We start from the raw sequence: 70739 nt of genomic DNA on the forward strand, positions 1-70739 counted from the left end.
CTAGTGGAGCTGGTTACCTGCTGAGCCTTTCGCCAGACGTATTAAATCTTGTACCCTAAGAAAGCAGGCACTTATCACAATTAAAACTCGACGTATCGGGACAGCGAGATGTACCAACTTTAGGGAACTTTGTCTTTTCCCCGACACCCATCTGAGCGGAGGTCCCTAAGACGCCTGCCCCGATAATCCTGAAGGGTTTGGCCTGGCTTCAACATCTCTGAGGGCCACGTTCTAAGAGGAGCTTTAGAGAGGTGCCCCTCACCTTGACTCTGGCCTGACGCTCAGTTGTTTATGAGATGAAAGAGATTTCACCCCATAAAAACGTGGCAGGTGATTCCCCTCTATGTTCCACTCTGGTGGTTCTGTCTGTCTTCCCTGACGGCAGGTCCAGGTGCCAACCCCAACCCCGGCCCGGCAGCAGGGTGGGCAGCAGCACTGCCCGGCGCTGAGAATGGCCATCCCGGCCCCCCAGCAGCAGTGGACGGATGCCACCAACTGTCCTCCGCTCGCTGTCATTCTTTCCTAGCTCTGAAGTATGTGTTTTATTATAGATTATTTAATTTGATGAGCAACATTCCTACTGCCTTAAGCACAATCTAAGTGGAAAAGGGTTTGCTTGGCATTGCAAAGCAATTTCAATAATAATAATTAAAATATACAAGCTCATGCAAGCAAAAAAAGCTCTTCAAACATTGCCAGAGGGGCTGAGCCCGCTTCCACTGACTAGGGTTGCAAGGTTTTCCACCCAAACGACCATTTATCTTTTTTTTTTTTCATTTATTTTTTTCCCTGATGGAGACAAGGAACAAGAAGTGTCCTGTCCTACTATTTCACATCCACTGCCAGGGAAGATCCTCCCCGTCCAGTCCTTACATGGCTATTTGTGGTCATCTAGGCAAACAACTGGCCAACAATAGCTGAAAAACTGCAAAGTGTCCTCGGTAATTTGAGTTCGATATACGTTAGGCGATGGAAAGACACTGGCAATTCATTTTTAGGGCGTAAATGAATTCTTTAAACAGTCGCGGGTTTGTAACTTGCAATTAAAAGAGGAAAAAAACCAGAAGTGGCCAGAGGCTGCACTAGGAGAAGCTCACCGATCCCTTAGTCATAAACGTGTACAATAGAAAGGCTTTATTGTCCCTCGTTAAGCAGTTTATAAGTGACCCCGTTTATTTCTGAATAGCCATGTTTTGATGACTTAGAGTATATGCAAAAACAAACTTTCCCGCGGTGTTCTTTTTCTCCGTCATGCTTTTCTTTTCAAACAGCCAGATGATTTTAAAAAGAAAAACATCCAGAAATGATAAATCGCGTCGCATAGCTAATGGCTGGAGGGCGCGTTTACCAATTCATAATCATTTATTCTTGGTGATGTATGACCCTTACTCTTAAATCTCAAAAGCTTCTATTTGAAGGTGTAAATAGCTTTTCCCCCCCTTGCAGTAAACCTTACTGCATTAGCAGTGATTGATCTCCTGTACAATTCGTCCCAAAGTGCTATTTTAGAGGGGGAACACTGGCTTTTGGAGATTAACTGGGGAGTCTGTTACATATTAATGAACCTAGGAGATATACTAACGTTTTGGTAATTTAGTTATTTGTGTCTATAGCTTTCGCCGTTATTTTCTTTTAGACCCCCGCGGTTGTTATACATCGAATTAAAAAGTGGTCCTTCAGCATTATTTTTTTTCAGTGGCAACTAAACGCCATTTAATGTGAAAAACAAATGTTGACTTGTCTCTTGAAGGAAGTGTGTTTCTTGGCAAGACATCAAAGTGTTTTAAACTCTATTAGAAGGGTTTGTTAGTTTTCTTACCCGGTGCCTACGGTAATGTAAGAAAACAGGCTCTCGGAGGAGCAGACCGGTGGAGGGGGGAGCGGGCGCTGCGCAGCGCTGCGCATAGGTGCAGGCTCGGGAGGCGGCTGTAGCTGCAGTAGGAACGCAATGGCACATCTTCGCTGGGATTACAGCTTTGATTAACGTGCTAATGAATAGGGATGTTAAGGAATCGTCCGGAAACTCGTCTGTGAGAAGGAGGAGTGAGAAACTCCTAGGTTGGGCTTAGCCTGCAGAGAGACCAACTTAACTAAAATGCCATTAACCTACTGCTCCTTAGCAGACACTGGGATAAAACACCTCGGAAATGCTTGAGACGGAGCCGGGGCGGAGGCAGGAGGTGGAATCCCTGCTGGGCTTTAGCCTCGGCCTCTGCAGCGATACGGGGCTGATGAGAAGCCGGGCACCATGCTCTCGGCAGCGGGGCAGCCGCCGTCCGGCTCCTCGGCGGAAGAATAGGATTGAGGGGCTGGGGCGGGGTTAGGATGGACTGTGGTCCGGCAGGGTTGGTGGTTTTGCTTTGGGTGGGATTTTTTTGTTGTTGTTGTTTTGGGGGTCTTTTGGTTTGGTTTTCTTTTTTTTGTTGTTGTTGTTGGTTGGCCGGTGAGATTTTTTTTGGGGGGGGGGGAAGTGGTGTTTGGTCTGGGATTATTTTGGTTTATTTGGGGTTTTTTTTGTGTGGGGTTTTTTTTTTTTGTTGTTTGGTTGGGGTTTTTTTTTTGGGGTTTGTTTTTTTTTCGGTTGTGTGGTTGGTTGGTTAGTTTGGTTGGGTTTTGGGGTATTGGGGTTTTTTTTGTTTTTTGTTCTGCTCCCTCTTAACTTTGACATCTTGCGTGAATTTATAAATTAGAGTTCATTATCCTCGAACGTCGTTAAAGTAGGCAGCTCATCTAAGAATTAATGCGTTGCAAACTCCCTCGCTACAGCTGGCTTCGCCCTGAGCTGTTTGATGGTCTCAGAAGACAGGCGAAGGCTATAGTCACTCCAATGGGTAAGGAGAGATACTGGTCCCTCCTGATCTCCTCCACGCCATTTATAGTCAGTACCTAAAAGGTTGAAGAGCAGCTGGCCACCAGCTTGGAGAGGGCAGCGAACGGATCCCCAAGTCAAATGGATCTGCCTTTAGTTCTGAAGGGAATCAAACATGTTTCTCCCCCCGCGTCCAGTCCCAAAGTTAAACGCTTGTTTAGGACAAACTCGAGAGGCAACAGTCTTTACGAGAACCTTGTTTTCTCCTCCTTGTGAATAACAAAGTGATCATAGGCTACTCGGCCAGTTGGCGAAGAGAGAACTTTTGTTTTCTGAGGCGATTTATGTTCTTTATAAATATGTGGTTTGGAAAATAAAAAGAGACTTGAAAACGTTGTTACAATGAAAAAGGACAAATTAGAAGACATTTTCTGTGATCAAAGGAGGAAGAGAAAGCGAGTAGGGGTATTCAAAAAGCTTGACTTATTCACACAACTCCTTTGGAGCCCAGGGGCAACAAGCGTGTCTTACATTGAAAAGGCGGCTCTATTCAGAGTGCAGGTGCGAAGTGGTGTGGCACATTCTGCCACATTATGTAAAGGTTGTTGGAGATTAGTGTTCAGACTTAATAACTAAAGCGCTTGATTTACATTGGAAAAAAGCCCCCTCATCCGTGAAAGCAAAATAATTTAACGCGTGATCATTTCGAGTGCTGCTGATATCCTAATACTTGCATTGTTCTCGGCCAAGTACTAGAGGAGCGCGGATTGATGCTTTTGGGAACCTATCATTTACAGCCACTGAACTCTGCTCAGAACTGGAGGTCTGGAGGGGAGATAAAAGAAGGGCACGACAGAAAAGTTTCACATTAGTGAAAAAAAGAGAGAGAGAAAGCAATATAAATGTGACGGTTCCTCTCCTTCTTACAGACGACTCCGCGCCTTCTGCTCGGTGCCAGGGGGAAGCAGCGCCCAGGTCTGCAGAGCCGAAAATTGGGCTCAGGACTCAGGCATTTCTCTACTCCGCCTTCCCCCTTCGAAGCAGAATCACTTACCTTACTAATTATTCATATTTATGTAAATGTCATTAGTTAATGTAACTTTCTATAAAAAGATAATCAGGCGAGAACGGAGCATAGGTATTACCTTAAGTGCATTGGCTCTGGTTGTTTCATTCATATGTTAATACACGTGATGCAGTAGTGCCAGGCATGGGGAGGGGGGAGAGGAGGGAAGAGGAGGAAGGCAAGGGGAAGAAATTAAATAATAATAACAAAAGCCCCACAAAGACTTTAAGTTTGCATCGCGGGATCAAGAGGCACGACGCCGCCTGATGCACTGAACAAAGGGAGAATCGACACAGTCCCAGCCGCTGCAGTTACTCTGACATTTCGGCAACTTTGGGTGGCTTTTTTTGTTTATTTGCGTTCTCTCCTCTCCTGAAGGAGAATTTTGTGCTTCAGACTATGGGATGTACTCTATCCTCCTGCCGGGCTGCGACCCTCTCCCTTTTCTATTCCCTAACGACCTAAATTTAAGTTGGGGAGTTGGGTGGGGGTTGGGGGGGGTTGGGGTTGGGTTTTGATTTTTTTTTTTAATGGACATGCACCAATTAAAATTGTAATATCTCTTCATCCCTCTTTAGTGTAAGCATTTTAGGGCCATTTCCATAAATTCAGGGAGAATAAAGGCTATAATGGGAACAAGGTGAGAAAGCTGTTAACCATTGTTTCAGCAAGAAAAGGTCGTAAGTCAGGCAATTGGTGTCTGACCTGTCAGGATAAGGTATAAAGGCTTTATTCATGCAGTCGCTCACGATTTTCTCAGCTCTCACAAAAGTGTTTTTATGATTCTGTTTTCTTACCTCGTTCCTTAATTAAAAAGCTGAATGATTAGAATAGCACCTGCATAATGTCTGGACGACGCCTGCATACTAATTCGCGAGTCTTTACATCTAGTAATTATAACATAAAATCAGAGATTGAATAAAACAGAAGGATTTTGCCCCTAAAGCCCTGCTAATCCCCTTTTAAAAGAGTCTGCTGAAATAATTCAGAACAGTTTCCGGAAGTTGGATTACCGACTCTTTTTTTACTATTTACAATGAAATGATATTTCACACTTAAAGGAGTCTCTGTATTCTACAACAGGTTTTTAAAGGTGGCCTGTTCTCTAGACAATAACAATCCTGTGACTCCTTCTTTCTTTTCTTACCCATTTTTTCCCTCCCCCTTCCTCCCAGCAAGATCTTCATCTTTATCAAGTATGTACGAGAATTAATCTGTCCTCAGGTACTAAGAACAAAACCTCCCTCCTCGAAACCCCCTTTTGACTCCCCACTCCAGGACTCCCATCCTGGCCACCTCTGGCCCCTGCACGACAGCAGCCCAATTTTGCCCAAATTTAGATGCACCCTGTTTTCCAGACGCTTACAGGAGCAGGCGGTGGAGCAAGGAGATCCCATTGCTCCACTGCTGCCTCACCTCTCCCTCCCAGGGCAGAGGATAATTTAAAACAGTAGTGATTAGTCAAAAGTTGGAGAATAATTCTCCGTGTGTGTCTTCCTAAAACAGCTGGTGGGGGAGGGGAGGTAGGAAGGAAGTGAGAGAATCCGCTCTTTTTATCTGTTTTTCAAGGCGAACAGAGGCAGGTATGCATCCTTAGGGACAGCAGCAAGGTAGCGTGAGGGCATAAGACAGCAGCTGACCACAGGCACCGCGGGGTCGGGGAGGTCCCCCAGGCAAGGCGGGTGATGCAGCCTTGCAGGGCTCTCGCTTCCTCCTGTTCCCCGGGTGCTCAGCCCGGCCTCTCGGGGGGCTCTCCTATCCCTCACACCCTAACGCAATGGTTCGGAAACAAGTTTCGCAGTAGCAAGCAGCCGATCCTCTGCGTAACACCTACTTGGGGGAAAAGACAAAAATAAAAATCAGTCTATTCGTTAGGGCTTGGCTTTTATTTTAAGAAAAAGAGTTGAGTCCCGCGGTTGAAGAAGACAGCGAAGCGGATGCGCAGGTCTCCAAGCGCGGGAGCTGGTGCCCGCAGCCGGGGGTATCCTCGCCTAATCCAGGCGAGGTTGCACTGTCCTCGCCTCGGATCAGGGCAGCTCCAAATGAGGACACTGAGAATAAATTCAGCCTCACGGGAAAGCTGCAGAGATTTCTCTGAGCTGTTGTCATCATTAGAAACACCTTAATCTGTTGTGCCATATTTTTTACTGATTTGGTTTTCACTGTTTAAGAGTTGGTTTTGCGGTGACTTTTGTCATCCTCCCTCCTTCTCCTACACTAGTGTAATCCTACTAAAACTCAAAATCGTCTACAAGAAAATGGAGTCAATGTGTCATTCAGCATTAAAAATCTAGGGGGTTTAACTAAAAGCTTTAATTGCTACTCTGGCCCCATTATAACCATGGGAACGACGTGCTCTGTTGAGATCTCAGAAATGTTACATATTCCTTAATCAGGGGCTCCCCTTGTTTGTTTACTCTAGCTCACTTTCATTTATATCCCAGGAATATTCTTTCACCAGGCGACATACGAAAAGACAAAGGGTGTAAATAAACTAACATATGGCCCAAAGGTTTTAGAGAAGCCGGAGCCGCTTAGCAAGTCATGTGGGTGATACTGGGAATCTGACTTCTCTCCTTCCCCCACTCCCACTTAACCTCCGCCTCCCTGCGTTCTCCTTCTACCTTCTCACGATAAGTCACGCTCGTGTCGCGACAGACTTTGAGGGACCAGCTAATTTTCCTTCCGGAATGGAAAAATGTAGGCAGTGAAGTGATGGGGTTGGAACGGGCACTCGCCTCTGTGTCTCCACTTCTACGTGCAGCTGGAAGAATCCCGTTGACATACCAGATGCGTATGGGCGTGTGTGTAGACACACACACACTGGCCCCGGCCGCGGTCACTCCCAGGTAGTGGGGTCAGACTCCCGGAGGCGTCGGTGCAGAGAAGTGAAGGCCGCGCTGTTGGAGCGCAAGGGAAGGCCCAAGGAAAGCGAAGTAAACAGACATTAAACAACACCATTTTCTTTTTTCTATTTTTTTCCCCCTTGAATTACAAACCATTGGAGCTTCTGCTCCAGAGAACCTAAGTGATTGCTGAGCCCTCTTTCAGCCTGCGAAGGTGCAGTGTGTTCAGTAGAACGCTGCACCCCCTTCCCCTCCGCTTCTCTCCATAAGGCGGTGGAAACGGGTCTCGGTTACTGATTCATATTTCTAATCTTCCTTTCCTGAACATACAATGTTCTTTTGTGAAATGAATGGTCTTTAATTAATGCACTTGCACAATGCAGGGGCTTGCATGGGGATCGATGATAGGAAGCAACAGGGGATGGTTCCCTCCAAAATGGTTTGTCAGCATTGAGAAAGAAAAGGCAATGTCTATAAAAGGGCCACTAATAATGCCCACACGTCTCTCACCATGTTGTCTGAGGAGACATTCCTTCCCTTGTTGACAGTCAAGTGTAATAAGTACATGTCTTCGCTCAATCATTATAGACCATAGAATTGTATTCTTTAATTAGCATGTACTGTTAGCCCTCCTTTCCTTTACAGGCCTTTTTTTTTTGTCTTTTACAGACAAGCAAAAATATTTTCTTTCTTTCTCCTTCTTTCTTTCTTTCTTTCTTTCTTTCTTTCTTTCTTTCTTTCTTTCTTTCTTTCTTTCTTTCTTTCTTTCTTTCTTTCTTTCTTTCTTTCTTTCCTTTCTTTCTTTCTTTCTTTCTTTCTTTCTTTCTTTCTTTCTTTCTTTCTTTCTTTCTTTCTTTCTTTCTTTCTTTCTTTCTTTCTTTCTTTCTTTCTTTCTTTCTTTCTTTCCCTTGAATTATTTTATTTTTAAAATTATTTTGTTTACCTCTCTTTTTCTCTTTCTGTAATCGAACGTATTTTTAATTGACAATGTTCATACAAGCCAAAGCCAACTTTTTGTGTCAGGAAACTTCTTTCAAGTTTTCCTTTCTTAAAAGGAGTGAAGGCAGCACGCATGCGCACGGCGCCCGCCGGGAAGCAGAGCTGCTATGTGCTCAGGGCTGCTGTGTCCTTCTAAACTGCAAAGATGTGGCAAAAAAAAAAAGTCATGCAAAGAAAATTGAGAGTATGTCCAGGAGCTGAGAAACCCTTCAACATATTAAAATCGATTATTAGAGCATGCAGGGCGAAGAAAGCTTACTTTCAAATTATTTTAGCTGATGAATGAATTACTTCTCTTAGTGAAAAACAAAACAAAACAGCCAAAAAAGAAAAAAAAAAGACCACAAGTCTCAATATTCCAAGGAATATTACAGAAAAGTGTAATTGTGATATCTGCTAATTTTAGTGAAAAATTCTTCAAATGAGCAGTTTCATCCCTCACACGCCATGAAAAAAAAAAAAAGCCCCTCGGGGGTGGAGGAGTGCAGCAGCCTTTCGTGTGAGGCTTCAGTTGGAAACTCTCACCAATATTCAAAGTATTAGTGACCCCAGAACTAAACTGCGTGTGCATGACTCAACGTGCCACTGCATAGGTAACAAGGAGGACAACAAAGAGACACTTGGGTGACAGTGCGCACTGCAATTTCCACACACTGCACCTAGGTCAGTGTTCAAAGTACAATTAATTTCAAGTCTCCACTCTGAAAAATGTCATCTCGGAAATGAAGCCAAAGAAGTGGTTTGTGTTGTTCTTTTAATGCAAATGCCAACCTAAAACGATTAACATTAAAAGAGGTTAAAGACCATTAAAAAAACACGCATTAGCACTTGATTGTGCGCCACATTAATAGTACACTAGTTTGGGGATATTTTTTAAACTAATAGAGGAAAACAACATAAAGACAAGGTTAACTACACTGTTTTAGGAATGACTCAGTATCATTAGTACAAACACGTATTTTAAAAGTGCACATTCCGAAAAATAACCATAGAATCGAAACATTTATAAATATTTATTGTAAAAAAAATCCAAATATTAAAAATAAATAGTATGTTCAAACACACAACAGAACAGTCCTTCATTACCAAACATGGGACGAAGGAAAAGATGGAATATAGAAGTTTGGGGAAAGATACAACATAACACCATTGCGAATGTTTGGGGGTTGGTTTTTGTTTTTTTTTTTTTTTTTTTTTTTTTTTTTGTGAGCTACGTTTTCAGAGACTTCTCTGTACAGTTCACAAGGAATTTGGTAGATTTTCCCATAAAGATGACAAGATCCAGAATTAATAATAAAGACAACAACAATAAGAATAAAATACCCACTCCACTGCAGTGTGACTCGGTCTTTACTCAGGAAAAGTCCCATTTAATTAATGGGGTTTCTTAGAATGGCAGTATTGGGCTCAGATCATTCTGCAGCAACTAGAACAGAAGTACACTGATGAGTTACAACTTCAAGGAATTCGTATTACAAACAGAGCAATCGCGTGGTCTCCAGTGGGAAACTACTAAATAAACCTTGATAGGGAAATCATTTCAGTATTCATCGTGATGTTTATAAATGAAGATACAAAACGGATGCAGTTTGACTATCTCTACACTTACAGACAATAAAACAAGAGAGCATATGGAAGCCATCTCTGAATGCGTTAACAACTTCGATACATTGCACTATACACATGCTTAATAGGTTTTCGGACTGCTAAAATGATCCAAGTCTTTACTCTTACGTCCACGCTTTTGCTTTCACTCTATTGGAAAGGAAAAGCTTATTGGTCACATATTGGTGTTAATGAAACCCAACATTTCTACCTTCTCTCAAGATTCACATTCTGTGCAGCGTATGTGTAGGAATAATCTATTAGACAGAAAGGTTCAGAGGATAAAATGCAAAAAGTAGACATCACTTCAACTTTCAAACAGTAAGGTCACACATCTATGGAGATCTGTATACAGTTTCACACAGCCACAGCCACATATATCCAGATGTATGTCTATACACAGGATTCGATAGTTTGGTGTTTACTGCACCCTCTGAGCCCCTAAAGTTATCTTTAAAAGTTTGATTTTATCTCTTTAGAAACGGTTTAAAGCTAACGGGCAGGGTGAGTTTGACAGAGAGGAGAACAAATCGCTGACAAAGAACCTTTTACGTTTCATCAGCGTTGTTAGGACGACGAGTAGGAATTTCTCAGATAATAACTCCCACTTCAAAGATTTCTCAGCTCAATAGAAATTGGTCCATCCTTTTTATTCAACCACAAGGGTTGGCACTAAAGACGACTCAACTGTTTGAAATTTTTTTCATCGTGTTTATTTTTCCCCTATTCACTAGGGTACTTGGATAAAATAAACAACAAGACAATTACTAAAACATGGACTTCTAACTTTCCCGGGCCCATGGCCCAGTGCCCGTGGCCCCGGCCGTGAGGGTGTCAAGTTCCCCCCGCACCGCGGATCTTCCGCTTGATGCCGCGCAGAGCCGGCTGGGCAGGGCACGACGGGAAGGAGGGTACGGGCGGCTCCCCTCGGCCCTCGCTCCTCTTTCGCGGGTCCTGGGGGGGACTTCCATCAGCACACTTACTCCGTGGGGCCGAGGCAGACCAAGGCGAGGTCTTTCGGTTCCCCTGAGAGGGGTGGGGGTAAAAGGAGAGCACTTCTCGAGCTTTGTGGCTGGGATTTGCTGTGAGGAGCTGGTCAGAAGTGCTGGTCAGAGGGGACGGGAGCTTTCAAGCCTCGCTGACAGCCCCTTACTTTGGGGAGAAGGAGAGCAGGGCTACAACGCCTGTCTTGGGGGCAGGGAGAAGCGCAGCAAACCCCAACTCCGCCAAAGTGCATTCCGTGGAGGAAGTCTATCTCTAGCGGGGAGCAGATTGAGTGTATTAAGCTAGCATGAAACCAAAGGTCAGTGCAAATGTATCTTAATAGACTGTCTCAAATGGAGTGTGCCTCCTTTGAAGGCCGCTTGCTATTGCTCTCCTCATTACCATAGCGATCCTAACGTGGCATGCTGATGCACCATAAAACTCACACTTTCAACCCCAAAATCAGACCCTTTGAACAACCCGAGCTTGATTAGACCTTTCTCCTTTTCTTTTCCCCCTTAAAAACCATTTCCTTGCCTTTAGAAACTCGCCCTCAAATCCCAAACTCATTCTCTGATCCCGGCAGAAAGCAGAAACAAAAGTGAGCTGAGGCGACAGTTCAAGCAGGCCTTTTCTTCCTGACAGTCTTATCCATTTTTATTATGGTCTGGAACAAGTGCTCTGTTCGCGTGGGTTTTGTTTACCGGAAATTAAATGAAAATGATTTAGTTCGCGTCAAACAAAAATATATACTTGTATACACAAGAAAAAGGGCCTGTTAGATGTAAATATTATGTCCTTAATGAAAAGCCTGGACGTGCTCCAGACTTCGCCTTTCACTATTTAAGTATGACTTGCCTATTGCCATAGAAATCCTAACTTACCATGAAGATTCACCGTTGTGAAGAAATACTTCTTTGTACGAGCTTGCTTTGATGTCTAAGGCATAAGATTCAGGCTTTCAGCTGCGTCTGTCTAGATTACCTTGAGAGCAGCGGGATAGGCATCTGTAACAAGCAAATGAAAAATTAAAGGTGATTAGCCTGCACTTCCAAATACTTCTGTAAATAGAGAAATAAATAAGTAAACAGATCTCAGGACACGACGGAAACATCCTCCTTGCCCGCAGCTGGCTTCTGTATCTCTTGATTTCCACGACACAAGTTCAGAGGCTGCAGAGGGTCACAATTCTCGCCTAGCTTAGGCTCCCCTCTCTCGTAATTGTCCCGTCTAGGTAATTCTCTATGCGTATTACCTATAGGACACGCTATTTTCCGTATTCAAGGTGTTTAAATAAGAAAGTTATCGAGTCCAGGCAATGAGTAAGAGAACCTCGACCCGGGGAGGAAAACTAAGCTACATCAGCAGGCGAGGCACTGGCGCAGACATGTTTCTAGGCACTGTCCAGTTTATTATTTTCCTGTAGATTATATATGTATATGTATGTGTGTGTGTGTGTGTGTGTGTATGTATATGTATGTGCATGTGTGTACAGTAGTAACACACCAACTGCAGTCACCTGGGCACAGAGGTGATGCATCAAACACGAGAAGATGCAGTTACAGCAGCCTTCTGTCTGCACTCAGCAAGCCACCGAAACCTCTTACAACAGCCCATGCTATTTATTTGCCTATACTATGTGGTATTCTTAAACATAATTAAAGCAATTAAAACAGAACCATCCGGCAGTTTCAAGCTACCCCAGTAAAGAGGTTTGTTTATGTATTTTGAGGTTCCCCCCTCTTGCTTCTGTCTCTGAATCAGGAGAGTGAACCTTGTAGGTCTAGTTTGAAGCTCTAGGGCAGGGTAAAGGTGCATAAGCTGCGTTGCTGGACTGGCAGCAGCGTCTATCACTGTATCTATTCACAGAGCACCCTCCATGGAGCACAGGTCCGGGGTACACATGCTGCCAGGGGGCTGCCCGGCCTCGGCCCTTGCCATGACGTCACGGAGCGGGGCCTGTCCCTCCTCCACCCCCCCTCTTCTCTTCCCCTCCCCCCCTCCTCCCCGGGAGCCCCAGCATCCACGGTTCAACGGGAGCCACATTCGGGGTGGGGACGGGCATGTTTGGGTATTAGAAGTCATTACCAGTGGGAGCTAAAATGGACAGTCAATCATCGCACCCCCCCGGGCTTTTCCTTATTAGCGAATATTGGTGGGAGGGAGGGGGTAGAATATGTCTGTATGTATTTATATACTGCAAGAGGGAAAAGTAAAGAGATTCTTTCCAGAAACGTCCATGGAACGGGTTAATTAAAGAATTTAATGGATCCATTTTGTACAATTCAGTAACAAATAGTGTATATATATATAGATATATTTCTTTTAAAATCACACTCTCAGAAAATCGTGTATGAACAGAACACTGCAGCTCATGACACTAGAGACAAGAGAAAACCTGTACAGACAAAATCTGTATGAAACCACTTTGGTCCTATTGGAAAGGAAGGGGAAAGGAAGGGGAAAGGAAGGGGAAAGGAAGGGGAAAGGAAGGGGAAAGGACGGGGAAAGGAAGGGGAAAGGAAGGGGAAAGGAAGGGGAAAGGAAGGGGAAAGGAAGGGGAAAGGAAGGGGAAAGGAAGGGGACAGGAAGGGGAAAGGAAGGGGAAAGGAAGGGGAAAGGAAAGGAAAGGAAAGGAAAGGAAAGGAAAGGAAAGGAAAGGAAAGGAAAGGAAAGGAAAGGAAAGGAAAGGAAAGGAAAGGAAAGGAAAGGAAAGGAAAGGAAAGGAAAGGAAAGGAAAGGAAAGGAAAGGAAAGGAAAGGAAAGGAAAGGAAAGGAAAGGAAAGGAAAGGAAAGGAAAGGAAAGGAAAGGAAAGGAAAGGAAAGGAAAGGAAAGGAAAGGAAAGGAAAGGAAAGGAAAGGAAAGGTTTGTGAAAGACTTAAGCAAGACAATCGGAGGAGAGGGATGTGTGGCCCGAAGGGTGGAGGTGGCAGCACTCCGCCCGAGGCGAGAGCAACCTTTCCGAGTGCGAGGTGTCGGGAGCTGGGCCCCGCCGACAGGCCACCCGCGTACTCGGCAGCGCGTCGTCTCTCGCTCTGCCAAGCATCTCTCTCCGCCTTTCCCACTCGGCCTCCCCGAGTCCCGGAGCAGCGCTCTCGGGCCCCGGCCAGGCGAGGGACCGTCCGTCGCCGCTCCCCGCTAGCAGCGGGGCCGGGGCTCGCCGCGGGGGCGCGGCGGGGGAGGGATGGTGGGGGGCGGCGGGGGCCCGCGGAGCCCCGCTCCCTGACACACGTACCATTCACTCAGGTTGGCGGTGGGCTGCGCGGGAGCGGAGGGCTCTGCGTGGGAACAGGAGGCGGGGGGTTCCCGGCCGGAGTCCGAGGAGGGGGACACCAGTGAGGGCGTGGAGGACTCGTAGCCGGAGCTGGGAGGAGGGGATTTGCAGTGCACTTTCATATGTTTTCTCAGGGAGCTAGGGTGGGTGTAGGACTTGTCGCAGCCTCTCACTTTGCAGTTGTAGGGCTTGTCGCTGGTGTGGACGTGCGAGTGTTTCTTCCTGTCGCTGCTGTTGGCGAAGCGTCTGTCACAGCCCTCGAATTCACATTTGAAAGGCTTTTCTCCTGCAGGAGGCAATGGGCGAGCACAGTCATTAAGGCGGCGGCCGCGGGGAGGGGAGTGGCGCTGCCCGACAGCCTCCCCAAACCTGCAGCCTCCCCGAGCCCCTCTCCTCTGCCTTGGCAGGGCTCCTTTCCCCGGGGCAGCTCTCCTCTGGCCTGCGCCTGTCCCGCGTCACCAGCCCTGCCCTCCCCCGCCCGCCCCGCCGAGCTCCCGCACCACCGCCGCCGCTTCGCGCCCACTCGGTTGCACAGTCGTCTCCACACCATGACTGCTCTGTCCGGACAGCTTCTCCTCCCTTTTCCCCTGCCTAGTGTGCCAACATGGGATTTTGTGCAAAAGACTGAGCCCAAAGATTAGGAAAATTTAGAAGCCAAGTGCTTGTTCCGAGCAAGCACCGTGTGTTGCCTGCGCAGACCTCCATGTCCTGCAGAAAGTGTGGTCAGTGATTTATTCCTGGAAAGGTTCTTTAGTTTAAATGCGTTTCTCACATTCCCTCAGGCGCACATTCATAAGCTGGCTAGATTACATCTCATCCACTCCATATTTGCACTGATTACAATCCCGCGAAATGTTCACATCCCTCCTCCTCTCCCTACTCCCAAGCTTGCTGGTAGTGTCTGTTAAGGCACCAAATATTTCAAAAGAACATTGATTTTGGGGGACAAAACGATAGAGATTGAGCATGAAGATGACTAGGCCCGTGCACAACACTGTCGTGAGGATAGGATTGATTCCCTTTTCATTTGAACCTACTCAGTCATGGAAGGAATTGCGATCGGGATTACTCTGTCTGGTAATATGATAAGTGACGTTAATCTTAATAGAAATATAATCGTATTGCTGAAGTCCTGTGAAAGTTTAACCTAGGATCGTACGGACTGGGCACGGTACATGATATACAGGAAGCTTTCAAGGAAACACGCCACAGAAGGCTTTGAGGTGAAATGATGACTACATTATTATCACTGATACTAACAAACTGCAAAACCCTACTCGCCAAGGAGTACTCGGGTCTTGAACCCATCAAGAATGAAAATAACCTCCTCATTCGCCATAAACTAAAAAGTGTCAGAGTGTAGAGGGCACCACAAAAATACACTGCCGAGCCTTAAATGTGAAGTGCAAACAAAGCCACTATGTGCACCATCATGGCGTATGTGGTCGAAAAGACTTCCAATCTTTGTAAGAGCTTCCAGGCCATTTTATTTTCGAATTCGTTGGTGGTTTTGTTCTGCCCCCTCCTCAGTTCGTCACGATTAAATTTCGGAGGGATGTAGCTCACCTCGTGCTCGGCTGTGAACACGGGCACATAAAAGAAGGCATTCCAAATATTTCACATTAATGAACTTTACGCAAGGTGGGTGGGAAAAAGCTCATGGCTCTGCATCTAAGTATGTCCTTTCTGAACTGTAATAATCAATGAGGAGCTCTCACATCCCGCATGGCTAACATTTGCACAGAGTAACATTAGCACAGAGACAGGTAAATACCTGGCGTGACACAGAAAGCGGGAAGAGGTTAAAAATAAGGTCTTTAAAATAAAAAAGGTGAGAGCACTATAACCAAAAGCTGTCGACATACTGCAGTAGATATGCGTATAATATACCACGTACGCATATAATCTAATTACACTTTCACCTAAGGACCTTCAGCATCTAAGTTGAGACAACAAATCAAGGATATTAGTGCAGTACAAGCAAGCAGTAAGTTAGGAGACCCCAGGGAAAGCCATCCTCATAAGCACTCTGCTTGTGAATAGTGAGTTACATTCAAGTAAAAGCGGGCAGCGGCGCGTTCCGCTTTCCCGAGAGTTGAAAAATGTCCAACTTCGCTTAACTCCCTGAAAGAGCCACTGAAAAGTCCCTCCGTACAGTCAGGTTTCAAGTGGGAAGAGGGCAGCATTTTCTCAGCTGCCTGGGCTTGCATTCTTTGAACGCCTCCATAAAGAGGAACCATCCGAACCATTTGCAAGTATTCCATTCGCAAGCAGGTTTTCTTACGTGGAAATCCCTATCCGGCAGAGAAAGGACATTATAGAGGTCCTGGCTGCCACAGCCCCGGTACGGAGGTGCAGCCACGCAGAAAGCACCGCGGGCGATGGAGAAGCGCAGGATCTCAACCGCCATTTTACCCCCATACTTGTAGCTGGGCAAAAGTGTTCAGTGAAATTCAGCTTGGAAATTGTGGCATAATCCCCCTTCTCCGGGAGTGGATTAAGGTATTTACCAACTTCTCCGGTGGGGGGTGTGTGATGGGTTGTGTGTGGGGGGGTGGGGAGCCGGAGGTGGCGGCCCCCGGGCTGCGAGCGGGGCGCGGGGGCGGCGGGGGCCGCCCGTGAGGGAGCGGGGCTCCGTCCCACGCCTCGCACTATTGTTCCTGGCCTGCTGGGAAGGCGGCGAAGTGATCCCTTCCCGTCCTGCTTGTCCTGCTGCAGCCGCCTTAACGGCCTTATCCTCCAGCCTGGAAAATTCGCACGTCGCCAGAAATCCCTCTGCCCGCTCCCCAGCCTCGGAGAAATCAGAAGTCATTAATATTTGAGGAGGCAATAATTTTCCTGTTGAATCTAGAACTGTCTTCATGAATAATTCGCAGCGAGTTCTATTAGGGTTTGAGAAACATTGCGTTTTTGACAACTTCTGGGTGTTTAATAGAATCGGTGGAACCATAAAGGCCCTGCAGGAGTTTTCACAATACAGCAATTAATCACCGGGAAAGTTAAAGCGAAAAGTACAGACGCGCGGAATTACGTTTAATAAACGCAAACCTCCGATCTCGGGTTTGCCCTGAACCTGCCTCTCCGATGTAGGTCAGTTTTCCCAAGAATTTAACCATTTTCTGCTTCAGAGACTTCAAACAGTGAGGCCGTTAAAGAGCAGTAAAAGTTTGTTTACTTAAGAAAAACACTGTCATTAAAAGATGAGCTCTCTCGGTTAATGGCTGTACCTGTGCTGATCCGACAAGAAGCTGGCTCCGATACAAGTTACGTGACCCAGGGAAGACTCCTTTCTCCTCGGAAAAGAAGGCCGAGAAGGCAGCAGAGGAACACAACTTTGCTATTGCTCACACACACACACACACACACAGAGACGAGCTATTCATAGAGCGATGGAAAAATAATTAGGTGACGAGTGACGGTCGCTGCAAAATCTCCGTGCTATGTATAGACGATAGTGATATTAAATTAGTATACACTCTGCATATTATATCACGTAGAGTTAAATCATAAAATGCAGCTCCTGGAAGGTCAAGCCCTGCACAGAGCATGGGGGAAGGGGAGTTTTATGAACGGCAAGGTGGAAAAAAAATCGTTTGGCTGTAAGCAGATCTTACAATAGGATTATGTAGTTTCCCTTGCGGTGCATAAGGCTGTAGAGAAGGGTGTAGGAGGTGGAAAACCCTACACTGGAGCAGATTAAAATTTCAAAAAGGGCTTATTTCTTATCTTCTTCTACAGAGGAAAAAAAAAAGAAGAAGAAAAAAAAGAGCAGAGAAACAAACAAACAAAAAAAAAAAAAAAAAAGAGCCAGAACTACAGACTACAAACACCGGCTGCTAAACTAATTAATACAACTTCACAAGCTGGTTCTGAAAGTGTGAAAACTTTCTACACGCAATTTCATTAATTATAAATGCTTTCCTGGCCGGAAGAATGCAAACGTAGTTTTGCAAGATCGTCCATTGAGTTACTTTATTTTCTGAACTAACAGATGTTTCTGACACATGTCCCAATTTCGCTCAGCAGAACTGCAAATGACATTTCAAAATGTAAAGGCTGAAACAATACCGGGGTTTCTTTTCCTTCCCCCCCCCCCCCCCACTCCCCTCCCGAGAATAAGAACTTGCAGCTCCCCATATTTGCGAATGCAGAGAGTCGTTGGAAGGCAATGCTCATTAAAAATGTCAGTGTTATTCAGATCAAACATTTGAAACTCCCTCTGCCCAAAACAAAACTGTTGAACGAAAAGGTCGCAGCTGTGTTATTCTCACAATGTTTGAGCAGCAGCATCTCAGCGACATCAGTCAAAACTGACTAGACAAGTTGTAACTTCTATTGTTCACTTTTAATTTGTGAGCTTGCACAATGATTTCATTTTTCCTCCAACTACTTAAAATTGCAAAAAAAAAAAAAAATCTATATTTACACAGATCTACCCAAATAAACATTGCACAAAACTCTCGGCAAAACTAGGAAAAAATACGGACGAGAATTCTGAGATTTGTTCTTGCTCTCCCTTTCCCCCCCCACCCCCCCATTTCTCCTCCCTCCTCCAAACGGTAAAGAAGCAAACAAATCTGAGAATTTATTTTTCCAGAAGTACTTGGCGTGCATTCAATAACAACCAAAGGATACATTAAAAACAAAATAAAACAAAACAGTATGATGAATAACAGAGAGAGAGAGAGTAAAGAGAGCTGTACATACTGACCTGTATGAGTTCTTTTGTGTATTTTGAGATTCTCTGATCTGGCAAAGACTTTGCCACAGCCTGGGAAAGGGCAAGGGAAAGGTTTTTCACCTGTGTGGACTCTGATGTGATTTACAAGTTTATATTTGGCCTTGAAAGGTTTCCCTTCTCTTGGACATTCTTCCCAGAAACATATGTGATTGGACTGCTCAGGTCCTCCAACGTGTTCCACTGTGACATGAGTCACCAGCTCGTGCATCGTGCTGAAAGTTTTCGAGCATAATTTTTTGGGAGTCTGGTCCAACTCAATCCACTTACAGATGAGTTCCTGTTTGATGGGCTGCCTCATGTAACGAAAGAAGGCACCCGGGCCGTGGTGTGGAGCCAGATTCACGTTCAGATTCATGCCACTGTAGCTATGAAGCGAAGAAGCAGGAAAAGGATCTGTCCTGGAGGCTGGTACTTGAGTGAAATGTTCAGACCTGGCGTACATATCTCCAGGTAACCCCAGTCTTATCTGTCCGTTTAGATGGCCACCTGGAGCTGCATGGGGAGGCTGCTCATGGAGTCCAGTGAACAGAGAGGGATTCCCAGCTTCTGAGTGGTGGTGGTGACCATGGTGTCCTGGGTAGCTACCTGTTGTTGAGACAAACAGTCCGTGGTGAGAATTTGCAGCGGGGTGCTGCTCAGTCAGCCCTGGCATGAGTGAGGCCGGCAGGTCTTTGCGTATGAAGAAGTCCCTACCTGCTGCCAGAGCCTGGGCTGGGTGAGAGACGGGGTAAGGGGTTGCTGGTGACTGCGCCGGGCCAAACGCTCCCGTTTGACTAGAGACCACCTCGACTTGGCCTGCCATATGATGATGATGATGATGATGATGATGGTGGTGGTGGTAGTGGTGGAGCTGGTGATGGGGATGAGGGGCAGGGCTGAGCTTAAGGGCCGCGGGGTGATGCTGAGGAGGAGGATGGTGGCGGTGCCCCATGTACTCTGGCTGAAGCGGCCCGAGGCGGGACTCGGCGACGTGCTCCCCCGGCTGCGTGGGCGCCGTGGCGTGGGGGTGCCCGGCAAAGCCCGGGAAGCTTGACATGCTTTGAGGGGGGTGGTGGTGGCGAGGAGCCCCCGCCAAGTCTACTAATCTCAGCGCCGTGTTCCGCCTGGAGAGAGCAGCAGGGTCCATCACTGGGATCCCCAGAGCATCCAAGCTCATTAGCTTCTAAGGCTAAAAAGTCACCTGACAGCGGGAGAAGAGAGACACAGAGTGGGGGGGAAACTATATATATAGATATATATTTAATTTCTCCCCCAAAAAAGTTTCCCGGTCCGCGGCCCCTGCGGCGGGGTGCAAGGGCGGCACTGCCAGCGGGTGGGCTTTGCGGGGCCCGTGGAGGATCGCTTTCGGCGGCGGCGAGGCGGGGAGGACCCCCGTGCGGCCCGTCCTCCCGCGGGGACAGCAGGCAGCCCCACGCGGCGCGGCGCGGCCGCGGGACGGGATGGGACGGGGAGGGAGGGGGCGGGACGGGGCGCGGGTGGCCCCATACCGCCTCCGGGCTGCGGCGCCGGCCCCGCCGGCCAAACAATCACTGTGCCTGCCCATTGGCTGTCGCTGCGGTGGCGTCACCGGTGACAGGTCCCGCCGCTGACTGAAAGGTTCTTTCCGTGCCGTGGAGTGTGTGTGCAGGGTGTGCGAAACCGGGCGCGCATGCGCGGCTGCCCGGCGCCCCCCTCTCGCGGTTCGCGCCCCACGGGGCCCCTTAGCCCGGCCGCGGGGCACGGCTGAGCCCGCGGCCGCAGCCCGGCCCGGTGGCAGGGAGCCCTCCCCAGGGTCTTACCCTGGGCCGCGCTGGCCCCGCCGTCGGGTCATCGCCGACCTTCCGCCAACGAGCTGCGGCCATGGGGGAACAAAGCCAAGGCGGGCGGGGGAAGCATGTGTGGGAGTACCACGGCCGTCCGCCCCGGCTTTCGTTCGTTCCCGCTGCGCTGTCCCGAGGCGGGAGGCAGCCCGAAGTGTTACCCCCCGGGGAGAGCCTCAGGAGCCCCGGCAGTCCCTGCCACCCAGCCGGATTCACGGGAGGCCAGGCGGCCCAACGTCCCCAGCGGAAGCGGGCCCCAGGCCAACCTGCGGCTCCCCAGCACTTGTTGGCAGAGTGGGGAGCGGGTCATTTTCCAGCGGAACAGGCGGCTGGAGTCCTACTGCCAGCTGGCGGGCTGGGCGTGCGCACCTGGCTGTTGCTCGGGCATCTGTACCGCTGACCGAGCCCTGACAAAGGATTCCTGGAAAACTCCCTGTCTCCTTCTCTTTTGGCAAGTTTTAGCAATTATTCCGGTGCTGGCCGCTGTATCAATGCGAGAACCCGTGACGCTCAGGCTGAATCTGAATGTTTAACCCAGAAGAGGGAGTCTCTCTCCCTTTCCCTCTCACGCACACTTACAGGGTAGTTCCACGTAAAAATCCCCTTCCTTGGCCTGAAGGAAAAGCATTGCAAAGCATTTGTAATGGACTAATTTCTGACGTTTCTCATCTGAAGGAAACAACAACCTTGCGGGGTTTACACGCCTAGTGCTGAAAGTATAGGTTAGGGTTTCATCTGAGGCCTTATAGCTTTAGAAAAGCTTAGGGCTTCAGCACAGAAGGAAGTATCTACTTAAGTTTTAAAGAGGGGGATTGGGAACTTGAAAGAAGTAAATGAAACATGGGAAAAGATTCTTCTGCTTCGAGAAAGAAAAATACAGATGTAATTATCTGCCCTCTGTATTACTACAGAACTCAGATTCTGACATAAAATTACTCCACCAGTCTCACAAAATAAAGCAACAATGAATTCCCTATCCATTCTGTCAAACTCTCAGCATTTTAATACATTGACTTGCTGTTAACTTGCCATTAGATACTTTACTGCATGCACACCAGGTAGAGCTCCCAGAGAGGAATTTTGCAGCTCCTTAAAAATTCAACAGTATTAGCAATCAATAGGTTTTATGTTAAGCAATAAAATAAGAAACTGTTTAGCAACATCAGCTCAGCTGCTCTCGTAACGGAATCTACCAACCCACAAGATTAAAGTGTAGGACATACATAACAACACATGGGACGTTTTTATCACAGCTTCCCATGCTCTGAAATGGTTGCAGTTACGTATTTTGACTCGGCTTGGTTTTCACCATGTTTCCTCTGTACACAAGGCTGATATTCAGGTAACTAGCATTTTCATGTATGTCTTTCTGAGTGGAGATGATGAAAAGTGACAAATGATGCAATTACCTCTCCATCCTTACATAACATGTTTACACAGGCATTTTAAACCACACACCATCCTCGCAATATCTCAACTTTCAAGTCTAGTTGCTCTACGAAATGGATTTGACAGCCCTATTCATGACCATCTCAATAGGAGTGCACAGAAGAGACAAACGTTAGGAAGTATGAATCTGTTACTTACAAATGTACTGAGAGTGTGAATTCCAAATAAAGCAGCTTTCCTCATACTTCCTTAAAACACTGCATCTCTACACACTTGTTATCCATCAATTCTGCCACTTCTCAGTCAAGGGAGAAAACATCTGGAACAGTTTATCAAAATTTTAAACTATCATAACTGGTTTGTCCTAAGCTCATTTAAAATATTTGATGGTTTCTTATCAGACACTCAAAGTTCTCACTCAGGGTTCTTTCTGACTCCCCTTTCCAGGCAGTGCAGGAGAACCTGGCCTTTGGTGTCCCTCACTGTTAGGTGAAGTTGGTGTGAGCCCCGGTTTCGAGGGGGGGGGGGGGGGGGGGGGAAAGAGGGGGTTGGAGTAGGGGCGGGCGGGGGCCTCCACATGACAGTGGGGAGGCGGAGAAACGGGAAAGAGGTGGGGAGGGGGACCAGATCCGGCCGAGCTCTGTGCATCTCCCAGGACGTTTTGAAAACTTGAGTGTCTGCCTGTGCAACCCTTTGCCAGCTTGAGCTCATACGGGTGCCACTCAAGGGATGACCGAGATCTCCCGTTTCTTGGCAGTGGCCTGAGGCGTACTGGACCAGATAAGCCAGGGTCTCAGCAAGTGTGTCAATATCAGCCTGTCCAGGGACTTATTATTATTAAGGGCATCCCCTTCTAGATTGCACTTGGATCTCATGATCTGGATAAACCTGGAGCCTTTCCAGAGAGAAACCAAGATTACTCAAGCAGCAGAACAGCTGAAACTCAGACGCCAGAACAGCTCGACAGCACACTACTTATATAGAGTAGATCTTATATCGAGGGAAGTGAAGTTTAGAGGAACTACAGTGCTCTCTTGAGTGCCAAGTCATCAGGAATAGACGGGCGGCTTGTTCCTGAGTATACATTTTCTCGTGGCTGCTGTGTTTCAGCGACCAGTCCTCGGCCCTAAACTTGTCCTCGCTGGAGGATTGCTTTAGAAAGGTGGCATGTTGTATAGCTAGCCTTAAGCTCTTCTTCCCTTCGCTGCCCTCGTCCGACCCTGCAGCTGGCTCAGCTCTCTCGGGGGAGACAGGAGCTGGCCCCGCGGGCTGGCGGACTGTTCCCTAGAAGAGGAGCAAAGCTGCCTCCGTGCTTCCCGCCACGCCGCGGGACCCAGCGCTCCACCTGCCCACACCTCGGGGGTGCGGGACCGAGACGGGCACCCCCAACCCTCCGGCCCCTGACTGAACCCCCGCTTCGTGCAGGACGGCTGCCAGGGCCTGCGGTATGGAAACTAAGCCGCACACGCCTTTGTTGTAGACCCCGGGAATGGGGACAGCTCCAGCTGCTGGACGGCTATACAGATCCAACACACTCTGCTTTGATTTTTGTTAGGAATCTACCCACACAGCAAGGCATTTATCTGTATTTCTGATTCTGTCGGAGAAAGAGCTTGCTGTGAAAGTGAGGTGCAAAGTTCTAGAGAGCCAAGCGCCCGTACTCTTTGACTCGGAGCCAAATCCTGCTCAATCTTAGAGTTATGCTCAGCACAAGGAACAGACCTGCCTTAGGAAGCATCGGAAAGATGAAAACCTGACCTTCACTTTTTCTTGTTCTCTTCCACTCATGAATGTTGAAACTTCTCTTCCCGATGGGGCAGCTTTAAACTTCCCAGACAGTACCTGAGGGCTGGGATGGAGCAGGGTGCCCTGAACACTCCGGACAGCGGGTTCACAGAATCAGAGAATGTTATGGGCTGGAAGTGGCCTCGAAAGATCACCTATTCCACACCCCCTGCCAGAGCAGGATCACTTATACCAGGTTCTAGGGATTAACTGTAGGCTTCAACTCCTGGATGAGAGGAGGGGAGAGAATTCATCTGAAAATCCTAGTATTTACTCTGAGAAATGGACAAATGCAAAGACCAGAAACAGAGGGGACCGAGAAGTCACTCTGTGTAATTCCCTATCCACAAACTCGCGCTGGGCAGGAAGGGATAACGGAGTCAGTGAGTGACACAGGGACAGGCGCAGAACCTGAGCCCAAGTCCCTGGCTGCCCAACAGAAGGCACTTCTGTTTAGAAAAAGTTGGCTCAAGATAGATTTTCCAACATCTTCTCGGAGAGAGTAAGAGAGAGTATCAGGAGGCCAGGGAGCACGTTCTGCCTTTGTATCTGATATCTCGCCCCATTCCCACTTACGGGGGCTTCTTTATTTCAGAGTTCGTAGATAACGGGAACTCAGCTAGGAGGTGAGCAAAGGATCGTGCCTAGGTTTGCCTCTCACTTTTTGTGACCTAGAGCTACCCTAAGACAAGTAAATCATATGCTTATTTTAAATAGAATATTTCACTCAGTACCTCAAGATTAAGGTATTCCTGTCAGATAAGCTGTCAGTCGCTAACTACTTAGACACCACATTGTGGAAGCCTGGTATCCCTGGTAAAGATGATACATATCATGTAAACCCCATCAACAAGATCAAAGTCTTCTTCTTTAATAGGATCCAATACATGTCAAACCTCATTCCAATCAAATCGTCCGTAAATGAATTCAAGATGAATATGTCATAGAATAATGTGACAGTGCAATCACATGAGGTCAGGGGTTGTTGTTTCAATGAGAGAGTCGTCAAATATTAATTCTAGAACCTCCAAATTAATAGGCATTGAGCAGGATTAGACAGCTGCTGATGGGGAGCTGTGTTGCTGATTTGTGTTTATGCGAGTACGTTAAACACTAAGGTGAAAAAAATACTGCCTTCCCTGAACCAGAAAAAAAAACCCTCAAACCAACAAAACAAACAACGCCCCACCATGTTTTAACTTACTTGGCTTTTCCAGGATGTTTCTGTGAAGTCTTTTTCTTTTCCTTACTAGAAGGGGAGTCTTGTGCCTCATTTCCTGACTTTGTTCCTGTTTGAAGAAAGAAGTGGAAAGTTAAGATAAAACCATTTGTATGTGATATTAAATGAATGAGACTTATATATATATATATATACATACATATATATATATATATATATATATATATATATATATATATATGACTTGATCTTAATCGATTCAAAAGAAAAGGAAGGGGTGGGGGGGCGGGGAGGGGGGAAACCACAACAAAAAACCCCACAACCAACCAAAACAAAACACAAGAGTTAAGTAGCGAAGGTGGAAGGAAGAGAGGCTTTCTCCGAGGAGAAAATGGAGACTGCCTTCCCAGTAAAGCAGCACATGTTTTATAGAGTAATGAAGTTTCCATGGCTGATTTAGAGAAAAAAATAAGTAATGGAAGGACATCTTTTCAGTCCTCCTTTGATCTGACATTCACCTTCTGGCAGGCTATTGTAAAGCAGGTTTTTACCAACTCGAGTATATTGTTTACAGATCCTTCCCTCCCTAAATTTAATTTCGGACTGTCTCAGAGTTTCCAAGGCAAGTGGTTGTCTCAGCAAGGATTAGTATAGTACTACCCTGGCACTTCTCCCTGCCTATAATTTTCAGCTTGCTCTTTGCACTCTGCAAGGCAGAGCGCTGCCACTGCTGCAGGCAGAACTTTGCACAGCCTTCTCTGAGCGGCAGCAATGACCCTGAGAACAGAGCTGGGGATTAATGCAGTGGCTGAGTCTGAATTTTTGCAGGCATCTTTGAAAATTTCAGAGGTTTTTGTTTGTTTTGTTTCATGTTGCAGTTTGTTTGTGGGGTTTTGTTTTGTTTTGTTGTCGTCGTCGTCCCCCCTCCCCGTAATACAGAAGAGCACACTATAATCTGTAATCAGTTCAAAGATTATTATCATGGCTGTTGTTACTATTATTATGGAGACTACAGGGCTGGTAAATAAAAATCTATAGTGACACAAATAATTGATGATGTTAATTGTGAAACTTCATCAGCGTATCACAGGCTATCACAAATAATTTGATGTTCTCAGGATTTTCACCGCTGTGATGAAAATTACTGCTGAAATAAAAAAGAACTAGAGGAACCCTTTGGAATTATATTTTCTAGTCAACTTATATTTATCCTCTCAATTTTACCAAATTAGAGCAGCAAACACTGACCGGCTAGCGAGAGGTTTGCAGGAGTTGTGTTTTACTGGCTAGGATGGGAAGCTGGAGGAGTGCTCAGCCCCCAAATATTTGCCAAAACTTGTTGAAATTGGACAGGAAAAACAACCAATCAAAAACCAAACACCAAAAAAACCTCTGCATTTAATATTTCAAATGATTGCCAGATGACAACAATCAAAGGCAAAACAGTTGTGTGTTTCAGAGTAAATATTGACTAAAACTCTGGCTGGACCTTGCATGCCTCTGTCATCTAAGCAGTGCCGCTTGCGAAGCGGGAGGATGAGGATTGCCCATCGCCCCGAGCTACTCGGATCACAGCCGGGACGAGTCTTGGGGCTCTATTGAGGGGTACAAGACTCCACCAGGGTCCCATGGGTGCGAGAAACTGCAGCCCGCGCAGGTGGGACCTGCCTCCTTTCCCCAGATGCTCACCCCACACCCAGCTAAAGGTGCAGCGGCAGAGACGGGCCGGAGGCAGTAGTTGCCCCCGCGGGAGCCCGGCGCCCTGGACTGGTTTGATGGCGTTGCCCCAGGATGCGTGGGCCCTTCTGGGCATGCAGCAGCGTGGACGGCATGTGCCCCGCCGCCATCTGTTTGTCACGCAACATATGCTTGACTCGGCCGCTCAGGGTGAAGGGAGCACTCGCCGAGAAAGTCTCGGTGAGGAAATAAAGTTACTTGGTACCGGATGAAGAGAGCCCTGAGCCCAGCCCTTAGAACGGGGTTTGGGCACGGCCGAGCTGCCTGGAGCTGAGGGACCGAGTGTGACGAAGGTGCACCAGGGAGAGGGGCCCAGGGGTGCCGGCGCCTGGGGCTGGCACATGAAGCTGGACTCAGATAGGAGGTCACTCTCGAGGACATCACCCTCAGCAGGCATTTGGGAACATCTTCCTTTGCCTAGGCGGCTTCGGGCGCAGAGTGGCCCGGTAGAGACAGGACCGAATTCTTAGCCCCTCCGCGGGGTTAAATCGGCGGCGGCTACCTTTTGCTTTGGCAACTCCCCTGGCTCTGCCTGCGGGGAGGTGGAGGGGGTGTGGAGGGGGGCGGCCGGGCTCCCGGGATCCGTCCCTCCTGCACTCGCCTATAAAGACGGGCGTGAGACGCCAAAGCGCCGGCTCCCCCGGCGCGCCCCCGTGGCATCGGGCGCGGTGGTGGGCGAGGCGCTGGGCGGGGAGCGCGTCCCCCGGGACGCCTCCCCGCGGGCTCGCCATTGTCAGCACTTCTCACTCTCTGCCCTCGGCTGCGGGACCCAACCGGACCCGCTGCCTGCCTCTTCCCACCGAGCCTGGCTGCTGTCAGGGCTGGGAGAGCCTTCGCCCGGCTCCGTGAACCCCTGCCACTACGCCTTGCTTGTACTGCGAGGCCAGCCCCACCTGAAACTCAGGGGGGCGTCGCGGCGTCCAGTGGAGGGTGCCAGAGCCCCCCTCGAAGACGCCGGGCGCTTCTCCCTCCGCCCGCCCCTGCCCGCCGAGGTATGCCGCCGGCGTTGGCCCCGTGTGGGTGAGGCATTGCTCCCGAGCATCGCGGGGGTCCATCCCTTCTCCCTCAGGGTGGCCGAGCCTCCTCCCACCAGGGCCTCCCTTAGGAAAGGGAGCTGTGGTCCAGCCCTTGGGCAGGCGTTGGGGCTAGCTAGCCGCCTGGGCTGCCCAGGCACTCTCTGCTCCCAGGCACTTACCCCTGCAACCTGTTGAAGGTTTCCCCTCATTTCTAAACTGGCAGAAATAAAAGTGAGAGGGGGAAGGGGAGGGAAGGGGGAGGGGGCAGGAAGGAAAAAAAAAAAGAATAAAAGAAGAAAAGAAGAAAAGAATATACAGCCCCCCCCGCAAGAACCCACCACCTCTTTGGCTCTTCCATCGAGGCGGTCATCCTTCATTTCTTCTTTTCTTGCTTTCTGGAAGCAGTTAGGGAATGTATGATGAAGCAGAAATGAGCCGTCAGGATGATATTTTAATGGCTTATATGTCACGTTGGTGCATGTGGCTTTGAACTGGAGCAGCTTTCGTTTCCTGCAGAGAGCGCGCCGCAAATCCCACTTGATAACTTCTACAACCCACAACATTTCTTTTTTTTTTATTTTTTTCTTTTTTTTTTTTTGCATTCACTCTTACACTGTATATTTAGATACGCTTCCTAAAAATACCCTCTCGTCTGTCTTCTCGTGTATTTTGCACCGAACTGGAATGATCACTGGGTTCCCCCTGCACTGGGAGTAAGGCTAGCACTAGACTACCTAACTTCCTGGATCTTCTAACGCCATCGCCGCGAAGACTTCACAATAACGCTAACAACTCTGTCCTTCGTTTAAATTTAGCACTAGATCCAGAAAGTAATGTAACATGCAACAAAAGACCGTGTCAGCACACAGGAGCTCTCCTAGAGCAGACAAACCTGTTGCTATAAGATATGGCAATTTCTTCGAACTGATTTGGCAGAATAAATGCAAACGTGTAGATTCAGCCCAGAGTTATTCTGGAAAAAAAAAAATATGAAAGCCTCCCCAGATCCAAGGGAAATTACATAATACATTTACTTTGAAAGCGATTCCCATGCATGAAGCACAGGCAAACTGCATGGGCAGATAAACTGCCCTGGAACATTCTTTCAAGGCGTATCAAAGTTTATTTGTTGTTTGTTTGCTTGTTTTCTAGGCACAATGGCCATTTTTATACCTCTTGCAATGAGACAGTTCTCAGCCGAGAGGGGTTTCGCGCAGCAGCAGCACTGCTGCTCTGATTCCCGAGTACCTGCGCTGCAGATTGCTTACCAGCGCGTTTAATTAGAGAAGATGAGTTTAAAGTTTCTTTTTCTGGCATTAGGAATTGGAGGGGCTCTGACTGAACTGCGAAGGAGGCAAGTGAAGGGCTGAACAAAGGCGAAATGGAAAGAGCACGACTCTTAGCGAGCGTTTGGTGTTTTCGTTACTAGAAAATAATTAGAGCTAATGAATATGCAGGCAACTAAGTAAATAAATAATTTGCCAGTTTTATATATATACACATATACATGGTCACATACGTAAGTGTAGATATACACAGGCACACAGAGTCGTTTTAAGTTTTAAAGTTTCACAAGATTTAATTTTTTTCAGTGCCGAAGCATCGTTTAAAATACTGTGCAAATGTTACTTAGTTTAATCGATTAAGCCACAAAGGGCTTCTGCTTTTAAATACCATACTTATACCTTTCAACAATCATTTTAATATATAGTCAATGGCTCTTTGTAGTGAGAACAAAAAAGAACTATCCGCAGTTTCTCAATAGACTTTGAGCTGGGGAAAGACAGGTTAATCGAGGGTTGCATCTAGAAAACAACCAAGTGTTGTATGTTTGCACTGAATCCAAATGTCTGCATTTTTCTAACTAAATCAAAGGGAGTGTTATTTCTTTTTCTGCTCACTCATCTGAAGGTAAGTAAATTTTCTCTGGCGATCAAAAGCCTGGTCAGCAACAAAGACACCGCCTGCTTTTTCCACCGTCCTGGTGTGGCAAGTTGAGGAATTTCAATAACTGCGACAAGGGTGACTGATTTGTGAACTAGAAAAGGTTTGAATGTCAGAAAATTTACATTGCTCCCATCGAGGATTTCAAATAATTTTTTACCAAAAAAGAAAAACAAAAGAAAGAAAAGAAAAAAAAATAAAAGAAAGGGAAAAAAAGGGAAAAAAAAAAGAAAAGAAAAAAAGAAAAGAAGAGAGAGAAGAATAATCCTGGAGTTTGATGTAGCAGAAAGAGAAACAATATAGGTTTGGAAAATTTACAGTTCTACCTGAATGAAAGAGACTCCGTAAAAAGAGAGAGAGAGATAAAGGGAAAGCAAGAGAGAAAGGAGAAAGAATTTTTTTTTAAAGAGGCGAAGCAACAACAACAAAAGTAGAAAGTTCTCACCCACCTGCGTTTTGATGGGTGCAGAAAACAAGATTTATTTCAGAAATCTGATGGAGGGATAGAGTCAGCTACCCAGAGAAATCACGCCTGGTGCTTAAAAATGAAATCAAGTGCACCCAGCACCTACTCTCGCAGAGCTTCAGTTTTAAACAAGCGGAAAACAACTTCAAAAGAAGAGAGTCCCTACGGGGCTTCTCTTTTCAAAGCCTAAAAAGTTGCTCAGTGATCTTAAAAATTCTGGATCACCGAGAAGTCATCATTACCATCATTATCAGAGCGCCGAGGAAAGAAGGACAGAGAGGAAGAAAGTGGGAGAAAAGAACCTTAATAATAAAAGATATATATAGATATATATAGATATATTTTTTTCCCCCCTTAGCACACATGCACACAAAAAGATGCGCTGGAAATATTTTCGTGGAGAGAGAAGGAAAGGGAAAAAAAAAAAAAAAAAAAAAGCTTTATATATTAAAAAAAAAAAAAAAGAAAAAAAAAGTTGGTACTCCTGCAGCCCTGTTTGTCAGCCGAGATGTCAGGGCGCGCACAATACTTGCGATTGATGAGGCGGAGGAACCAATCAGCTCCGGGAGGCGGCCGTGCGCTCCCCTCGTTGGCGGGGCCGGGGGGAGTTACGCGGGGAAGGGGGAGCCGCCGCCGACCAATGAGCGCCCACGTCCGCCTGCACGTCGCTCCGCCCCCGGCTCCCATTCATCAAGGGGGGGGACGGTGTCGTCTTTTCAATTCATTTATCTGCAGGAATGATTGCCGCTATCAGTCTCGCGTTCACCGCCCGGCTGAGGAGGTGAAAGTTTCTCCCCAGGAAGATAAACCGCAAAAGACAATATTGTGCATGATTTGCGCCTTTTTTTTGCAAAGCGGGGAAAAAAAAAAAAAAAAAAGGCCCCCCCAAAAAAATCGGGGAGAGTGTGGGGAAGCTCGAAGAGGAGAGAGAAACAATCTCTCGGCCACTTTGCAACATTCCTGTAGCCAAAATAATCACTGAAGGAAGTTTCTTTTTTTTGTTTTGGTGTTTTTTTTTTTCTTCTGCTCGTGTTGATCTCTCTGCGTTATTGTTATTTGCAACCAGTTTATTTTTGAGCCCACCCAACCCCCCCTTCCCACTTGAACCTCCCCGAAAAGTCAAAACAGAGAGACAGTGAATATTTTTTGGGCACATTTTTATTATTATTATTTGCAACTGCGAAGATCTCTTCCCCTCTTCCATACCAACCTCTTTTTTTTTTCCTTTTTTTTCCCCCCCTTCCCTTTCTCTCCCCCCCCCCTCCTTTTTTTTTCTTCTTCCCCCTGCGCTGATGCCGAAGGGGGTGTTTTTGATGTGGTTGCTTTGGTGGTGATCGTCGCTGACTTTCCAAAGAGGGTGTTTTCTCCGCTGCTGCTGCTGCTGCTGCTTCTCTCCGCGTTGTGTGTGTGCGCGCGTGCTTTTTTTTTGGTTGCTGCATCGACGCTGGGAAGATGCTTCTGGATGCTGGACCGCAGTATCCCGCCATAGGAGTCACTACCTTCGGATCCTCTCGCCACCACTCCACGGCCGATGTCACGGACAGAGAAGTGGGGCTGGGGATCAACCCCTTCGCCGACGGCATGGGCGCTTTCAAAATCAACCCCAGCACCCACGAACTGGCCTCGGCCGGCCAGACCGCCTTCACCTCGCAGGCACCCGGCTACGCGGCGGCGGCCCTGGGGCACCACCATCACCCGACCCATGTCAGCTCCTACTCCAGCGCCGCCTTCAACTCCACCCGGGACTTTCTATTCCGCAACCGCGGCTTCGGGGAGGCGGCGGCCGCCAGCGCCCAGCACAGCCTCTTCGCTTCCGCCGCCGGAAGCTTCGCCGGACCGCACGGACACACGGATGCCGCGGGACATATACTTTTCCCGGGGCTTCACGAGCAAGCCACTAGCCACGCTTCGCCTAACGTGGTGAACGGGCAGATGCGTCTGGGCTTTTCGGGAGACATGTACGGCAGACCTGACCAGTACGGTCAGGTCACCAGCCCGCGCTCCGAGCACTACGCCTCGACCCAACTGCACGGCTACGGCCACATGAACATGAACATGGCAGCTCACCACGGGGCAGGGGCCTTCTTTCGTTACATGCGGCAGCCCATCAAACAGGAACTCATCTGTAAGTGGATTGAGCCCGAGCAATTGTCAAACCCCAAAAAGTCCTGCAACAAAACTTTCAGCACGATGCACGAGCTGGTGACTCATGTCACAGTGGAACACGTTGGAGGACCTGAGCAGTCCAATCACATATGTTTCTGGGAAGAGTGTCCAAGAGAAGGGAAACCTTTCAAGGCCAAATATAAACTTGTAAATCACATCAGAGTCCACACAGGTGAAAAACCTTTCCCCTGCCCTTTCCCAGGCTGTGGCAAAGTCTTTGCCAGATCAGAGAATCTCAAAATACACAAAAGAACTCATACAGGTACAGTAACCTTCTCTGTAGCTTTTCTCTCTGTGAGTAGAAGCGCCGAGCGCCGGGGTTGAGGCGGTGGGGGGTTGGGTGTGTGTGGGGGGGTGGGTGTCGAGGCGGGGGGGGCGGAATCCGGACCACTTCTTGACTGAAGGCCTGGCTGGGGGGCGAGTATGGTCTAGAAACACCTATTTTTCCAGTCCGAGGCAGGGTCGGAGCTCTGCTGCAAAACGAGCTCGATCACAGGCACATCAGAAGCAGCAGCAACAACAACAAAAAAGAAAATTATCCTTGCCAAGGCAGAATGGAAAAAAGGGCAGGGTTTGCTGATGGGATTTTTAGAGCAGAGGCAGGGTGTATGTGTATGCGTGTGGAGAATCGTAGCAGCCTGTCTAGTTTTAATTTATAGGTTTTAATTAATTGTTGTTCGGCAGTTTTGACTGTGGCGTGATGAGAAATTGTGCTAAATATCGCAGGCAGCTCATCCGTCTCCCTTCAGCAATTCAGGGCTTGGTAAATATTTAATTCCTAGGAGTGATTTTAAATAAACCGAGCAGGGCGCGTTAGAGTGCTATTGTTGTGCGGAAGGAAGGTTCCGGGATCCCTAAGAACTTTTCGCCACCGCGGGAGATGGAAATGCAGCAGCTGGGAGAGCTCTGTCCCACCCGCTCCCACTCCCGAGAGCCGAAAAGCCAGCGCCGCTTTCTCCAGCGCTTTTTGCAGGGGGGTGATGGGACTGCCCTCGCATTTTATTCCTTGCCCAGATAATTTTCAATAATGCACGAAAATACAGAGGAAGGGGCTGGGGTTGATGAGAGTGTAAAATATAAGGGAAATGAGCTATAAAAATGGAAACTAGACACTGAAGATCGCGTGTAAATACCACCACTCCTGCTCTCTCTCCGAGCGTTGCGGAGACGGAGAGGTGCCCAGGGATGGGGCTGCAAACAAAACTCGCCCTTCCACATGGAAAAAAAAAAGTTATTTAGCTCCTCGCTCACGCTCATCCGAAACAGACGCTGAGCAGGGCTGAGAGTTGCGGAGGACGGAGAAGAGAAGCAGGGGTTTGTGATTTGAGTCTCGCTGAAGTTAGAAAGTTGCAAGTGTTTGAAATGGAGAGCTGAGCTTCCGTCCGATGGTGTAATGGGGACAATGAGCGATCCAGATGACCCTGCTTAATCAGATCCGTTTTCCCCCCACTCCCCCTTTCCCTCTGCAATAGGTGAAAAACCATTTAAATGTGAGTTCGAGGGCTGTGACAGGCGCTTTGCGAACAGCAGTGACCGCAAAAAGCACATGCATGTGCACACTTCCGACAAGCCCTATCTCTGCAAAATGTGTGACAAGTCCTACACGCACCCCAGCTCCCTCAGAAAGCACATGAAGGTAAATGGAGGGTGTCTGATGTGCGGGGCTCGAACGACGACGCGGGCCTGGCCGGGGAAAGGGCTGCGGGGACGGCGGGCAGGAGCGCCCGGGCCGTGGGGCGGCGGTTCCTGCGGGCGGAGCGCGGCCTGGGGCCGAGACCGGCTGCGGGGCTGGCTGAGTGGCTAGGCGCTGCTGTGGCCCGGCCCAAGCATCCGCCCAGGGTCCGCTGGGCCGCGCCGCCCCCTGCCCAGCTGCGATGAGCCCTGGACCCTTGGGCAGGGCCTTCTGTCGGTGCGTTCTGTCTGGGAAGGCGAGAGAGGGCAATGCGAGGAGGCAGCCGGTGGGCGCTGTCCGGGCCTTCTTGGCCTGCCAGGGGCCGTGGCCTCGGGGGAGTCCCGCGGGGATGGCCGAATGTTGGGTCTCGTTGTTTAGAGCATCCTCAGCCGAAGGCGGCCTCTGCCAAGGCCTCTGTCCTGCGCCGCTTTCTATTTCTGCCCGGGTTTTCTCTTGCAGGTCCATGAATCATCCTCGCAGGGGTCCCAGCCTTCTCCAGCCGCCAGCTCAGGCTACGAGTCCTCCACCCCTCCAACCATCGTGTCTCCATCCACAGAAAACCAGACTGCCAGCTCCTTATCCCCTTCCTCCTCCGCAGTCCACCACACGTCCAGCCACAGCACGCTTACATCAAATTTTAACGAATGGTACGTCTAAAACGCTAAACTAAACCAACAAAAACCACAAACCGAAACAAAACAAAAAAGCCCCAAGCGAGCAAACAAATATCCTATTTAAAGACTCCAAAAATAATGAACACTTTGAAATCAGAATTTAAATGAGCAAACGAAAAAAAAAAAAAAATGCTGCCAGTAGACCCAGGACTGAGTAATACGAAGACTTCATTAAAAAAAAAAAATCATTTTTTTACCACTGTTTTTATTTGTCTTTCCACATTTTTTCCCCTTTCCTTTTTTTTTTTTTTTGTTCTTTTATTTTTTTTTCCTTTTTACTGTTCTGCTCTGTTCCAAGGCTTGGTAGGCGGAGGGTTTAGTAGAATGCATAAGAAGACAAGGTTACCAGGGCAAATGCCAACTGTGTAGGGCTTTACTGGAAACCACTGATTAGAGATTTCCAACTGCATGTCTGCTCGGGCAGCGGCCTTCCTCTCCCCCCCTCCCCCCCCCCATCCCCTCTTGTAAATACAGAATTAATAGCTTCAAAAACAAAACAAAAAAAATTGTACTGTTTGATTTTGTAAATAGTTATATCGCAAGTTGAATAAGGGGGATATGTGGATTTGTGGTCTTTGCATATATGTGGGGGGAGGGGTGGGGGGCGGGAGCGGCGGTGGGGGGGGGCGGAGGTGGTGGGGGGGCAGAGGGAAGAGGTAGAAATTCAACTATTTGTACTGAATGGCAAGAATGTTCTAGTAAATGTGTACCAAAATGTGAATTACTTTGTATTATTACAGTCTAAACGTCGATCTAACAGAATATTATTGGTATTAATGTGCTTTTTTGTATAAAGTGCAACATTTCGTCCCAAAGTCCAGTCTAAGTAGTGCAGTAAAATGTTGTTACACGTCCTGTCAAGAAATTCGTATAGTGAAAGCCTGGATCTGCGTGTCAAACTGTTACATTTGTTTCTGTAAAGTGATATTAAAAAAGAAAAAAAAAAGAAAAAAAAAAGATATAAACTATATCTGTCCGTTGCTTTTGGCAAATACAAGAACATAATGTATATAAATCCTAATTTCCATATTTATCCGCATGTAAAGGTCCGGTTATACATGTTACAAGATATTCAATATTTATGGCTAGAAGAATTGGTATGTAAAATTTAGTTTACAGAACTGTTTGGTAACATTTCGTACCTTATTAAAGATTCTTAAATCCCATGAATTGTGGTAGGAATTATTATTCGCTAAGTCAACCTGCTGCAACTCCAACTAGCTTTAGGATATTAGAATAAAACTGTCCCAGTTTTTCACTGCTTTCCATTATGCCATCACTAAAGCAGCGAAGGTGATATAAATGTGATAAATGAAAGGATCCCTGCTGGCATTACTATAGTGTGTAATTAGTATTTATATCAAAATTTATGAAACAAATTTTCGGCCGCAGTATAATTTAAATGACCTTTGCAGACATAGAATAACAACCATAAAAATAACAGAAATAGATTGCATATGCCGCATAAATATTAATGTGGGAAGTTATTACATGAGAAGTGCTGCACTCCACTACTGCCCATGTATCTGCACGGACTGGGTCTCTAAATTAATTCGGATAACATATATTAGGAGATTTAAAACAGATGTGATTTCGGTAGCTATTTTAATTTAAGGGATCTATGACCATAACTAATTCTCAGGCAGTGGATTCATGACTTTCCATGGGCCTTTTACTCCAGGAAGTACAGCACTGTTTCATGAAGGCCGTTGTTGTTGTTGTTGGGAGTATTTTTTTCCCTTTTTCTTTCTTCCCCACCCCCTCCCTTTTTTTTTTTAATTTTCCTTCCCCCCTCATTTTTTAATTTTTTTAAACCCATCTCGATATTCCTTAAAATGTGTTGTTAATTTAAATCAATTACTTCTCGTGTTATGTTATTATTATTACTATAATTTTGCCAGTGTTAATAGCTTTCTAAAAAAAAATAAATCTAGGGGATAAGAATTATTTTATGTAATTTGATTATCTTTCTATCTCTTTTATTTATTTCTCATTTACTTAAGAAATTCGTTCCATTGGCTGGCGTTGATACAGTAAATTTGTAAATGAGAAGACAATATAAAAAAATCTAAATTACTTGTGCTTAATGACTGTAGCAGAACGCTTTTTCTCTAAATCAGATTGTCTTCCTTGCAGTTTAGTTTGATAGATTTGCAAGCTGTACTGCTTCCACTAACTTAGCTACGGTTGTTGGAACTGTTGGGCTTTGTTCCTGGTTGTAGCTTGCATGATCGCCCCATTAAGCAGACAACATATCAACAGACAACACAAATCATGAGGTTGGCTAAAGCTGCGAGGGCCTGTGATATGTCATAGAGTGAATTGCATAAACTGACCTTCCAGTAGACTAAGATGACACTTTAACAGCTTCTTTAAAGAAATATTATGTGTACAGCGAGTCAATAGCCATATTAACGGCTCGTGGGGGGAGGGGGTGCTGTGGAAGCCGGTCTCTGCTCAGATCCATGCGGGCGCTCTGGCTGTAACCCACCCACAGCACAGCCCGCCTACCTCACAGCAAAACCCCGCAAGTACTTTCCTTTGTCCGTAACATTTGGGGATCTCCTCCCTTCGAAAAGGAAAAAAAAAAAAAAAGAAAAAAAAAACAAACCAACAACAACAAAAACCGAACTCAAAGCCTAAACAAACAAACAAACAGTTTGCATTGCTAAGATGAAGCCCCACTCCTGCCAGCTCGGCATAGCCGGTTACTCCCTGCAGCACCCGTGGGAAGGCTTCGCGTTAACTTTACTTTCCCCAAACCGCGGTTATTCCAAGAATAACGCCAGTTCCAGGGAGAAGAGCGCCACCTTGCAGGGACCGGAGAGACAGAGAAAGTTTGAGCCCGCTGGGACCTAAGCAGAAAGTGTTGGTGCTTGAGGAAATGTAATCCACCGGACAAAAGCGATAGCGAAAATAAGTGTTTCATGCGCCGAAAATATTAATCTCTGCGAGGCTTTCAGGTTAACTGTCCCGCCGACTTGATGAGACAGCGGGTTAAAAAAAATAACCTGAGCGTAGCTAAAAAAACAACCCACATAAAACCCCGTATAGTAGAGACAGCCTGAGCCATCCCATTGTAAAATAAGCCCAGAGAAACGTGCGGGGGTTGAGATATTTTAAAGATGCGTTTTGCGGATTTCTTTGAACTCGTGTGAAGTCCCTAGTGGTCGCTTAACACAGAGCTGTTACTTCTGTGGATTGGAGCACTTGGTTAATGAGCATTCTTTTAAACTTTTGGTATGAGTTTTGTTTGAGCGTCCTACAGCAGAAAGAATTAATTTAATGTTGTTGTTGCTGTTTTTTTTCCCTTTGTTTTGTTGTTATTTTTTTTCTTTCCTTAATTTCCAACACCACCTCTCCACCCTCCCCCACCCCCCCCACGCCTTCCCCCCTCCCCCGTAATCTGGGATGGTGGTAGAGAACGGTGCGATACTGGTTGGTCGCCGTCCCCTATATATTCTGAATTAGGGACGATGGCTGAGGCTGGAATTGATGATGCTGGTTTAAGTCCATGGCGTGGTTGTGCTGTTCGCTTGGCTCTGGAGAGGAGAGTAATGCTTTGAAATCCTCTACAGAAAGAGGAGTGATTTGAAGGCAGAGAGGTTGCGAGGCATGTCTCGGCTGTTTCTGCGCTGTTTCAGTTCCTAAAGCAAACTTTCCTCTAGTAAAGAGCTCTGTGCAGATTTACTTGCAAAGGCTTGCGAGGCGAAACGCGAACTCCAGTTCTCCAGCCTGACGGGACCCATGATTTTCTTTCTAGTGTCTGGCTCTTGAGATGCTGGCAGGGTTATTTTTCTTGCGGGGGTTGTTACGTTACGAAGCAGGCAGGGGTTGCCTGCGCGGGGTGGTGGAGAGCTCACGGCAGGCCGTGCCGGCAGCTCCGCGCCGCTCCGTGCTGCTTACTTCATGGCAACCACAGCGCCGGGGCCCGACGTCCGCCGTCCACAGGCTCCCGCCGCCCCTGAGCAACGCGGCAGGGTTCGAGAGGGACTGTCTGGGGTGTGTGTGCGGGGGGATTGTGTGCACCGTCCAGTTTCGGGTGATGTGCCCGCGGGGCGCGCACAGCAGCCTCTGGCCGCGCTTGTGCTGTTTGCACGCAGAAAGTTAAATGCAAAACAATAATCGGGCTCTTCCATTTCCCCCTTGAAAGACTCGCCTTTCAGGTCGCTTTAATGGCTTGTGAATGATCGCCTGGATTTTTTAAAAGGCGAGTCCGGCATTCATGAGACAAAGTTCTCTACGCAGAGCAGTGTTTGGGATGGGGACACACGCTAACCGCTCGCCTCGACTTGCTTACCGCCCTTGTTTTAGCCGTGAGGAAGTAGCAGTCCCTGAACTGGTGCACGGGGAGTTTTGTTCATTGCTTTTCTGCCCACGCTGATAAACGCGGCCAGAAAACGTTGTAAGTTTTCCAACGTCCAGAGCGCTTGTTCCTTTCGGAGCAACTTTCAAGTGGAGGAAGTAGAGAGCCCGGCTGCGGGCCACGCAGCGGGCTAACAGAGAACCCCTAAACGCGCCCAGGTCGGCAGGATCCCCGGTGCGACCGGTGCGGAGAGGGAGCTCCGCTGTAAAGCCCATTTCCAATAGACAAAGATCCCCTCTGGAAAAGGCTGCTGGCACAGAGCAGAGTATTTCTGTTGACCCGGTGCTGAAAGACCCGGTGTGGATTTTACCGCTAGAGCTCAGAGGGGGAAGAATTTGTAAGCGATGCCTGCATGAGAAGGAGGTACCATTTCCTTGGACACATTGCATACCACCCGTATAAAATGTGTATGGGCATACACACACATATGCACCCCGCTCGCACACGAGTGTCCCGGCTCGTGCTCGCGGGTGGGAAGCCCCTTCAGCCCCGCACACACGCGCGCACCCTGCACCTCGAAATGAGAGACCGACCCCCGCCGCGCAACGCGGCGTCTCCTCGAGAAATCAGCACGTTTGCCACTACATGTGGCGATTCCCTCCTGAGAAGGGGTTTGGTGGCGGGGAAAGGGTGAGGACCTGTGGGAGGCCCGGCCTGGACCCGGCGCTGCTGTGTATCCCGGCCCGCGGAGTAGCTCCGCCGCACCCGAACTCCGTGCCTGGCCGCGGGCCGCCACCGCAGGAGCGGGGACCTCTTTGCGGGGACGAACACTGCCTGTTCTGTGGGTTTAGTTCACAGGGCACACGGTCATTGCTGCAGCTGCGTGCGCTCTCAGCAGAGTCAGAGTTCGTGTTAATGGTTTTATTACAGATTACATACGTACCTATATAAATATATACGCAACTCTCCATATTTACACGTAAAGACAGAGCGGTGCTTCTAGAAAGACCCACATTCATGTGTTTACGTGGAGGTGTATTTTTGAAGGCTGGCGTAATCTGTATTATTTAATGCAAATGTCTATGCGCGATGGCTTGAGTTTGTAACTAAATGACTTTATTTTCCAGATTCACCCAGAGACATAAATAGCTGAGATTCCTGTTTTGAACTAGCAGCAAGACAGTTTTCTTTAACTTGCTTTAGCTCACGTACAAAAGTGGGTTCCATTTCACCTCAAAGAGGCTGTAGTTTAGAGTGCATTGTTTATTAAAAAACGTCCAAGGTTTTTATTTGGTATCAATTTTTTTTTTCGTTGATAAAGTCTATGGGTCAGATTTGGTTCATCTTCGATAACAAGAAACACCATCTTGTGAAGCAAAGGGGCTATTTTTATCATGCAGCTGGAAGCTGTCATCAATTCATAACGTTTATTTCGGCTTTAGAACGATAGTATAAAATAGCATGAAGTTTCCAGATGACGCCCGTACTGCAGACAGGATTTTTCAAGTGTAATAAATCAAATTAATTACCTTTTAGATATATAGGATCGTACTACCTCTCTATGAAAGTGCCATTAAAAAAATGCTCGGTGTGTACATCTGTGCTGGTGCATGTGTTTACGTCTCGGGACGCGAACACGGAATTAGCTATCTGGGGGTGGCCAGAGTGAGGCAAAGCACATGATGAGCGGTGCGCGCTCTCCCCCGCGCCCACATACGCCACTCCGCGAGCCGTGAGCGCGGCTTTACTTAGCCAAAATCTGAAAGTTGTGTAGTGGCACGAATCAGGAATTGAAGATCCCCCCAGATCCTTCTCTTCCGAAAACCCAGTGAAGAAGACGGCCAAAGGAAAAAATGCAGGAAGGACACCCTCCCGTCCCCTCCAGCAAGGGCCCTCCACCCGCTGGGACCATGTGTTTGGCGTTTGCTATCGCCTCTTTCGGGGGAAGGCCGGGGGGCAGCGAGAAGGCACGGGGCTGCCGGGCTGGGCCCCGTTCCTAGATGTCGCGGCGCTGCGCGGGGGCGGTGTATACACCCCAGCGGCGGCCCCGGCGGCGCATGCGCGCCCGCGGCCCGGCTCCACGTGCTGTTGAATATTGATGACTCTCACCGCCTGCCCGCAACCGCGGAAGGTAACCGCGCCCGCTTCCGCTCCCGCGCAGGGGAGTGCCGTTGCCAGTCCGCCTCCGCGCCCGCCGCTTCTCCACCGCAGCCGGGCCCGGCCCGTCCGGGGCTGCTGCCGCCGTGCCGTCTCTCTGTGTGCGTCGGTGCACCCGGGGAAAGCACTTGCCCTCTTCCCTGCCTTCCCGGCACGTTGGGCATACGCGACCTCCTTCATTTAACGGGTGCTTTAGCAAATTACTGGTTCTCTCCGCGCAACAATTCTCGGCCCCAGTGTCCGCCAGACGAGTGCTCTTCTTGGGGCTTATGTGGCAAAACGTGATGGGCACAGTCGCCAGCAAAGTACAGTTTCAGAGAAAGCTTCCTGTAAATGGATTCCTTCCTGGCTCGCTCTTCTTAGTAAAATCTCCTTATACTGTATGGCCCATCATGCTTTATTGCTGCTCTATCGGCATCGTATGACGGATCGAAGGAACAAACGCAGAGTCTTGGCATTTATTCCGTTTGTAGGCTGCAGGGTTGATTTTTTTTTAGCATATAGTAATAATTCCCAGCACACATTGTTCAGTGGCACAAAGTGATTTTAAAGCCTTTTGTACGGTGGCAAAATTACATCCCATGTTATCAGAAAAGTGCTTCTCCATCCTGCTAATGAAGTGGGTTTTTCTTTCCCTCCGGAGTCCGGCAGGGAGTAGGAAGGGCAGAGGTAGGAGCCCTCGCAGCTCGTGCCCGGCTGCTGGGCGCACTTGGGCGCGTTGCCTTGTCGCGGGTATAGCCGCGGCCGCGCAGGCTGGCCCGGTACCTCCGAAGTTCCCAGAAAGGCCCTTCCGGGCGGAGCGAAACAGGCTGGAAATCGCCTTGCGAAAATTCTCTTTATGCACCCTCTCTCTCCTTCTTTCCCTCTGTCGCAGCCCATCTCTCTCCATCGCCTTCTCTCTCGCCCTTTGCCCGGCGCCACAAATAAAGGCGCGCCCATGGGTGCGTGCGTGCTAGGGCTGGGTTGTGCAAGCCCCTGCGAACAACACCTTGAGTGTCTGTGCCTTTCTCTCCGCCCGGCTGAGGCTCCCTGCCCTCCTCAGCCAACTACAAGAAGCGACAATAAAGCCGATGTCCATCATGTCGCCTGTTCATTTCAGGAAGGGCAGATTCTGACCTCAGTTTCCCCAAGTGGAAGCTTAATTTGGGCACGCATTGTGGGCACCACTTACACCAACCTTTACATAGATGTGTATGCATACACACTATTTTTCTTTACCATTCCAAACATTTCCCCCCTTTTTCTTCCATTTTCCCCCTTATTCGAAGGGGGAAACCTTCCCGGCGGTTGCACGTTGTTCGGAGGGCGTTCAGGGGTACAGTGTCACCCGGGCACACACCTGAGCCACATGCCCCCGCCTGCGCATGAGAACCCGTTCGCATCATTTAACTCCCATGAAAACTGTTGATCTCCTGCAAGTGCGAGGCTGAACCTTTGCGTTTAGTGTTCAGGCTGCGTTGCTTACTCCCCCCAACCTTTTGTCCCCCCCTTCCCCTCCTCCCCGGGTTGGTCCCTATGTTGCATTTCTAGAGGATCCCAGTCCCCCCCCCCCCCCCCTCAGCCCGGTCAGGGTTGAGGCAGGCACGGGGCGTGGGCTCCTGAGCCGGGACGGCACCGCGGGGCGTTTGCTGCGGGGGCAGGGAAACTCACTCACTTTTTAGCCAACTGAACCAGGATGAGCTCTATTATTATTCCTATTATTATTGTGGCTGTTATTATTATATTCAATTAAAAAATATCCCTTTTTAACTTGCAAACAGCCTGTGAATTTACCTTAAACCTGATTTCTTTCCTAGCCAATGGTGTCAGGGGCCGGCTAGCCTGTACCTCCGGGGAATTAACCCTTGTCGCTAGCTGGAGAGAGGGAGAAGCTGAGGTTTGGCCCTGAGGAGCTCTGTGTGTGTAGATCTGGCACAGCTTTGCTCCCTTAACTCCTGGATCTTTGTTTTGGTGGCGACCAGGGAGAGCAGGGAGCGCTGTGCTCACATTTCCCTCTGGCTTTTACACACACACACACACACACACGCACACACAGATCCCCCTTTCCAACTTTCTGCCTTTTGCGCTTTCCTTTCATTTTTTTCCCCCACTTCTCAGACCTACTGGCAGCATTTGCCGAGAACTAGATCCCCGCCGTGGTAAGTGATGCTTTTCTCCGTTGCAAAACTCGCTCTACTCACTGCTCGCTGTCCCAGGGATGGGTGTAGAAGTTGTATTTGTTTGGAACATAATTGCCCAACCCCAGTGGTTTAACGTCAAGCAGCACAGAGTAAAACTATTGTCGTGTATTAACTCTGAATAGGAGCAAACAGACCAAATAATCATTGCTGGCTCAGACAGTAGCATGGCACTAATGTAATTCTTTTTAAGTTTGCAAAGCAACTTTTTTGGGGGTTTATTTTATTTATTTAATTTTTTTTTATGACGGGGGTAGCGAGTCTGTGTTTTGGGTCTGATCTTTATATTTACATTACACACCAGACCATAACAAACTACACAAAGAATGCAGCTGCCATATGTGCTTTGTGAACATACAATTATGATTGGGGGGGTTCTTGCATTCAACCTAAGCATTGCAGGCACACTGATACCACTGTGCAAGGTTCGTGCAATACCTGGAAACTCACTCCAGTTTTAGGGGGGGGGGAGGGGTTGGAGAAACGTTGCATTTTTAGAACCTCTCTATTCTCTCTCTCTCTCTCTCTCTCTTTTTTTCCCCCCCAAATCAACTACAGTAAATGCCTCCCGGACATTTATTTTTAATGTACAGTCTGGAGCTCCGACTGGATCAAATTCATGATTATTCAGATGAGGCTGAATTTTAATAACTTGCTGGTTTCTCTCCCCCGCCCTCCTCCATCACCCTCCTCCTCTCTTTTCTTTCTTTCTTTCTTTCTTTCTTTCTTTCTTTCTTTCTTTCTTTCTTTCTTTCTTTCTTTCTTTCTTTCTTTCTTTCTTTCTTTCTTTCTTTCTTTCTTTCTTTCTTTCTTTCTTTCTTTCTTTCTTTTTCTTTTCTTTTTTTTTTTTTTTTTAATCCCGCCACTTCTTTTTTATTTTGTTTTGCTTTTGGTTTAAAAAATAAGAAAATGAAGAGAATCACTAGAGTCCGTCTGACCTTTGGCTGACAATTTAGAAGGAGACAGTTCGCAAATGAGGATTGGATAAATTAGACTCTCTAGTTCTCCGGGTAAAGCTACACTGGACGCCCGGCTCCCACCGAAAGGAGCCGGGGCAGGGGCTACCGCGCTGTCCGGGAGCCCCCAGGGCAGCGGTAGGAGGACGGTCCCGGCAGAGGGGCGCGGAAAGCCGCCAGGCACTGCGAACTTCAGAGCACGTTTCCTATGCCGAAATCCACCCCTGCGTGCCGCTGAGCACCGAGCCCGATACCCGCATGCTAATGATCGCTCTCCCGCAGCTCTCCGCTCAGCAGCCGCGCAGAGGCTGCGAGTGCTCACGAGTGGCGGTGTCGGGCCCGGCGGCTCCGGCTCTGCGCTACCTTGCCCAGGGGGCCGGCCCGGCCGCGGAGAGACGAAGCTGGGGTGCCCCGAGGCCTCCCCTCTGGCTCGGTTATCGCTCTGCGACTGGGCCGGCTCCGCGGGCGACAGCGAGGATGTGGATCCGGGCAGCCGCCACGATGCCAGGGTGCCGGCAAGCACAGCCCCCACCCTGCCTTATTAGCTTGTCAGAGTTTATCTCGTTAAGTTGTGCAGGACGTTACTCACATGGCAAGGCACGGGTAAACTCTAGAGAGGACTTAATAAGAAGCTGTTGTCAGAAAATAACAAACAAACAAAACACAAATTAAAAAAAAAAAAGAAAGAAAAGGAAGAAAAAAGAAGAAGGGAAATAAAAAGAGAAGGGAACCTCGTTTTGTATTTTGAGCGATCATTTGTTGAGCATCTGCAGAAGCTGCTGATCTGCTCAGGCAGGCTTGCCAGGGGATTGCTATTTTCGAGGCAACGGAGCATTTTCCAGGCACAGGCTAAGGTCCTTTTTTTTTGCCCACGGGAAGAGGTGAAAGCCATTCCCTCCCCGCAGCGGGACGGAAGGGGGGAAGGGGCACGGCAAAGGGCCGATCCTGAGCTCCTTAGGAAAAACTTCCAGCTGAAACAGGACGGCGCTCCCAGCCGACAGCAATTTCCCCCTCTCTAATGAGCCGCCTCTGCTAATAAATGATGCCTTTTGCTCAGGTTCCTCAACGCTCTGCAGCTGAGTCCGAGAGTATTTGATACTTTATTGGAAGATGTGTTTTAATAAAACTGCAGTGACGTTGGCATTTTATCACGAGGTTATTGTTTCCAAGTTCATACTTAATCTATGAAAAGTGTCTGTCCTACCACACTAGATTCACCCCCACGCACTCTTTTCTTCACGTAGGCACATTTACCAGCTAAGAACCTGGCTCTACATTTCCCTGAGTGATCAGCCCATTACTTAGCTGGGGATCTAGCTGTTTCACCCAGATGGGTGTAATTCTGAGCAAACTCAGAAGAAATGCACATACATATGCTTTTCTGTAATTTTCTACCCCACCTCATTCTCCTCACCCCTTTCCTCCTCCTCCTCCTCCTTCTTTTATTCCATTAAAAAAAATATTTCCTTCTTAGTCTGTGTTGAGCAATGCATTCAGAAACTTCATTATCTCAAAGGCAGACCTAGGGGTCAGGGACTTTGGGAATAGTTCCCCTTTATTCTGAAACTGTCTAAACTTAGAGCAGGGTTGGACACGTCCTCAAATCTGCACCTTCTGGGATAAAATGAATTATGTGCCAGACACTTCACTTGCAGTAAAAAAAAAAAATTACAAACCAAGTGCTGTAAGGCTCAGAACTCATTTCCTGGGCCGTTTTCTGCACCCATTTTACAGTCAGAACGTAGAATGGTCACCTCAGAAGCCGAATAAAACCCTGTGCAGGTGTTACTGTATATCTCCTCCTGCATTTTATTTCAAGTAGATTTTACTAACAATTCATAGCACACAGAAAAAAAAAAGGACAGCCACTTTGACAGGATACCTCTGCAGGTTGCAGGCCAAGCAAAGCTCAAGCTGCTCATATGTTAGCAATAAACCTGGGCTATATTTTTGAAAGAAAAAACTTTTCTTGCCCCCACACCCACCAAAACGATATTATTTTGCACTTAACCTTTCATCTTCATGTACCTTTTATTTTTGAATGGCAAAAATTTACACCCAAGCCATCATAGAATTTTAGTTACAAAGTTACTGTATGCTTAAAAAAACAAAGCCAAACCTAAACTTAACAGAGAAAATGCAGTTTCTGCCTGACCCCTGAAAAAAAAAAGATATAGTCTAGGAAGTGCCCCCAGATAATGATTTGGTAGACAACACAAGTGCTGAATAGGAAAATATTTGCACCAGCTCTGCAATACAAATCAGGAAATGTTATAAAAATAATATGATAGATAAATCAAGAATTTGTAAGTGCAATCACAGCACTCGAAGGTGTTTTTCCTATTTATAAAAATAGACATTTAGTTATTCAAGATTGTGCTTTTCTTGCCTTAACTTCTATGCATCTTTGAAAGCTGTTGAACCCCTGGACTTTTGATTATTGGTACGTTTGGCTTAGGAAGTAGGGTTATAATACAGGCAGTTGCATACCTAATCCAAGTGTCTATGTTTAAATCAAAATCATTATCTTTAACACAGGTGAGCAGAGCAGGTTGTTTACTTATGGCAATTTTAATGTCAATAATATATTTTAAAATCAATTTATATTTAGTTATTTACCTTTATTTACCATTACTGATTGCAGCAGGACTTGCACTGAGGTGAATCCCCCCTGGTGCAAACCTTCAGAATGGTCTGGCTAGTTAGTTTGTTTAAAATACTTGGGATATTTTGTTATAACTAATTCCCCCCCCCCTCCTTTTAATGCTGAATTACTTTTCTGATGGGATATTTGTAGCAGTCGTTTAGTCTGTGTGTTTGGTCTGGTACATGCTTCCACAAACATTTTTAATCATATAGCAAACAGTTGAATTTTCCTATAAGGACAAAGGGTGCCAGGAAGCGTAGCTACAGGAAACATTAGGGCTGAAATAGGGGACTGAACCAAAGCACGCTGTAATCAATGGGAGACTCCTGTTGAGTAGGAACAGTATAAATGACTGCACAGGTACAGCACTTTTCATCTCTTTACAGTTTTGCTTTGGTTTACAGCATATTATTTACAGGTAACATTCTTGAGCTAGATTAAAATGTATTGATTTATGTCTGGCATAAACGGATCTATGTTTGGATCTAAGTGTCAATAGAAAGGCTGGACTCGTACTGCAGAGCTGATGGAAAGGATATGCAAGGTTCATCTTAGACCAACAGTGGTTGCTCTTAGGTTATTTCTCAAACCTCTGTTCTTCCTAGCTAAAGGTGCATTTTTGTGTGAACAAGACAACTATCTGAAAGATTTGGTCATGTCCTTTCCAATCAACCACAATTTTCAGCCACATGACTGAAAGTTGAAAATTGACCAGATAATCAAAGCTATATTCTTCTTTGCCAAGGAGTAGTATAAATGAAGGACAACACTCCATCTTTCTTACTCCCCACTTCTCCAGTGCTCACTCCTTCCCCTCCCCTTAGCACTGCTCTGCAAATATCACTTAAGAATTAATTCCCTGCTAATACTGGAACTTGACTGTGAAAAATCTGTTTTCTGCTACAAGAATTCAGAGGCAGTAAACACTGCTACAGCAAATGGGGTGTTTCTGTTGGGATATGCTATAAATGGGTTTTATTCTGTTCCCACTGGAGTCATAAGTTTAGGATCAGATCCTGCTTAATATCATATTTCTCCTTCTCATGATACTTAGTGACTGTAGCAAAAAGTACAGCTATTGAAAAAAAAACCCCAACAACCCAACCCAACGACTTGCCCCTTAAAAAATGCAGACTTATTTATCTAGAAAGTCTGAACACCACTGAAATGTTCATTTTCTCCCTTCATTTTGCAGAGGACCTAGAGCCTCCTTTAGAAATGTAGCTTCATATTTAGACACTCTCTCCTTTTACATTCTATTATGTACTGAAGAACAGCAGATGTAATTAAGAAATCCTAACAAATAAAACTGTGCAGCCTTGTCAGTAGTTGCAGAGAAAGGACCAAATTCTTCCTTTCTTAACCTGGTAAAATTCCCTTTGACATCAGTGTTATGTTTTTTTACAAAGCTTGGACATGTATTTTAAGACTCTACCAACTACAAGGGAATCGTTTTGCTCTTGCCGCGGCGTTTGTCTGCTGGCAGATAGCAGCCATCAGGAAGCTGCATGCTCCTCATTTTTCTGCTCATAAATTAAGATGAAATCCTCAACGTTTCAAAAAGCTGTAAACAACCCATTTCTGATAGGAAAGCCATGCAAGAATGCTCTGGCCATCCTCTTCCAAGCAGGACTAAACTACTGGAGAGGCTCTGAATCCATTCACCTTTTTTTTCCCAGCCGAAGCTGACATTAGTTCAAACATTATTTTACCTGTAGAAGTACGAGCAAAGAGCTTTACAACCTGGATCTGCTTGTAAGTCGAGTAAAAGAACAAAATTCCCTTCCTGACATGCCCAAATAAACAGTGGAGCCTATTTCAAGCTCTGCTCAATAAGTGTGTTAAATGCATAAAGTATTTTGAGTAAATGCCACGCAGCTGTTTGGTAGCTTGCAATTACTGTGGTATTGTGTCTGCCCGAGTTCTGTGGGCTGCTGTAAATCCTGCAAGTGGACACTGCTATTTCTGACACACCGTGTTGCATTTTCTATGTGTCTATAGGTTTCGTTCCCAGCACATAAAAATAACGAACCATTAGAAAGATTAGATAGTCTTACTCCAGTGTGTGGTGCTGTAAATCTCTGGAGATTCTCAGAAAGACAGTGACAACATGAATGCAATGACACATGAGAGTATTTTATGAGCTAATTCTATAAAGCAGCATCTCAGTTCTGCACTGTCAGTGTATTTTTTTTTTCATAGCAACTATCAGAATGTCCCATGGAACTTTGGAAAAAAAAAAGAAGATTAATTATTTGCTAATCCACAAATAAATTTGGAATTAAACAAAACATATCAAACAAACAAACAAACAAAAAAAGCCCACCACTGCTCCAGGAGGAGTTTTGCCAGACCAGGAACTCAAGATAGAAGCAGTTATTTCAGAGCTCAGATTAAAATGCTGCAATATCTGCCAGGATATATCTGTTCTAGTTGTGCGCTGCAACCCTCTGTGCCCTGCAGGACCTTTATGCTGCCCTCTGCTCTGCAACTGTTCTAGGCTGGTAAAGGAGAAATAGTTTTCCTCTGAACCTCAGTTCAACAGGTGACTTTGAAATGATCTTTGAATTCTTCCACTTCTGTTGATCTGTGATCAATAGCTAACGTGGTCCTAGAGAAATATACGTAAGTGTTTTCTTCGAGGCATGCTACTTTAAGATAAGAACCTGGACAAACAATTGCAGTGTTAGAGGATTCAAAGCAGCTGTTATGATGTAAATCATCTGGGAATTTAAACACAATATTTTGTAAGATTATTATTATTATTATTATTATTATTATTATTATTACTTTTGGGGTGTGTGTGTCAAAAAATAAATATGCTTTAGTTGAGACTCAGTGTTTTTCCAGAGGTGTTATTGTTATCAGATGAAAGGGAAACCTTAGAGTACTCCTTATTGACTGATGAGCATTTAATACTTACTTAGAGCTGTGCCAATGCTAACACCCATGTATCTGCTCAAGGGAGCTTCATGTTTCTCAGCACTGAGTCTTGGAACTTACACTGTTGATCCATACCAGGTTATATTTATCTTCTAGGTGTCACCTAGATATTCTCACCAAATTGAATCAGATACACACACAAAAAAAACCAAACCCAAACCACCCAAAATGTATGAAAAAAAAAAAAGAACAATCAACCAAACAAAAGCCTTTTGGTCAGATTATTATTTACTTTAATATCCATTTAAACCGCCTTAAGCTTCTCCACAGAAACTCAGTGGTTACTCCTCATTGCCTGAATGTTGTAAAAGGGCTCTTATAGAAGCAAAAACCAGGCCCTTTAATTAATCTTTTTGCCCTTCTGGACGGAGCATTGGTTGCTGCTGGTTCAAGGTGTCAGTTTGTCAGCCTGCTGACTAGAGTACAATGTGAGTTCACTAATGACTGGGATGCATGCTGCAGATTACCATGTTTTGCAAGTCAGTGAGTAATCAAACAAACACCATAAAAATCAAGGATGCTGCATAGTGAAATATATTTTATTGATTTATTCTTTTTGCAGCCACATATCAGTTTTCATTATTTTTGTTAATCCATTGGTGCTAGCACATGGAGCTGTGGAACTGTGCTTTTTTTTTTCCCCCAAACCCTCCTTAAATTTTAGTAACCAAAGCTCCCTTTTAATATTTAGTCTTTTGTGAGAAGATAGGTGAATGTCTCTTTCTTTAGTGGGAGATCTCCTTTCAGAGTTACTCTCTGAGGAGGTTCTATAGTCCTTGGGCCTAGCCTGATTCATCCTCATAGAGGTATGGGGCAAGAGTGGCTGTGACCTAGGGAAGGTCACTGGAACTGGGCTGGCTGCTTGTCTGCGTTGGCTTCCAAAGAGCTGATGAAGAGAAGGAAACTCATCCCAAGCAGGTTAGAACAGGAGCCTGACTTGGGTGCTCTTGGTCTCTCACTGAAGGAATTCTCTTTCATTCCTTCACTCCCCTCCTTCCTCCTCCATTTCTGGTCCAGAGAGCATGCCTAGACCATCAATACTACCAAACCATATCACTTACCATCCCGTTTCTGATGTACTGTCTAGTACTGAACTAGGGAGTGAAAGCTTCTCTACTAGGTGGCTGTCACCTGCAAGGAGGGCAGCATTTGCTGCCCAATGTATCCCTGCGTTCCCCTCCGAGACATCCAGCTCCAATGCCAGTGGCTGCCTGCAGCACAGCTGGGTAGAAATCATTTGTTTCCTGTCTGTGGGATGAACTCCTGTGCAACACACGTGGTCTTTCTTTTTTTCTCCTCACTTCAGCTTTACTTCTCCATATGCTAGTTTGTTCCATAATCTTTCAGTTTCCAAACCACTTTCTATTTCTTCCTTCTACTTTAAGTTTGATCGATGAACGATCTGCTAAGAGTTTTTGTGTTATTGTAAGCTCCAGTTTGGATGGTAGCAGCGACAGGCCACTAACCATAATTGTGTTGCTGTTACCACTGTAACAAATTTGTGTCATTTGGCTGTTTTGAAGCTGGAGAAGTGCATAATGGCAAATGTAGTACTGATGAATATTTATTATACTGCTGTGGGATCTTAGGTTTAAGCATAAATTCTGTCCTTGAAATTTAGCAGAGCGGATTACATCTGAAAATAGGAGACAATAGTGCAAACAGGGGGACATTAGGGGACCTCTTGCTGGAAAAATAAAGATTTGTGACTGTTGAAGATCCTCATTTCTATACTTTTAATACTAACAGCACTAAGGATAGTCTTGCAAAGACCAGAGTAGGAGACAGATGTTTGGTCTGACCTTAAGTCAGCACATCAGTGTTTGACAAGATGCTAAGCACTGTGTGAGGTACACAGATTTGCCTCATTTGATGAAGTAGACAGATTCCCCTCATGTGATAATATTCATCTGATTGCAGGTTTATGCTCCAAATCTGTGTTTCTTGGTGACCTTATTAGAGAAAGGAAAGTTTTAACTCCCTCGTATGGAGCCCGTTCCTGCCTCACATGGCCAGGGCAAATAAAGGCTGTGGCCTTGGATGCCGATGAGGTTGGTGGGGTATTGCTAATCTACTTGAAGCTCCACTCTGGTGAGACCTCACCTTGAGTACTACATCCAGTTCTAGAGCACATATTACAAGAAGGGTATGGATGTGCTGGAGTGTGTCCAGAGAAGGGCCATGAGGGTAATCAGAGGGCTGGTGTATCTCTGCTATGGAGACAGACTAAGAGAGTTGGGGTTATGCAGTGTGCAGAAGACAAAGCTCTGAGGAGACCTTACTGTGGCCTTCCAGTATCTTAAGAAGGCCTGCAAGAAAGCTGGTAAGGGACTTTTTAGGGTGTCAGGTAGTGGAATGGAATAAAACTGGAACTGGGTAGATTCAGCTTGGATGTTTGGAAGAACTTCTTCACCATGAGGGGGGTGAGACATTGAAACAGGTTGCCTGGGGAGGCAGTGGAAGCCCCATCCCTGGAGGCTTTTAAGGCCAGGCTGGATGGGGCTCTGAGCAACCTGATCTAGTGTGAGGTGCCCCTGCCCATGGCATGGAGGGGCTGGAACTGGATGATATTTGAGGCCCCTTCCAACCCTGACAATTCTGTGATTTTAATGTTAATAATTTCAATTAATTAGCATATTCTTCAAGTTAGTTTCTTTTTTCCCCGGATAGAATTGAATATAAGCCATAGAAAATTGATGTGTGAGTCAAAATGCTTCCCTCCTGTACATCATGACCATGCTTTTTTAAATAGTCATAATCTAGACACTAATTTTATTTCTTTTTACTCATTTTGGCAATATAGTGTGCATGGGAAACTTGAGATAATGAGTTATATTTAAGATAATTATATTCCTAGAGGTGCATCAGCCAGAATTTCTCACCTATAGAGGGCCGGAGTTAGAATGGATCTTGATTTTTGGAAGTTTTCATTTTAATGAGAATTGCAGCTGGTTTATGATCAGTGACTCGCTGCTACTGGTTGAGTGTGAACTATAAAGAAAACCTGAAGTGTTACAATAAAAACCAGCACAGTCTGAATGTGTTGAATCTCTCTGTCCATCAGTGCAGCCAGGGACAAACCGGCCTGGTCACGCTTAACCATTCGGCATCAACACCCTTATGTCAAGAATGCTGAAAGTCAAATCATTCTGGGGGTTTAAGTGGGGGGCTAAACACAGCCCATATCATCTCAAGATCCCTGCAAAACAAGCAGCTGACTGTCAGCCATTTGAGCCTAGCTAATGGCTGTGTTTTTCATCTTGGCCAGCGAGGACTACAAGAAAATCTCCATGCAAGCATCTCTCAAGGTCACGAAACATGTGCGCCGAAGACAACATGATGTTAATTTGACCATAATTTGTGTGAGGTCTTTCAACAAGGCAGTGGAATGCATATTTTAAAGACTTTTCTCTCTCTCTTTTTTTTTTTTTTTTTGGTCTCTAGTAATTTAATTTCTCAGGAAATGTTGCCATTAATATTTTATTTTGAGCACTGGGGCGCAAATGGTATTACCCATGTTTCTCTTTACTCCTGACAGTACACTCGATGCCAAACACTTGTTCTGGTAGCATATTTGTCCCCTGATAAACACAAAGTAGGGTTTCCCCAACCCCCACAGTATCCCCCCTCACTTATAAAAAGCACCAATGTTTAGAAAGGCTGGAAAAACAGCCAGACAGGGAGATGTATGAAAAATGTGGCTTTTTTTTCCCAAGTGAAATTAGAAACAGGATCTCTTTAACATGGAAATTTGATTTCTTTACAACTTGAGGACTCATTTCTGCAACTGTCACATATGTAAAATTTCCAGTGAAGCCAGAGAGGCATTTGAATACAAAGAAACAGCACAATCAAGCTCTAAATACACATATATATTCCATATGCCTTTTTTTTTGTCTCTCACAGTGATGTACATGTCATAGTAATTTCATCCAGATAAAACTGTCATCATTTTGTTTCTTTACTGTCCTTAACTTGTTAAATAATAATAAAATCAATAAACCCAATTTCTGAGATCAACTCATCTTTTGTGAGAACATTTAATTAGCATCTCCATTTCTTTTTTTTTTTTTTTCTTAGTTTAAACTGAAATGTGAAACACTGCACTGTCAGAACACCCTCGAATGACATCCTAGATGCATTGTTTGTTTGGAATGGCTTAAAATCACACAACTTTGCTGAATTATAACCAGATAAATATATCTAAGCCTGAGGGCAGGAAGTCCTGGCAGCTGAGACGTGGTGAACATGCAGTTTGTCCATACTAGATTCTTCTGTCTCCTTTTACTAATAAATCTGTTGGAAAGCTTTGTTTTCACTCTCTGCATGATAAATAAAGTCTCTGTCTGTGGTGCCATATTAGTGCTTGGTACTGATGCTTGTAATTCCACCTCCTCTCATGGAGAGATGAGACCTCTGTGAACCAAGCCTCACCAGGTCAGGTTTTGTTTGAGTTGATGCCTGTTTGGAAGCAGGGAAAATATGGCATATCACAAGTATTATGGGATTGATGAATCACACCTCAGCTTCATAAGGTCACCTGCAACAGTTATTTGAGCTGCCAGAGCACCCACCTCCATTTTTGGTTTTCCAGATTGCTTACTTTTCTTTTGCATTTAGCCGGATTAAAACACATTTCTTTCTCTCCCACCACAATCTGCCTCGTACAAACGAGTTGAGATGAGACTGTAAAAAGTCAGGGTAGCACTCTGCATGTCCACACAACTCTCTGTTCAGTTGAACCCTTTGGTAAACAATTTTTCTTGCATGACAGAGCATGTGCTGTGCAGTAGACATTTTTATGAGGTAGCCTAGGACAGGGCTAATCACATCGCCACGTCTCAGGTTTTGACCTTATCACTGTTGTGCACTGAGCCTAAAAATTGGACACTGGCAGCCACCTTGCAGGAAAATAAATGGGGAATGACAGTTAAAAAAGAATAAGTGGGGTTCATTTTGTGAAACACAGGGTTATATGACTTCTATTTACTGTTCTTGTATGAGTGTAATTAAATAGCTACTATGTTGCCATGTCAAATGATTAAAAAAAAAAGGGAAAAAGAAGGAATCATTTCACTTGCCAGGATCCAGCTCATGAGTTTGCAGCTGGTTTACATTCAGGCCTTTTAATGAAGCCAGTGGAAACTCTACCTGGAAAGCAACAAGAGAATAATGTTCTTATGTGAAACATTGTTTGTAACATCTGTAATAAAACAGGCTAAACCTTATCTCTGTCTTTTAAAATCATAAATAGTAGTTGAGCCTTTAAAAAAGCAGCATTTGTCCTTCTGAAACCTTTTGATGTCAGGCTGCTTTAAGAAAAGCCTAAGTAGACCTCCTCTGTACAGTGGCTTAAGGGAGAAAAATCATTACAGCGTCTTTTATATATATATATGTATATATATATGTATATAATGTTTTATATATATATATATATATATATATATATATATATATATATATATATACACACACATATATATACACACACATATATATGTGTATATATATGTATATATGTATATAATGTTATATATGTATATACATATATATATGTACACACTCATACACACACACACACATATGCATATCTATATCTGTATTTATATCTATATCTCTATATAATGAAGTAGTATATAAATCCAAGCCTGGTAATTTATTATTGGTATCAGAAACAGAAGAATTTGTTGATGTAACTGTCATTGTTTCCAAAGGGTATAATAATATAAACTTCTTATTAGATTAGATAGCTAATATATCTAATAATCTAGCTTATATATCTATCTACCTACCTATCTATCTTATATCTCTATATATCTATATATAGGTTGTGCCTTGTATCCTCACCTCCAAGAAGAACATACTCAGTGCCATGGTCTAGCTGACTGGCTAGGGCTGGGGGATAGGTTGGACTGGATGATCTTGGAGGTCTCTTCCAACCTGGTTGATTCTATGATTCTATAGATATAGACATAGATATATACTGGATGATCTTGGAGGTCTGTATCTACTAATCTAAGATATCTTATATACATCTATATATATATATTTTATCTATCTATCTATCTAATATCTATCTATCTATTTATCTGTCTATCTATCTATAGATATAGATATATATGGACTGGATGATCTTGGAGGTCTGTATCTACTAATCTAAGATATCTTATATATATCTATCTATATATATTTTATCTATCTATCTATCTATAGATATAGATATATATGGACTGGATGATCTTGGAGGTCTGTATCTAATAATCTAAAATATCTTATATATATCTATATATATTTTATCTATCTATCTATCTATCTATCTATCTAATATCTATCTATCTATCTGTCTATCTATCTATCTATAGATGTAGATATATATGGACTGGATGATCTTGGAGGTCTGTATCTAATAATCTAAGACATCTTACATATATCTATATATATTCTATCTATCTATCTATCTATCTAATATCTATCTATCTATCTGTCTATCTATCTATCTATCTATCTATAGATATAGATATATATGGACTGGATGATCTTGGAGGTCTCTTCCAACCTGGTTGCTTCTGTGATATATCCACACACATACACATGCAGATTGGGGCCATAATCTTCAACAAGCTGTGTTTAAGAACAGAATCTTTCACTGCTGCACTAAATGTCTTATTTCATAGATACATTGGCAGCTTCTGCAGTGGCAGTTGGACTGTGCAAAGTGAGAGACAAACTTGACAGTAGTGGCAAGGATCTTCCTTAATATGAAAGGAATGGTTAACTGCAAAATGCCAGGCTGCAGAGGGAGATCTGTTTTGAAAGGCAAATTTGATGCAGTTTCCAGGCAAAACCATTTAAACCAAGCATAATGACAGGCAGCTATATCTGACCCATGTGTGTGACCTGCGGTGCTCACTGTAATGCTGCAAACTGTGCCTGGTGCTCAGAAAGTTCTCCTGGAGGTGCTTGTGGTGAGATGTTGAGGCAGGACCTGGAAAAGAAGTAAACTCACATTGAGGAGGTATGGCTGCACCATAGTGTGTTTTCTGATTAAACTCTTGACTCTGGTGACAAATTCCCATCCCTTTCATCCCCTTGTACTATTTTTCACACCACTCACCTCTGGCATGGAGCTCCTTGCAGCCCACACAGCTGACACTCACCATGCTGGGTCCTTGCTTCGGCCCTCAGGCAGGCTGGTCCACAGGGTTGCTCAGGCGTCTTCTGACCATCTCTGTTCTAGCAGCCACCTGGAGACCTGCTGCTGAGAGGGGACTTGTGAGGGTAGCTCCAAATAAAGACAGAGGCTGTTTCTGGCTGGAAAAAATGAGCAGACAAGGTTTTCTCCCAGCACCTGCCAATCAATCAAATTGAACACACAGACCAGTGGCCAGCCCTGAAAACACTCAACCATCATTTACACTAACACAGTTATCTTTCCCTGATGTTGTCTGAGAGAAGCAGGTCCCAGATGTTACCTGCTTAATAATTATCCCATTTCCCAAGGACAAAGCTCCCTGCAGCTCCGGCACCAAGGGCCAGGCGGACACCTATGGCGGCTCCTCGGAGCTGCGCTTTGCCGTCGGCAGCTGTTGGAGCACATTGAAGGGCTGCGCCTCATATCCTCACCTCCAAGAAGAATAATTGTATTAGGAGGTGATTTTTTTTCCCCCCAATGTTTTTATTAGATGAAATAGGAGAACCACAGTGCTCTAAACCAAGCATAAACATAATTTTGCTGCCCTTCCTCTTTATTGCATTGATGACACCTGTCAGAAAGCAGAGATAAATGATTCAGTCTGAATTTGTGCCCCACAACATGTGAAAAATTCTGATGTTTGGAGCAGAGCCTGCTCTGTTTGCTCCATGCATAGATGATGCCCTGGGCACAGGATTGCTCACCAGGGCGATTAGTTGCAGTGATATGAGGACGTATGTAACAACGAGGGGGCAATGCCAATGTTTCCTCCTAGCTTTCAGTTTACTGTGTCAATTGAAACAAAAGGGTTGATGACCTCTAGAGCCTAACTCTCATCTGACACAGTTGATGTGGATATTAACCACACCGTAATTGACCTCTCCTGATTTATAACAGAGTGTGCAGACTCAGATTCGTTCTGAATTGGACAAGCTTATCCACAGCTTCCAGATGTTGACAATGCAATCAGTCCCTAAGTGGAAAGAAAGAGAGGTGTTTCTTCAAGCCCATATTAAACCTCCAGTCTTCATTTTAACTTTGCTCACATGCTGCTACGTCATGATGATAATGTTGAGCACTTTTTTGAGTCATATGTAGAACCTGCACCCAACCCCTCAACAAATGGCTGAATAGGTTGCTAGATGAAGAGGGTAAACACTCCCACTAGAACTGTTGTAAATATCTGGTCTTAAATAAAAATATATGAAGAAAGCATAAAAAAACCCTCCTGTTAAATGTACCTTTGCTGTTTGCAGTGGAGCACAAGAACAGATTTCCATCATTAATTATTTCCACTAGCTTTGAGGCTGAAATATGAATATGTCAGGTATTTAAATACTAATTTACTTTTAAAAAGTCTCTGCTTTATTAAAATATCATTATGCATATTGGAAAGTTTCAAGTCAAAGCTATGTAGCTGCCGAGGTAGAATTCACATTTATTGTCCACTGAATGTGATGGGAATTGAATTTGTCAGGAAGCTGATTGATATATACAAGTGTTTTGTTTTCAGTGACTGGCACTGCCGAGCTACAACCATCTATCATCTAACAGGTAATTAGTCAGATTTCTCATCATGAGCCTTCAATCCTGCTGTTTTATTATTGAAATACCACAAACTGGTAGGCATCTGAATGCAGCTAAAGTTCTCTGTCACGGTCTTAAGGACAAAGACAACATTTTGCAACTCAGCTATAGTGAGTTTGAATAGAAGTTACTGAAATGTGAGGCACGATGTTAATATAGATGGAAAAAAAGAGATCCTGGAAGACATCAGCAGCGTCAACTTCTCCTCTGCAAAACAACATTTAAGGTTGAAATATTTAGTCTTGCAATCTACATGTAGGGAAACAGCTCCCTGAACAGAAGGAGGCTGGCTGAGGTGGAAGACTGTTTGGACCTGGGGAGCCTAAGGTAGAAATATCTCTCAGAAGCCTATGTCCCTGTCCCTTCTTGTTGGTGGCAGGTGTCAGCTCCTCTCATATTGGAGCCCCAAATTCTTCCTGGTGGGTCACAGAGAAGCCAGATCTGCTGTTAACAGATTCATGGTGACTCTGATTTGTCTCCAAAGAAAGCAAGGCTTGGCCTCAGTTGAGAGGAGACAGCAGTGGAGTTCAGGACTCAGGCCACAGCTGGTCTCAAGAGTCTGGGTTTTAAACAAAAACTGTTTTGCTGGAGGATTGTGGTAGGTTGGAAAAATCATCATCCCCCCCCAGATTAAATTTGCCAGACCAGCTCAGATGGCTCAGAAGTAAGATAAAGCTATATTTACAGCAAGCTAAATTTACAAGCATATATGCAAAGTATATTTACAATTATATGCAATTTAGAATTCATACAGAAATCAAATCCTCCCCTCTGGACAAATACAACCCAGAAGAGGCCAATGCCATCCTCATCTTTCCCCCTAGACAGGAAACCAGCAAGATCTCATTTGTTATCTGGTCAGTCAAGGTTAGTACACGGTGTGGAGGAGTCAGAAAGGCAAAGGAACAGTGACAGAGCCCAAGAGTGAAGACAGCAAGATCCTTTACAGGTTGTCTTTTTAGTACAATTAACACACCAATGAATGATATAGACTTTATCATTATTATTCTTTTCCAACCAATGCCCTGCTTATTCATAGAATCATAGAATCAACCAGGTTGGAAGAGACCTCCAAGACCAGCCAGTCCAACCTAGCACCCAGCCCTAGCCAGTCAACTACACCATGGCACTAAGTGCCTCATCCAGTCTTTTCTTGAACACCTCCAGGGATGGTGACTCCACCACCTCCCTGAGCAGCCCATTCCAATGCCAATCACTCTCTCTGCCAACAACTTCCTCCTAACATCCAGTCTATACTTCCCCCGACACAACTTGAGACTGTGTCTCCTTGTTCTGTTGCAGGTTGCCTGGGTGAAGAGACCAACCCCATCCTGGCTACAGCCTCCCTTCAGGTAGTTGTAGACAGCAATGTGGTCACCCCTGAGCCTCCTCTTCTCCAGGCTAAACACCCCCAGCTCCCTCAGCCTCTCCTCATAGGGTTTGTGTTCCAGGCCCTTCACCAGCTTTGTTGCCCTTCTCTGGACACCTTCCAGCACCTCAACATCTCTCTTGAATTGAGGGGCCCAGAACTGGACACAGCACTCAAGGTGTGGCCTGACCAGTGCTGAGTACAGGGGAAGAATAACCTCTCCTGTCCCATTTGCCAAACCGTGTCTGACCCAGGCCAGGATGCCATTGGCTCTCTTGGCCACCTGGGCACACTGCTGGCTCATCTTCAGCTACTATCCACCAGTACCTCCAGGTCCCTTTCTTCCTGGCTGCTCTCCAGCCACTCTGTCCCCAGCCTGTAGTGCTGCTTGGGGTTGTTGTGGCCGAATTGTAGAACCCTGCACTTGGCCTTGTTAAATCTCATCCCATTGGCCTCTGCCCACCCATCCAGCCTGTCCAGGTCTATATTCTAAAGAATGTCCATAAAGTTCCTCTCTTTTGTTTATAATTTCAAATCATAATAGAGTCTTAGCTCTTAAACTGCTGCAGGGATTGAGGTAAGCTCTTTGCATACGGTTGAGTGCATATCTGAGCCATTAGCATGCTTTAATAAAAAAAAGAATGAAATAAACCATTTGACAACACAATTGTTACCTGCATGCCTGTGATAAAATTGCCTTTTTGTTTTACACACCCTTCCTCTTTTCTCATCTCTACAGTGTTGGCTGTAGGTGATATAACAGCAGCTGAACAAGAAATCCTAGGTAAGGTCATAGAACAGTTAAAACAAACTGTTGCTGGAGCTTCAGGAGAAGAAGCAGTACGACCTGATTACACTACTAACTGTGCTGCACTCCAGATCCTGACTCTGTATTCAGCATCTACTAGGAAATTGGCAATGTATTGCTGTTCACCCTTCAAATATTGCTCTGGAAACAGAATGCAACCTCATGAACTAATGTCAGTAAAAAGCTTATTCGATGTCTGGTTTGGGACTCATTGATCTCATCCAGCTGCAAAGCTCATTCGTAACACTGAAACGTCAGCAACGTTGGTGGCTTCAGGAAGTCAAATTTATTTCTGTGTGGGTTTTATGTTAATATTTTTCTTACACATATATATATATATATTTAGCTTAATTCTAATGTAAAACAATGTACATATATTTTGGTGGAACGTTGGTGTACCCTTTTTGGCTTTTGCAGCCCTTCCTAATGTCAAGACGCAACAGCCTCCAGCTCTCAGAGAGCTGCAAATGTTCTTTTCTAGAGGACTTCCAAATTTTTATACACTTCTCTAACCCTGAGTTAGAAATTATCATAGAATCATAGATCAGCCCTATCCTACACAGACTGGAGAGCTGGGCACAGAGGAACAGGATGAAGTTCAACAAGGACAATTGCAGAGTCCTGCATGTGGGGAGGAATAATAAACTGCACCAGTAGAGGCTGGGAGGTGATCTGCTGGAGAGCAGCCCTGTGGAGAGGGACCTGGGAGTGCTGGTGGCTAACAAGTTAACCATGGCACAGCAATGTGCCCTTGTGGCCAAGAAGGCCAATGGGATCTTGGGCTGTATTAGGAAGAGTGTGTCCAGCAGATCAGAGAGGTCCTTCTCCCCCTCTACTCTGCCCTGGTGAGACCTCATCTTGAATACTGTGTTCAGTTTTGGGCTCCCTAGTTTAAGAGGGACAGGGATCTGCTGGAGAGGGCCCAGCAGAGGGCTACGAGGATGATTAGGGGACTGGAGGGCATGGCTGATGAGGAGAGGCTGAGGGACTTGGGGCTTTTTAGTCTAGAAAAGTGAAGATTTAGAGGGGATTTGATAAATATAAACATCTGAGAACTGGTCAGGAATGGGGGGGACACACAGGCTCTGCTCACTTGCTCCCTCTGATAGGACAAGGAGCAATGGGTGTAAGTTGCAGCACAAGAGGTTCTGCCTCAACACAAGGGGGAACTTCTTTACTGCAAGGGTCACAGAGCACTGGAGCAGGCTCCCCAGAGAGGCTGTGGGGTCTCCTTCCCTGGAGCCTTTGAAGGCCTGTCTGGATGTGTTCCTCTGTGATCTGTTAGATAGTATTGTCCTGCTCTGACAGGGGGGTTGGATTTGATGATCTCCTTGGGTCCCTTCCAACTCCTAACATCCTGTGAGCCTGTGATCCTATACAATCAACCAGACCATGGCACTAAGTGCCTCATCCAGGCTTTTCTTCAACACCTCCAGGGATGATGACTCCACCACCTCCCTGGGCAGCCCATTCCAATGGCAAATCACTCTGTGAAGAACTTTCTCCTACCACCCAGCCTATAATCCACCATAACCGAAAAAAGTGTTCTTAGTTTATGCAGCAGACCAGGGAAGCCTTGCTAAGCAAGCTAGCTAACCATAACAAAACCAGTTTTGGTCCAAAAGGTCAGAAAACATTTCTAGAGTGAATTAACTGCCCATTGGGTATCATGTGTTCAATGATGGAAGGCATTTGACATCAGTAGGACTCAAATCGCTGTGTCTGTTATCGGATAACCTATACGTGAATATTGTATTACAGTGTTTAATTTGCAGTTGTTCCTTAAGATTATCTTGTGTTGCTGAGCCAAGGGATTCTGAATCATAAGTTTGTTGCATGTGCTTGAGCTGGTGCTGTCACATGTGAGCAAGAGGCTGAGATGTGATTAACAGTGAAAGAGAGGAGTGTATATAAAAGAGACAGCTGAAATCTGAAGGAAGGTAGCTCTTGTTCCGTGGACTAAGTTTAGCATGGAGGAGGATCAAAACTTGAGAGTCCTGAATGACCTCAGAATTTTTTGGATAGTGTAATAGAATTTCTGCTTTATGGCTGAGACCCACTTTTAAAGTAAGAGCTGCAGGCAGAGAGGGCCAAATAACCCCTTAATGGAAAATGCAAATATAAATCATAGAATCATAGAATTATAGAATCAACCAGGTTGGAAGAGACCTCCAAGATCATCCAGTCCAACCTAGCACCCAGCCCTAACCAATCAACTAGACCATGGCACTAAGTGCCTCAGCCAGGCTTTTCTTGAAGACCCCCAGGGGCGGTGCCTCCACCACCTCCCTGGGCAGCCCATTCCAATGCCAATCACTCTCTCTGTGAAGAACTTCTTCCTAATATCCAGCCTAGACCTGCCCTGGCACAACTTGAGACTGTGTCCCCTTGTTCTATTGCTGGCTGCCTGGGAGAAGAGGCCACCCCCCACCTGGCTACAATGCCAACCATGATCTTTTCTTTAGTGCAAGAAGTCTGTTTTACAGGGAATTGGGATATGTTATGTGGTTTGGTAAACTTATTCTGTCAAGCTGTTTCTAAACAAGTCCTTTAATTCTTGTGCTTCTTTTTTTTCTCTTGCAGTCCAGTCCTTACAACCCACCTGGCAACAAGGACAAACTCCCATCTTGAGAGGATGAAGTGAAAAGAATATGTAAACAAAGATCAGGAGTCATACATGAAATCAGAGTAATTGACAAAAGCCCCCAAACTGGCAGAACATGAGGTGACTGTCAAAGCAGGGAGTAACATATTAGCAGTAATAAATAACCCAGAAATCTCACTTCATGGAAGCAAACCAATGTAAACATTAGAGACAGCCAATGCTAAACACTAATTAGATATAATTGCATTTTCAAAATGATTTGATGGATCAGAGAACCATTTTCTGGCACTACTCTCCTGGACACCTGGGCAGAAGCAGGCAGCTCACTTGCAGGCTTTGCAAAACGCCAGTGAGGAACCATGGGCCAAATCAGGGAAAGGAGATCAAGGAAAATCTCTTCTGAGGCACAGCAGACCCTCAAAGGCTCATATTTGACTCCAAAGATGGCTTTTCCATAGCTTCATCCAAGGTTCCCTTTCTTGCACAGAGCCAAAATAGCTTATGGTCCACCCAAGCGCAGCCCATCTGGAGAGCCTGACTGTCCCGAGAGACTGACTGGGCCACCAGCAGGAGATGCTAGACCATGGAGTAACAGCAAAAGCTGAAATTTCTCTGATTTACTCCAGGTTAGTAGCTTTTGCAGGAGCATTTCTAAACAACAGGTCACAGGCTGTGTTTGTAAATATGAGTTGTAGCCACTGCCTATGCTGTGAACTAGCCAGGTGGGATGAGACACTTGTGCTTCAGTGTTTACCTCTGCTACTTGCAAGCAGCTACAAGTTGCTGATGTGATTGCTGACTCTGGCAATGGATGGTATCATTTGAACTAACTGATACTGCTTCAGGCTATGCCTATTCCTTCCACAGGCAGTTTGCAATGCAGAGTTTAAGAGACCTAGTGCATCAGCATCTTGATTCTTGCTTTACTTTTCTGTCTTGCATCAAGCAAGCATCTAGCTGAGGGCAGGAGACCAGGGCTGGCCTTTAGTAAAATGTCAAGATGTCTTATTCTTAAGTAATTTCCTTTGAGCAGTTGTTACACAAGCACTACATGGCTTCCCCTAAATGGCTCTTAACTATAGTTTGCATCAATAGCAGTTCCCCCATTATGGTCTCATTGCTCTCTATATAGAGTAGCCTTGTGCAGTCCAAATCCCTTTCTCTCTCCTCCCATCTCCTCAGTGTCTGCTCTCTCTCCAGGTGCTGGTAGCATTCATTATTCATGCAGTGCCATCTTCTGCCTGCCACTTGGTAATCAAGAGCTGTGTTAGCCTCATAGCTCAGAGGACTTTGGTGGGTTGCTTCTCAGTGCCTAAGACAGGCAGTCCAACATCACTGGCACAGCATGGGCCAAGGTGCAACGGAAAAAGGGAGCTACAGTGGCTGGAGAGCAGCCAAACAGAGAGGGATTTGGGGGTGCTGATTGATACCCGCCTGAACATGAGTCAGCAGTGTGCCCAGATGGCCAAGAAAGCCAGTGGTATTCTGGCTTGCATCAGGAATGGTGTGGCCAGCAGGAGCAGGGAGGTCATTCTGCCCCTGTACTCTGCACTGGTTAGACCACACCTTGAGTACTGTGTTCAGTTCTGGGCCCCCCACTTTAGGAGGGACATTGAGATGCTTGAGTGTGTCCAGAGAAGGGCGACGAGGCTGGGGAGAGGCCTTGAGCACAGCCCTACGAGGAGAGGCTGAGGGAGCTGGGATTGGTTAGCCTGGAGAAGAGGAGGCTCAGGGGAGACCTTATTGCTGTCCACAACTACCTGAGGGGTGGTTGTGGCCAGGAGGAGGTTGCTCTCTTCTCTCAGGTGGCCAGCACCAGAACAAGAGGACACAGACTCAGGCTGTGCCAGGGGAAGTTTAGGCTGGAGGTGAGGAGAAAGTTCTTCACTGAGAGAGTCATTGGACACTGGAATGGGCTGCCCGGGGAGGTGGTGGAGTCGCAGTCCCTGGGGCTGTTCAAGGCAGGATTGGACGTGGCACTTGGTGCCATGGTCTAGCCTTGAGCTCTGTGGTAAAGGGTTGGACTTGATGATCTGTAAGGTCTCTTCCAACCCTGATAATACTGTGATACTGTGATACTGTGATACAGTGCTGTTTTGCCCTCTCTTCATAGTCTGGTGCCAGGATCTACTCCCACAGTGGCTTCAGTCCAAACCCCCATACAGCCATAATCAAACAGAACAGGCCTGTAATAGCCAGTACCCTTAAATCCCCATAATTTGAGGGGTTTGTGGCTTGGGTCTCACTGTGTGGACAGATAATGTACTTACAGCTCTAATCACACACAAGTACACAATAAATGGCAGTGATCACATGAGAAGTGACCCATTACAAAGGTCTGGTGGAACAGAAGTGACAGTGGTGGAAGGTCACAGGACAAGATTATTCTTGTTTCCCAGTTTTACATTCATTTTCATAGAGGTGAGATTGATTTTGAAATGAGGTTTCAAAGCACCAAGCCTTTGGAATGAATGCTTGGAACAGATTATTTTTCTTTTGATGTTAGTAGATTAATTCAGCCACTGAAATCTAAAGTGAAGGGTAAAGTCAAGCCTGGCAAGCAACTGATGTGTGCCTTTCTCTCACAATCTGACAACAATTTTGGCTTCCTGTTTAGAATGGCATTGTGCAGGCTGATGTTTCAGAAGGTCTGGCAGACACCTGCTGGTGTCAAAATGGGGCATGTCTCCTGGTGCTTTGCTGGGTGAAAGCCTCATATTTTCATCCTGTACCACAGAGTCATAGAGTCAACCAGGTCGGAAGAGACTTCCAAGAGATCAGCCAGTCCAACCTAGCACCTAGCTCTGTCCAATCAACTAGACCATGGCACTAAGTGACTCAGCCAGGCTTTCCTTGAACACTTCCAGAGACAGTGGCTCCACCACCTCCCTGGGCAGCCCATTCCAACGCCAATCACTCTCTCTGTCAAGAACATCCTCCTAACATCCAGCCTATACCTCTCTTGGCACAACTGGAGACTCTGTCCCCTTGTTCTGTTGCTGGTTGCCTGGGAGAAGAGACCAACCCCCACCTGGCTACAACCTCCCTTCAGGTAGTTGTAGACAGCAGTGAGGTCACCCCTGAGCCTCCTCTTCTCCAGGCTGCACATCCTCAGCTCCCTCAACCTCTCCTCACTGGGCTGTGCTCCAGGCCCTCACCAGCTTCATCGCCTTCCTCTGGACACGTTCCAGTATCTGAACGTCTCTCTTGAATCGAGGAGCCCAGAACTGGATGCAGTGCTCAAGGTCCGTTTGAGGTCCCTAGGGATGGCTGGCTAGCCTGTGTCACTTGCTGTCACAGTGCTTGTTCCACTCACATGAAGGAAAGAACTTGCCCATCATGAGGGGACACGAGGTGTCGATTTTCACTTCTGTGGGTGTGAGGAGCCTTTACTCCCACCTCTACCCATGTTCCAGGCTCCAGGCACCTGAACCAAATCCTGTAAAAAGGGTAAAGCTGCAAGGTGCTAAGAACCTGGGGCTTAACTAATACCCTTGGGGATAATAACTGCCACATTCCCAGAAGGGAATTCTTTCAAGTTCAGCGGCTGTAAAGTGGATAATATATTAACGTTTCAGTATCTTTATTAAATACTTAACAATGTAATTTTTTTTTTCAGAAGACTCTCCTGGCATTGCTGCCTTTTTGCATGTGCTTAGTTACCATTTGAAACAGCTACAAAACAGTGACATGTGGTACCAAAGATTTCCTAGGCATCCCAAAGCAATATATGTGGGTGATATATGACATCCTTCCATAAATCCTAAATTTACACAGTATGCTAATGCTTGATTCCATAATTTCTTTTAAAAATGATTATACCCTGCTGCTAAGAGCAAAGGCATACTAAAATCAGTTTTCTATGCTTTTCCAACAATGAAATGCAAGCCAGCACACCACATAACCAATACTTACCATATGTTAGAAGATAATCCAGTAGGCTTCAGACACTGACATGATTTGCTCACGTAAAAATCCCTTTTTTAAAAGGTGGTAACAACAGCCTACCATTTTTTATTATTCCTTTAGCGACCTGCTATAGAAACACCAATATTAAATACAAATATCTTTATTGTAAACCAATCCAGTCTGATTTTTTTGGTGGCTTTTAATGTGGGAATGACTCTGGCTTAGTCGCTAGGGTAAGGGAACAAGAGCTGCAATTAAGTCATCGCGTCGTTGGAAGAGAATTCTCAAACCCAGAAAGAATCAAAAGAAGCCTAAAAAGCAGCTTTGAGGTTTCTGGTATATTGGAGATGAGATGAAACAGTTCAATTTGGTATTAAAATAATTAAATGCAGCCTAGAAAAACAGCTATGAAATATTTCTGTAGAGCACTGATGGCTCTTAAGTACAGTTCATTGCTTTCCCATTCTGTATCAAATGAGACTTAATATTAAGCGCACGCTTAAGTGTTTGCAAATTTGGGGGGTCTAAGGAAAGAAAATGTGAAATGCAATTTTTTTTTTTTACAGTGAAAGGAAAGGAATGAATGCATCTGACAGGTTAAGATTAAGGCTTTGTGCACTAATGTGGCATCTTTCATTGTTACAGAATGATAAGAAAATAGAAAAATTGGATGTAGAAAGTGGAAGGTAGCAAAATACACGAATCCCCTTTCTTTCTCCCCACTCCCCCCCCCCCCCCCAAGATTCACCAGGGAAAACATACTTGAGCTCAAGCACTGCTTAGAGGTGGAAAATAAACATTTTTAAAGCTGAGATACTTTCAATTTCCCCCAAATCATTAGGACATCAGGGTTGAACTCTTGGCCCCACTGAAGTCAGTGATAGACGAATGAGTGGAAAATACAGGTCTAAAAGAAATTTATAGCTATTATCACTAGACCATTTCTCTCGCATTATACTTTTAAATACTGTTATCATTTCGAGTCGTGTCATTGCATGATCCTCAGGAAAGCATATTTGCACCTGTGAGATAGTGCTTTGTGTTTCCTTTTAATGCAAAGATGACGTAATGAAGCTCAGCAGGCTGGATTTAATAATAGCCCAGTTTCTTCACTTCTATGTGTCTACGTTTCTGGTGCCCTGTTCCTCTGACCAGACTATTCCAGCTGGACTGCTGGTTAGTTTTATTGAGTAATGGACTGAGCAAAACCAGTAGTTATGAGATACAAGTATTCCCAAGGGGAGCGTTTGGCAGTATGTGGAAGTATTTGTAATAGGAGGATCTGGCACTTTTCCAGCCTCTGCAGAAGTGTAGACTCCTCCTTTACTCCCAAAATATGCAAAGGGTTTACAGTCGAGAGTAGAGAAATGTGGGAACTCCACAGTTTGACACACTGATCCGCTCCTAAATTGCCCACAACTGCCTACGTGCTTTGGAACACCCTCTGCAAACCCCAACATTTGGAGGAAGAGTTAGGGTGGTTTTCTTTCCTAATTAGTAGCAGAGTGGCTTCTTTTGCCCAGTATGTATTTTTTTTTGGGTGTGGTGGTTTGGGTGTTCCCCCTCCCCCCCACACTTCGGAAAATCACCCAGACTAGACTCAGCTGCTCTGGAAATTGAATGAAGCTTTATATTTACAGCTCAGGACAATATACAAGCAGATATTGACAATCTATACAGCTAAATACAAAAATAGACAAGTTAAAAAGTAACACAGAAACACAACAGCCCTCCCAGAAACCTGAGTCCCCAGGAGGGGCTCTCAACCACCCTTCCACTTTCTCCCACCCCTCTGCCTAACCCCAGACTCTGCCTTACACTTCAAGGTAAGTTAGAGGGTTGGCCAGAGGGGTTAGGAAGCAGATGGATTAGTCAGGCAAGTTCAAAGCCCAGAGAGAGACTCTGTTATCTATGTTTGTGTTCTTGTTCTTATACATACAACTACCTGAAGGGAGGTTGTAGCCAGGTGGGTGTTGATCTCTTTTGCCAGACAACCAGCAATAGAACAAGGGGACACAGTCTCAAGTTGTGCCAGGGGAGGTCTAGGCTGGATGTTAGGAGGAAGTTGTTGGCAGAGAGAGTGATTGGCATTGGAATGGGCTGCCCAGGAAGCTGGTGGAGTCACTGTCCCTGGAGGTGTTGAAGCAAAGCCTGGATGAGGCACTTAGTGCCATGGTCTAGATGAATGGATAGGGCTGGGTGCTAGGTTGGATTGGATGATCTTGGAGGTCTCTTCCAACCTGGTTGATTCTATGATTCTATCTCAGCAAGCCTATGAGTGAAGCAGACATCATCATTGTTTCCTTTTCACAGCCTATCATCTAATTCTTCTCACCAAAACATTCTGGGTAGGCTCAAACTAGCCCATTGGGCCAGATCCTCAGCTGGTGTTAATCAGTATAACCACTGATCTTGATGGAACTACTCACAATACTATCAGTCATAATTTTGGGTATTCGATTTTCTGCCATTTTTATAACAACACACTGGAAATTACAAATGGTGAACCTATATTTGAATAATTAGAGCTATCTAGTTAAATTAAGTACCTAGTTAAATTAAGGCTCCTGATGAGAACAGTAAATTAAGCACAGAAAGTAATTTTGATCTAGAGATTTTTTTTTGAAGGGACAAAGTATAGTTCATTCTTTTGCTGCTGAGATACTTTTGTGCAAATGTATTTAACATTGCTGAGAGGATTCTATTGTAGTATAATCCCATGGAAATGAATAGCTACATTATACAGTATCACAGTATCACCAAGGTTGGAAGAGACCTCATAGATCATCAAGTCCAACCCTTTACCACAGAGCTCAAGGCCAGACCATGGCACCAAGTGCCACGTCCAATCCTGCCTTGAACAGCTCCAGGGACGGCTACTCCACCACCTCCCCGGGCAGCCCATTCCAGTGTCCAATGACTCTCTCAGTGAAGAACTTTCTCCTCACCTCAAGCCTAAATTTCCCCTGACGTAGCTTGAGGCTGTGTCCTCTTGTTCTGGTGCTGGCCACCTGAGAGAAGAGAGCAACCTCCTCCTGGCTACAACCTCTCCTCAGGCAGTTGTAGACAGCACTAACTAGCCAACTAGTATCTTTTTTTTCCCCCTCCCTGACATTTGGAAGGCATCACAGGTCATATGAATGCAGACCAGTGTCTGTTAAAGGGTAAGAGTCAAAAGAAGAGACACAGGGATATGTTAGCCTGTCTTATCCTTGTAAGGTTGCCCATGTTCTTCATGCCTTCTGCTGCTTTGCTCAATCAACTGTCAATGAGTCACACAAATCATAGAATCAGTCAGGGTTGGAAGGTCTTATTTCCTTCACTTAAATAGTTAGGGAGCAGTGGAGCATTTGCAATCTTTCCTGTGATAGTTACACTGCAGTGCTAGGGATGCAGTGTGCATCCTTACACTGCATCCTTACAAAAGATGTTAATAACAGACAAGAGCTGTGATGTTATGGCATAGAATGAGTAACTGTCATCATGAGAAGATCTATTTCCGTACAATCACAGAATCAGTCAGGGTTGGAAGGGACCACAAGGATCAGCTAGTTTCAATCCCCCTGCCATGGGCAGGGACACCCTACCCTAGAGCAGGCTGCCCACAGCCTCAGCCAGCCTGGTCCTAAACACCTCCAGGCATGGGGCCTCAACCACCTCCCTGGGCAACCCACTCCAGGCTCTCACCACTCTCATGCTGAAGAGCTTCCTCCTCACGTCCAGTCTGACATGATGTGGCTTTAACTTCTTTTTGTTGGTCGATTCTCACAAGGTTTGGGAACCTTTCTGGAGTCATTAGAGTAACATTTCCACAGCATGGACACTACATACAAAAACTTCCATACCTGCTAGGGCCTTCTGTGAGACTGTGCTGGGTAAAGGGAGAGTGGCAGGAAGCCCTGGAAGGGGTCATGCAGAGTACTGTGCTCA

General features: G+C 45.9%; 2 protein-coding genes and 1 long non-coding RNA gene across 11 annotated transcripts; 2 read left to right on the top strand and 1 right to left on the bottom strand.

The window, feature by feature from the left end:
- Positions 1-8716: 8716 nt before the first annotated feature.
- On the bottom strand, positions 8717-30124 carry ZIC4 (Zic family member 4). 9 transcript variants are annotated; one of them, XR_010304430.1, is made up of 4 exons: positions 18296-19722; positions 13546-13870; positions 11194-11316; positions 8717-10582 (listed from the first exon to the last, which is right to left on the bottom strand). XR_010304430.1 is itself a non-coding variant. In XM_064152842.1 (4 exons), exons 2-4 carry the CDS (start codon positions 24570-24572, stop codon positions 13449-13451), a joined length of 1107 nt encoding a protein of 368 aa, XP_064008912.1. In that variant the 5' UTR covers positions 24573-24587; positions 29625-30124; the 3' UTR covers positions 13083-13448. The 9 variants fall into 9 exon arrangements, 8 of the variants coding, with proteins under 8 accessions (XP_064008906.1, XP_064008910.1, XP_064008912.1 ...); XM_064152842.1 differs by lacking the exons at positions 8717-10582; positions 11194-11316 and adding exons at positions 24503-24587; positions 29625-30124 and having other exon boundaries at positions 13083-13870; positions 18296-18910; XM_064152839.1 differs by lacking the exons at positions 8717-10582; positions 11194-11316 and adding exons at positions 24503-24587; positions 27573-27813 and having other exon boundaries at positions 13083-13870; positions 18296-18910.
- A 220-nt stretch (positions 30125-30344) lies between these two features.
- Positions 30345-35319, top strand: ZIC1 (Zic family member 1). The gene is made up of 3 exons (XM_064152843.1): positions 30345-32069; positions 33280-33443; positions 33939-35319. The coding sequence occupies exons 1-3, from the start codon at positions 31094-31096 to the stop codon at positions 34134-34136; spliced, it is 1338 nt and encodes a 445-aa protein (XP_064008913.1). The 5' UTR covers positions 30345-31093; the 3' UTR covers positions 34137-35319.
- Positions 35320-59419: 24100 nt separating this feature from the next.
- Positions 59420-63211, top strand: LOC135180293 (uncharacterized). The gene is made up of 3 exons (XR_010304369.1): positions 59420-59470; positions 60227-60271; positions 62879-63211. It is a non-coding gene; the product is annotated as an uncharacterized LOC135180293 (long non-coding RNA).
- The last annotated feature ends 7528 nt before the right edge of the window (positions 63212-70739 follow it).

Source organism: Pogoniulus pusillus, chromosome 13 (assembly GCF_015220805.1).
Source record: "Pogoniulus pusillus isolate bPogPus1 chromosome 13, bPogPus1.pri, whole genome shotgun sequence".
NCBI lineage: Eukaryota > Metazoa > Chordata > Aves > Piciformes > Lybiidae > Pogoniulus > Pogoniulus pusillus.

Excerpts from the sequence above, each read along its gene's own strand:
- ZIC1 (XM_064152843.1), top strand. The coding sequence starts at position 31,094 with ATGCTTCTGGATGCTGGACCGCAGTATCCCGCCATAGGAGTCACTACC. Across the intron at positions 32,070-33,279 it reads ACACAAAAGAACTCATACAG|GTGAAAAACCATTTAAATGT; the intron begins GTACAGTAACCT and ends CCTCTGCAATAG. Across the intron at positions 33,444-33,938 it reads CCCTCAGAAAGCACATGAAG|GTCCATGAATCATCCTCGCA; the intron begins GTAAATGGAGGG and ends TTTCTCTTGCAG.
- ZIC4 (XM_064152835.1), bottom strand. The coding sequence starts at position 19,481 with ATGAGCTTGGATGCTCTGGGGATCCCAGTGATGGACCCTGCTGCTCTC. Across the intron at positions 13,871-18,295 it reads ACACAAAAGAACTCATACAG|GAGAAAAGCCTTTCAAATGT; the intron begins GTCAGTATGTAC and ends TGCCTCCTGCAG.